Source organism: Lactuca saligna, chromosome 2 (assembly GCF_052625555.1).
Source record: "Lactuca saligna cultivar CGN05327 chromosome 2, ASM5262555v1, whole genome shotgun sequence".
NCBI lineage: Eukaryota > Viridiplantae > Streptophyta > Magnoliopsida > Asterales > Asteraceae > Lactuca > Lactuca saligna.
Genome location: NC_136418.1, coordinates 115,906,953 through 115,979,041, shown reverse-complemented (window position 1 = coordinate 115,979,041; position 72,089 = coordinate 115,906,953). Strand labels below are relative to the sequence as shown.

The 72,089-nt window shown below is 37.2% G+C and overlaps 1 protein-coding gene and 1 non-coding gene across 2 annotated transcripts; one reads left to right on the top strand and one right to left on the bottom strand.

Moving 5' to 3' along the window:
- Positions 1-27,394: 27,394 nt before the first annotated feature.
- On the bottom strand, positions 27,395-30,550 carry LOC145030007 (uncharacterized). Its single transcript, XM_078978449.1, has 7 exons — positions 30,268-30,550; positions 29,298-29,848; positions 29,038-29,192; positions 28,863-28,996; positions 28,639-28,760; positions 28,186-28,269; positions 27,395-27,511 (listed from the first exon to the last, which is right to left on the bottom strand). Exons 1-7 carry the CDS (start codon positions 30,548-30,550, stop codon positions 27,395-27,397), a joined length of 1,446 nt encoding a protein of 481 aa, XP_078834575.1.
- Positions 30,551-33,172: 2,622 nt separating this feature from the next.
- Positions 33,173-33,279, top strand: LOC145033222 (small nucleolar RNA R71). Its single transcript, XR_013677456.1, has one exon. It is a non-coding gene; the product is annotated as a small nucleolar RNA R71 (small nucleolar RNA).
- The last annotated feature ends 38,810 nt before the right edge of the window (positions 33,280-72,089 follow it).

Here is a 72,089-nt window from a genome sequence, read left to right as displayed (position 1 = left end):
CTTATCACATTCATCTAGTGTCTTAAAATCCAAACCCTTATTCATAAGTCCAAACATAGCTTCAACAGTATTGTTTGTTATGTTCATTACTCCACTTTTAACCCTTATAGAGCACGAACTAGTTGTGAAGCTATCTACAACAAAATATGCTAGATTTCCTGGTAGTGTATCAATCTTCATACCCAAAAAAGATCCAAAACCCATATTGCGTACCATTTCTCATTAGTTTTTTTTGACAAACTTCTAATTTCTAGAGACAACGAGTTTGGATACATACGAGTACTCAACCTTTGAATTCTGTTCCTACCTTCCATTTTTTACATTTATCCTCACATCCAATTACTTTTTTCCCTTTCACATTAACGTTTTTATCCCTAACAATCTTTTCAACCATTTTCCTTTTCATTTTGTTATCATTCTTTTCATAATCCATCTTCTTTTTTATCTTAACAATATAATCATCACTATGTCATTCTTTTTTGGTTTTCCATTGCTACTATTTTTTGGTAATTAAAGTTTTCGTCCCCCAACAACTATCCCTTTATTCCCTACATTCATCATAGCATTCTTTCCTTCAAGTACACGAACACTTGATGAACCTGTACATTGATATCATCATAATCAATCTAACATTTTACAAAAAAAATTATATAAGTAAACTTCTTTACAGATTAACTATTTTTTAATATCAATGTATTTGATTACTAGAATAGTAGTTTTGAATATTCTGCATGTATAAAATATTATTACCTTTTAGCAAACAATATTTAAGACATACTAAACTAGATTTACCACATACCATGCCTTCCCTTACATATTATATGTTCAAAATTTATGCACGATTGCATATAATCAGAAATGAATACACATTCACTTAAGCATAAAAAAAAATCAAAAACTTCAATGTTAACATACTCAATACAAAATTTTGAGTCCTATACTACACATTTATATGTGCACACTTCTTCACTCATTACTTCTTTTCTTATATCAAAGTATTGGCATAATATGAAAACAGTTTTGAATATTCACCATAGATAGTATTCTGCATGTATACCATATTATTACCTTTTACCAAGCAACATTTAAGAAATACCAAACAAAACTTACCACATACCATATACTCCTTTAGCTATTATATGTTGAAGTTTTATGCATGACTGCATATAATCAGAAATGAATACACATTCACTTAATACTTTACGTATTCTATGTTAGACAGTTTAATCATACTAGTGATTCTATATAATCATAGATAAATAAATCTTCCCTAGTGCATAACAAATATCAACAATTTCACTATTAATATGCCCAATGGTTTACATCCTTCTTAATATCTTGCATAATTGTTTACCTCCTTCTTAATCAACATAGACGTTAATCAACAACTCTACTACATACTAATTAACTCATATTTGAATATGACTACATCCCACACATAATATTGACTCATATAATACACATTCATATGCACGAATCATTCACAGTTAAGACCCTTTCACTTAACAAGATAAATTGAAAACAAAGCCTAATTTCACAAAACGTTTGCATTCACTACCAACTACTTGTTAATCACCAACGTCAATTTTACCAACAAACAACAAACAAACCCTAATTTCTCAAAACCCTCAACGAAGAAACCCTAAATACAAATGTACATAATAAAATCTTTATGTTACCTGATTCAATGTACAAAACGTCAACTTCATCAAGATCGATAGCATTGTCAGTTGTATTAGTAAACTTTGATTAAAAACCCGATTCCATCATTTTTAGACTCCATCGTAAGGTATGTGATCTTGTCCACCTCATTTCGCTTCAAATTTATAACATAAAATGATTAAACTAATCTCTTGGATTTTTTGTTGTAGATTCTATGAGGATCGTTTGAGCCAAATGGAAACGATTTGGGTAGATTTTTCTGCAAGGTTTTATCAGGAGCTGTTTGTTATTTGATAGAATTACCTTTTTATGATTATTAGCTATTATGTAATTCTCATTAAAGACGTATAAATCATTGTTGAATATTTTCCCATACCAAAATCACAATAGAGTACATCTTACTCATGACTAATTAATCTTCACCCTTAAATACAACAAGTCTAATGGCTGAAATTTGTCCTCATGTTTTCACTTTAAACCGTGTCCTCCTCATCGTCGTCATTGCCACCGTGTTGCTGGAATTGCATTTTCCATATATGCTCGGTCAAATCATAATGTAAATTGTGATGTGTTTCACTGTTTTGTATTTATAAAAGTCGTGTGAAGTATGCAGGGCTGCCGACTTGTATTACTGCAGGTGGGTTAAGAATATCTTTTGGATTATACATACAAATACCCCTACCCTCTTCTTCAATTATCATGTTATGTAAAACAACACAAGCATTCAACACCATGGTCAATTTTTCCCTATCCCATGATCATGTCGGATTCTTGATAATTTGCCACTTTTGTTTGAGGACCCTAAACGCCCGTTCTACATCCTTCCTTGCTATTCTTGTGCTCACATGAAAATTTTTCGTTTTTCATCGGCAAAAAATGAGTACGACTTCAAAAATGCAACGTACTCTTGGTATATCCCATCACCAAGGTAATATCCATAATTATATTGATGTTCATTCACAAAGAACAACATGTTTGCTGCTTTACCTTGAAAAATATGATTAAATATCATAGAGGCTCCAAGCACATTCAGGTCGTTGTTTGACCCCGCCATACCAAAGAATGCATGCCAAAACCATAGGTCATATGAAACAATAGCCTCTAGCATAATAGTCGGCACGTCATGATTACCTCGTGTGAATTGACCTCGCCATGCATTGAGACAATTTACCCACTCCCAATGAGTACAATGAATGCTTCCAAACATTCAATGTAAGCCATGTTTAGCTTCATTTGTGTGGCATACTACTGTTCGATATCATTTCTAGTTGGATGTCACAAGTATATGTCACCATAAAGCTCTATGACATACTCACAAAAAAGATAATCACATTCTCGCCCATTCCTCTCAGACATTTTAAGATACTCATCTGATGCATCTGCGACTATGTCGTATGCGAATTGTCTAAGGGCTGCTATGTATTTTTATATTGTACTAAAACCACATTTACCTCTTGCGTCCCATCTTAATTGGAAAAAATCATAATTGTTTTCCAAAACTCTAGTTATACATAAAAATAAATTTCTACTAATACGGAATCGGTCTTCAAATTTTGATAGGTCATACAAACTGTTGAATCAAGAAAGTGACCATCTTGAACCTAATCAAAAATCCCCCTCACTACTACAATGCTGTTTCTACCGCTGCACCAAGAAGTATTAAAGACATGCGCAACCTTCATATCGGAATAAAGACTTAGTGTTTTTTAACTTATGTATTTACTTTGTATTGTCTAGTGTGCCTTGCATGGACACTTCTTTCAATTTATAGTCTTTGTTTATTCTCCTGTAATGTTCTCGAAACTCTATAAATAGAGTCTTCCGCTTCAGTTGCAACACACATCTCTCTTACATCTTATATCTTACATCTTCTCTCATTACTCTCTTATTCTCAAGATCTTACAGAACTTAAATTCTAATCTTAAGATCGTAATCTCTCCTTCGGAGCAAGTCACTCTTGACTTAATCACTTTAAGCTGACCACACTTACTAACTTGGTTTAAATTCAATCCTTATTAAGAATCAATTTAGTGTTTACTTGATATAATACTTGTTTTCATTTATATTTCCTTACATTTTCATCTTTACATTTCTGCATCTAATTATCTAACTTTCTAACTCTAACTTCTTATTAGTATTGAGCTCTATGATCCTTTGAGTTAAACTTATTCCGCATTATAACTTGTTTTAACGTTTGTTCAAATGTGTTTCTCAAAAGTTTTTCTCTCAAAAATTAGTATCAAAGACAAAGTGGTTGGTTTTTGAACAAAACTCTGATTTTGAAAAGCCTTCTATACCACTAAAGCTTAATTTTCTTTAAAAAAACAAGTAAATATGGCACAAGCATTATCTCTTAACATTTCCAACAGTGTTGGAGGTCCGAATAGAGCTCCAATACTAGTGGCAAATGAGTATCTTCACTGGTCCCATAGGATGGAGATATATCTAAGAAGACATGGACGAGATTTGTGGAGATCTGTAGAAGAAGGACCTCATGTCCCTATTCTTACTCCAGTCAAGCCGACGGTGCTCAAGCCAGGCTTGGAGGAGGTCAACCGGCCATGAATCATCCCACTAAGAATGATCTTGATAGAATGGAAAATGATGCAATTGCCTTTTATGAAATATCCTGCGGAATTACTTCTGACAACATCGACATTATCATCCATTGGAAATCAGCCAAAGAGATCTGGGAAGTTCTCAAAAATCTTTATGAAGGTTCAGAGCAGGCACAAGATAAGAAGCTCACCACCGCACTCAACGAGTTCAATAACTTCAAATGAGGGTGAAAGCCTTAAGGACTCGTTCAAAAGATTCAACCTCATTGTTACCAAATTGTCAAATGCTGGCACTATCCGCAGCAACCATGAAACCAATCTTCAGTTTCTTAATGGTTTGGGGAAACATTGGACTACCGCAAAGATGATAGTTCAAGGTGACTTGAAAATTCACTCACTCTCTCTTTTCAAACTGTACGGAGAACTCCAAGCACAATAATTACCCATGCTCAAAGATTGTGCTGACTTCGGAGGGCCACTTTCTCTCATGGCCCAGACTCCACAGAACATAACTCCTTAACTTTACTCTCTCTCCTATGAAAACCCACAACAGTCTTACGAAGCTGACACAGAGTATGATGATGAAGAGGAATTCCAGAATGTTATTGCTCTTGTTAGTTAGTTGTTCAATTGATTACCTCCAACCTCCTTCACAAAAATCAGTTGTTCACTCACCCACCCTTTAACCGAAGCTACGACCCTCAATACAATCACCCTCGATACCCTAAACACCCTCACCAATTTCCTCAACCTATGAACTCTCATCAAGCCAAGGAGATACCGCAACCTACTAAACCAACCGACTCAGGTCCCTTGACCAAGGTTAAAGAAGATGTTGTCATTTGTCATAAGTGCAACAAAGAGAATAATTTTGCTAAGGACAATAAAGCAAATGTAGTTTTATCTCTGAATGTAACATGAGATGGATGAAAAGGAAAAGAGAATGGCATATGTGGCCCAGGTGAAAAGAGATCATCAAGTATGGTAGTCATGGGATGAGGATGAAGACTTCAACATCAAAGGAAATGGTAAAATTTGCATGCTAGAAACTGCTGATGAAGATGGTTTGACAAAGCTAGAAAAGAACTACTGCTTCCTTGCCAAAGATGGAACTCTGAGCATAGTCGAACAGGTAAAACTTATGATTCAAACTCTTCATTATAACATGCATGATTGTCAACCCTTCTTAGACAACCTTAATGACATTTATGCTTCTATCTTTTCAGACTATAACAAGGACCTAGATGAGAGGAACATAGCATCCCGAGAAATGTTCCATGTAAGAGGACATCTATAAGATAAAAGACTCAAAGTGGCCATGTTAGAAAGAGATTTAGTGTTAGAAAATGATGCAAGAATGTTATGTGAAACACAATTAGGAACAACTTTAGATCATAAGGATTTAGCACAAAAAAATTGTACGTTTGAATTTATTAATAGGAAAATTGTTTACTGAAAGCGAAGCCATTGAAAATCTTGTTAATAATGGAACCTTAGACAATACATACAATTGGGTTTGGTCCAGTGGGTACTCCACCGCAAAGGACTCATCACCCCGATTTAACAAGTATCGTCCCTATGTCCCCCCTGACCGAGAGTTTCACTCCCTAGTGAATGACAAAACATTTCCCGAAGATATTAAAGCCTACTTCGATAGACTTCATAACCTGGGAAATAATTATTTCATCGAGGAAATTCTTCCTGAGACCTCGGATCATCCATGTGATCAAAATCCCATCAATGGCACAATTCATTCCACTTCTCAGGCCTCTGCATTTTGTGATGAAGAAATCCTTATGGAAGGTCCATTATTTCTTGAGAACTATTCGTACTTGTCTACAGACCGCAGTCCATCTCACTACAATCTCACACAATAGTCAACTCAATTACCTTTCAAAGAGAAATTCCTTACTTACTATGTGGTAGTTCAATTTTCTTTACTGCAGACCACAATCAAGAGAACTGTGACCATTCAACAAATTCATCATGAATTGCCCATAGAAAATTTTGAATTCGGTCAATGCTCTCAGGGTCCTGAATCCTCTTATTCAGATGACTCCAGTCTATATTTTCAAAAACAATCTAAGTTTTCCAAGAAACCGCAGTTCAATGCTTCGGAATGCGGTTCTCCAAAAACTCAGGCAAAACAAGCTTTCAAAGAGGAACTCAAATCTCATGGGAAAAAATGGGTCCTAAAAAACATGTTTCAAATCTGTCTTACAAAACACTCAATTTTAGAAAACAGACAAAAAGGAATGTACAGTTCCAAATACTTTTTGAAAACCTCCTAACAAGTCCGAAAAGAGTGTTAAATATTTTTACAAATATCATTTTCAGAACTATTCATCAGATGACCCTAAATGGAAAGGAATTTTGCCAACTCCTACACTTTTAAAGTCACATCAGTTTGACAAAAGATCAAAACCTAAGAGGAAGTCCAATGCCCAAACTTTTTCAAATCCCAAGGGAAACTCAGTCAAATCTCATTCTCAGACTGGTCACAAGCCTCACACCACACCCTCTAGACCGCTGGTCAGGTATGGTGTCTGGCTAAATGAGAAAAATGTTACCTTTGGATTTTATCATCAGAAAAGGCCAAATCATGTCCAACCTCGTAATCCTCCAAAACCTCGTAACTTTCAGAAACCTCATAATTCTCAAAAGTCCTCAAAACACACACGTCTAGGTCTTAAAGTTGAGACGAAAACTGTCCTTGCAATCCCTGTTCATCCATCTAGGAAGAAATCACTTGTAACCCTGGGCTCCAAACTAGTTAGGGTGCCCAAAACAACCATGCAATTTTGAGGCCATGTTCAAGGAGAAAAAAGAAGAGGAATGGCTGATCAATAGCGCCTGTTCCTTGCACATGACCGGAAGGTTAGAATACCTTTGAGATTTCAGGCCTATCTATAATGGAGGACATGTCACCTTTGGTAACAACACAAATGGTATCATCTAAGGTTACAGTGTACTAACAATAGGGAACTTCTCAATACAAAAAGTTGCTTACGTAGAAGGCCTCAAGCACAATCTCATCAGTGTAGGCGAACTATGCAAAGCAGGTCACCAGGTTGAATTTGATAATGAATATTGTTACATCATGACAAACGATAGAAGAACTTGTTTGATCAAATCCAAATCCGAAGGGACCATGTTTCCTTTAGATGTCTCATTGATCATTGTGAAACGCAGATATGTTTTTTGTCCAAAGCCGTATTCGAAGTTACCTGGTTGTGCATCGCAAGCTAGCTCATCTAAACTTCCTGTACATCAACAACCTAGTCACAGAAGAACTTGTTCTTGGCCTCCCAATTCTGAAGTACAACAATGAAACACTCTGCCTCGCTTGTGAGTGTGGAAAACAATCAAAAGGAAGTCACCCACTAGTCATAGATTCATCAATTTCTAAACTCCTAGAGCTACTGCATATTAATCTCTACGGTCCATCTACTGTAGCCAGTCTCCATCAAAAGTAGTAGATACTGGTTATAGTTGATGATTTTACTTGTTTCACATGGGTCTTCTTCCTGAGACTCAAATCCGAAACACCGGAGATCCTGATAAACTTCATCAAAGAAATTGAACTCCAAATAAAGCTGCCGATTTGCACAATCCAAAGTGACAATGGAACCGAGTTCACGAACCATATCTTGGATAGTTTCTTGGTTTCCAAAGGTATCAGTCACAACTTCTCTGCTCCCTACACACCACAACAAAATTGAGTAGTAGAGCGAAGGATTCGTACTCTGGTAGAAGTCGCAAGATCCATGTTAAAACTTTGCAAACCTTCCTCTATACTTCTAGACCGAAGCAGTGGCAATGACATGCTTTTTTCAAAACTAAAGCATTGTCTACAAGCGTCTCAAAAAAACACCTTATGAGGGCCTCAATAATCGAAAACCAAATGTATGCTTCTTTCTCATATTCGGGTGTTTATGCTTTGTGATCAACAATAAGGATCATCTTAACAAATTTTCATCGAAGTTAGATGGAGGCATATTTCATGGCTACTCAACAAACAAAGTGGCATACAAAGTTCTTATTAAACGCACGCGACTTATAGTAGAAAGTTTCGATATCAAATTCAATGACTACTACGTCCGCAACACTGCCCCTTCAAGTGAAACGAAAGAAATCCTAGAAAGTGATATCCCAGCCTCTTCGGGTTCTCTCAACATAGTCAAATTTAACTATGTCAACCTCCTTGACCCCGTAGAGACTGCTCAACTGTCTGAAATTCTTGTGTCTCCAGAAGCTCGACAACAACACGAAAAATTTTCTTAACTATCTGAAATTCTTGTGTCGCCAGTTGAAGGGGAAAGCACTACTTCGGTTCTTACGACAATCGTCGAGGTTCCAGTGCTTGAAGACGCAGCTCCAATTTCCACCCGTAGAGTCTCTAATCCATCAAATGATTCTTTAGACTCCGATGAAGAAGAAAATATTGACACAAGTACTGATCCAAGGTTTATCACACATTTTATATTCCATTGGGAACCATCTTCAGCTCAAGCGGGAATGCCATCCGCAATCAACGGGAACCTCATTATGATCCAAATCCTACAGTTCAAGTATAAGAAACTTTTGCAGGTTGCTCACAAGTTGAGGGGGAACTGCCTTCTCCTACCATAAAATCCTCTGATGTTGTTGATATTCATTCCACTACTGCTGCCGATCATCAATTATCATGTCTATATGTCTGGACAAAAGAACACCCTCTGGGTCAAATTATCGGAAACCTATCTGCAGGCGTACAGACTCGATCTTCACATGAGTTTATGGACCACTACCACTATGCAGTGTTTATGTCTGCAGTCGAACCCCGATCCATCAAGGAAGTCCTTCTGGAGCCTGACTGGATCTCAGCCATCCAAGAAGAGTTAGCAGAATTTGAAAGAAAAAAATGTGGAAAATCGTTCCGAAGCCAAGAGGTCACAATATTGTTGGAACAAGATGGGTGTACAAAAACAAACTCGATGAATCAGGTGTTGTCATTCGAAACAATGCAAGATTAGTTGCCAAGGGGTATAGTCAACTAGAAGGTGTTGATTATGATGAAACATATGCCCCGTAGCCAGGATGGAAGCAATACGCATCTTCTTAGCGTATGCAACACATAAAAATATCAAAGTACATCAAATAGATGTAAAAAGCGCTTTCCTGAATGGTGAATTGAAAGAAGAAGTTTACATGCAACAACCCCTAGGCTTTGAAAGTCTAGAGCTCCCAGATTATTGTTTCAAGCTTGAGAAACCAGTCTATGGTCTTACGCAAGCACCTAGGGCATGGTATGAGACTCTCTTTGAGTTTCTTGTCATGTCAGGATATAAAAGAGGAGTTATTGACCCCACATTGCTTCGAAAGGCAAATGGTAATCACCTTATGCTTGTTGAAATCTATGTGGATGATATCATATTCAAGTTAATAGATCAAGGTATGGTGGATGAATTTACATTGCTCATGACCAAGAAGTTCCAAATGAGCATGAATAGAGAGATTTATTTCTTTCTAGGACTCCAAGTGAAACAGGTCACTCAATGGATATTCATTCATCGAGAAAGAGATACCTCTGAACCGCTGAAAAGATATGCAATGGATAATTGTTCCTCAGCCAACGTTCCTATGGCCTTCAGATATAAGATTGTTGTTGATCCTTCTGGATAATTAGTGGACCACAAAACTTATAGAGGAATGATTGGTTCTTTGATGTACCTCATTGCAAAAAAACTAGATATTGTCTTTGCAACAGGCTTATATTCCAGGTACCAAGATGACCCCAAAGTATCAGACTTAACCGCAATCAAACAGATCTTCAGATACTTGAAAGGAAGCAAAGCTCTTGGCCTATGGTATCCCGCAGGGAACGATTTCAGCCTTCAAGCATTTACAGATGTGGATCATGTTGGATGCAGATTGGATAGAAAAAACTCTTCAGATGGTTGTCAATTTCTTGGAGGAAGACTGGCTAGCTGGTCTTCACGAAAACAAAATTGTGTTTCTCTGTCTACTGCAAAAGCCAAGTATGTGGTTGCAATGAGCTGCTGTTCTCAAGTCCTATGGATGAAAACCGAACTGAGGGACTACGGATACAAAATGTTGCAGTCACCGATTTATTGTGATTCAGAGAGAGGTATAGCGATTTCTCACAATATTATTCACCATTCGAAGACGAAACACATTGAACTTCGGTACCATTTCATGAAGGACCACATACTCAAAGGTAATATTGAACTAATTCTTGTCCCAACTTACGAAGAGATTGCGGATGTGTTTACAAAAGCACTTGATGCAACAAAACTAAAAAGTTTTCTACAAATGTTAGGGATGATGAATCCGGATCCACATTTCTTTTTGAATTGATAGCTACCACAGACTACCTCTGGTCACCATTGCGGTCATAGTCTAATATATCTATCATGCATGGTTTCAGTATATTCTATATACCGCAACCATATATCTTAGTTAAATTTATTGGATCCTTCTTTCTTGTTATTTCTAATCCTTTGTCAAGTGTTCCTTAGGTCCTACTACCACGGGCACATTACCACAAATCCATAATGAAGAATCAATTCGCAATGGTGTATCCATCCACAGCCACTTTTAAGGATTCCTCAAAAACTTCATAAATTTCCTGGAATCTTGTGTGTTATTTAATGATTCTCATTAAATAAAAATTCTTTCATATTAAATTTGAACATTCTTTTTGTAGCATACAACGTTTCAGTTCTCTTCTGAAGTTCTTTTTGTGCCAGACCTATTTTATGTTAAAGGACAATTAAACCTATTTCCCATAAAAGAAACATTTTAAGAAATCTTATTCCTTAAACTGTCAAATCTCCGTTACCCAAGATGTCCAATCCGTTCCATATTCCATCTTCAAGGGTTTTGGGCATTCTAACACTCCTAACCCTAGTAACCTTGGATTTATGTTTGACTAAGATACATGCAAATTATATTTTCGAAGGTTCTTCAACTATCTAACATAGAATTGATACATTAATCATTAAGCTAGTAAGAAAAACATACCTTTCTTTGTTGCTTGGATTCCTTGAGAACCTTGTGAGCCTAGCACCTCAAGTGTGATGCCTCAAATGTCTTACACAACACCAAATACACTTGGAATAACCTTGAGAGATACAAAACACTTCTAAAATCATCTATACCCTCTTTTTTTCACTTAGTGGCTGATTTTGGTGTACTTGGAGCTTCTTATATAGTCGTGGCACAAGTAAGGTTACACCGTGTAAACCCTAATTGTCATGGCTTTTCATATTCCATGATCTATGGGTTTGTAACCTCCAAGGATTATCCATGGAGCACCTTATGGGTTTTAACTCAATCCATACAAACCATTGATCATTAGTCCACTATACAAGAATAGATGATTTACACAATCAACCCCATATATTTAATTAGTCTCTTTTTGATCTCTTAATTAATTCTTGATCAATACTAATTAAATAGTATTATTAATATATTAGAACTTATAATATATTAATAAACCTTAAGTGTTATTTCTCTCATTTAGTCTATCCAAGTGCATGATGCCATGCAACCCAAATGGACCATGCTAATCGAGTCAAGTACATTCCAGAAATAGTGATAAAATTAAACACCTAATCCAACAGTCTACCACTTGGATAAGTTTGATAACTATAACTACAAGAATGACTTTAGGTACCAATTAACAATTGTAGCTCTTTCAAGGTCTCCTGGAACTGAGATGATGATGGTACGCCATTTAATTTAAGTGATCATATAATCCTCTATTCTAGATATCTGCTGGACAAATACATGGAACAATGTCTTGCTTATTGTCCAGCTGTTTGTTTCCTGATTTCCGATTTGTTTGACATAGAACTTAATTGAACACATCAAATTAGTTCTGACCGGGCCCGGTACATAGGTCAAAACAACATCATCGAGGGGCCCAGATATCGCTTTTAATCTAAGAAGGAACAAATAAACTTCGACTCGTATGCTTGTTCAACTACTTGTTGAATCATACACAAAGGCACATTTTATAACATCGAGTTACCAATGCGTTTACGTACAATAAATGTATAACCAACTCATAGGCAACAAGTCATATCTCTAGGTTTGAAGACTTATATGATATTACCGTCTCACGATCACTCGAGATAAATTTCATGATGTGATATAAGTGAGCGTGAGTTGAATCCAATACTCAGAACTTATGAGCACTCATGAGTGTTGTAGCACGACTTGTTATGTCCAACATCTTAGACATTTACAAGCCAACTCATGACAATCTTGATTCATATCTACTTCCAACATATGACCGACTGTGGAGAATTTGAATAATATGATATACCATAACATAATTATTCTGGAAGTCAAAACATGCAAAATGAAATAATAGTAAACGATTGACAAAAGATAGCAGCACTTATACTTATAAATAAACAACAACTTTTATTTATCATCAAATTTCAATTACACTTCACAAATTTCAAAGCTATCTAACTACTAAAACTAATATCATCCTTCAGCCCTATGTGCCTCGCATGTTGGAGATGCTTAACCCTACCCAGTCCCTTCCTGAGGGGATTTGATGGGTTCTCATCCGATGATACCCTCTTTGCAATGATGAGTCCTTCTTCTATTCTATGTCTGATGAAATGATATTTTTTGTCGATGTGTATGGATCTCCCGTGATTTCTTGGTTCCTTGGCTAAGGCAACGACACTTTCACTATCACAGAAAATTTCCATAGGCTCCTTTATAGCTAGTACAACTCCAAGGTATCCAATGAAGTTCTTTACCCATATATCCTCCTTTGCAGCCTCGCTTGCCGCTATATACTCTGATTCGCAAGTTGAATCAGCCACTGTCTCTTGCTTGGAACTTTTCCAAGTAATTGCTCATCCATTTAAGGTAAAGACCGAACCTGACTAAGAGAAGAAAGAATCCCTATCAGTCTGGAAGCTAGCATAACTATACCCTACTACTCTCAAGTCATCACTCCCTTCGAGGGTAAGGACCCTATCCTTAGTCCTCCGAAGATACTTGAGAATGTTCTTTACCGCAGTCCAGTGAGCCTTTCCAGGGTTTCCCTGATATCTGCTAACCATGCTCAATGCAAAGGCTGTATTAGGACGAGTACAAGTTATAACATACATGATCGAGCCTACAACGGAAGCATACGGTACTCGACTCATCTCAGCTATCTCAGTCTCTATACTTGGGCTTTGAGTCTTACTCAATCTGGTGTTACTCTGGATCGGTAACTCTCCTTTCTTGGAATATTGCATGCTGAACCTATTCAGCACCTTATCCATGTAAGTACTTTGACTAAGTCCAATTAGTCTTCTACTCTTGTCTCTCAAAATTCTTATCCCTAGGATATAGGCAGCTTCTCCAAGGTCCTTCATATGGAAACACTTCCCAAGCCAGGACTTAACCTCCTTCAAAGTTGGAATGTCATTTCCCATGAGTAGTATGTCATCCACATACAGTACCAAAAAGCTAACTATACTCCCACTAGCCTTGACATATACACAAGATTCGTCTTCACTTCTCAAAAAACCAAACTCTTTGACTTTCTCATCGAAACAAAGATTCCATCTGCGAGGTGCTTGTTTCAATCCATAAATGAATTTCTCAAGCTTACACACTCTATTAGGGTACTCTGTACTGACGAAACCCTATGGCTGACTCATGTAAACATCCTCAACCAAGTTTCCGTTAAGGAAAGCGGTTTTGACATCCATTTTCCATATTTCATAATCGAAGAATGTAGCAATGGCAAACATAACCCTAATAGACTTAATCTTTGCTACTGGTGAAAAGATCTCATCATAATCAGCTCCTAGAGTTTGAGAAAATCCATATGCAACCAGTCGCGCCTTATAAGTGTGTACATTACCATCCATGTTGGTCTTCTTCTTGAAGATCCATTTGCACCCAACTGAATTACGACCTGGTACATTGTCAACCAAGTTCTAAACATGATTGTCATACATGGATTGTATCTCGCTATCCATAGACTGTTTCCATTTAGCAGCCTCAGGGCCTTCCATGGCTTCCGTGTAACTGTTAGGTTCATCTAGACCAATCAGTGTGTTATCACTGATAAGTGTATCACCTTCTATAGCACTATGGAAACCATACTAATGCTCAGGTGCATTCCTAACACTCGTGGAACGCCTCAGAGGTACAGACTCTCCTGTCGGATTAATAGGAGTTTCCACGTCAGGTTGATTGCTAGGGTTTGAGGTTCCTTCACCACTTGACTTTTGAATCTCTTCAAGGTCAATTTGCCTCCTATTGATTCCTTGGCTTATGAACTCTCTCTCACGAAAGACTCCCCTCCTTGATACAAAGACCACATTATCACTGGAAATTTAGAAGAAGTAACGAAAAGATTTTTGTGGATAGACGACGCAAATACACCTCTCACTTTAGGGTTCGAGCTTATCGAGTGTCTCGCACCTCACAAAATCCTCGCAATCCCAAATCCTGATGTGGTACAGAATAGGAACTTTTCCGATCTACATCTCATGAGGTGTTTTGGCAACCTTTTTGGTACGGACTAATTAAGAATATGGGTGGCAGTCTCTAAGGCAGACCCCCAGAATGGGACTGGTAGCGAAGCTCAACTCATCATGGAACGAACCATTTCCAATAAGGTTCGATTACGACTCTCAGCCACACCATTAAGTTATGGTGTCTTGGTAGGTGTCAATTATGAGACAATCCTACATTCCTTAAGATAGTCAAGGAACTCTATACTAAGATACTCGCCACCTTGATCGGATCGAAGCATCTTAATTTTCCTACCCAATTGATTTTCCGCTTCCTACTTAAACTCTTTGAACTTTTCAAAGGTTTCTGACTTATGCTTGATTAAGTAGACATATCCATATCTAGTAAAATCATCAGTAAAAGTCACATAGAAGCGGTTAGCATCCCTTGTGGCTGTTCTAAAGGGTCCACACACATCAGTGTGTAATAGATCCAACAAGCCTTCACCCCTAGCACAAGAACCAGTGAAGGGTGATTTTGTCATTTTTCCATGTAGACAAGATTCACAACTATCATCCGACTTTAGGTCAAATGACTCCCAGACTCCATCCTTTTGGAGTTGGCCTATGCGTTTCTTACTTACAGTCCAAGACGACAATGCCACAATAATGCTTTATCCAAGTTAGTGGAAGAATCAATACACAGTACATTATTTCCTAGGTTATCTACAACCGACACAACTTCATACACACCATCACAAAGTAATTCTTTAATGTAAAGAACATTATTAAAGAAAGCATTACTACTACCACATTCATTATTAAAAGAAAAGGTAAACCCTTGTTTTTACAAAGCATGAAAAGAAATAATATTCCTCGCCATTTTAACAAAAACTTAATGTGTGTAAAAATACACAGGTTTTATTCCTACTCTAAAAATATAATTTTAGCACAAAAAGGTAGTGAACCTGTCTTTTAGTGGTATAGTTAAATAACTAGGGTGTCGAACTCAGGGAACATAAATTAAACTAATAACTAATTTTAACTAGACAAGTAATAAAAGTAAAGGGTTTTTCTCTAGTTTTACAAGACTAGAAACTTAAACACACCTCCTAACACGTAATTAACTAAACTACTAAGACAAGTAAAAATTCACCAAATTATAAAAGGTTTCTGTTTAGGTCCAACTAATTCGCTCCTATGGTCAATTTTATGATAGAATAATATATTGATTGTTATTAGTTACAACCTATAGTGATTAGATTCGCATTCTCTATTACCAACCCTTAGGAAATTACTCAATTTAAGAAGTGATCAAGTTCTTAAACTAATTAACTTCTTAGTTCAATTATTTGGATTAAATAATATTTGTAATTGGTTAATCAAATTGGTGGTTCAACTAACATCTCGTTTGTTGGTTTACCAAACAAGCTCACACATTAATTTACCCATTCTATAATTAATCTTAGTTTCATATTCACTAATCCTAGGAATATAAGGAAGTGTTCACATAAATCATATGAGGTTGACAATTAAGAGATGTTCATGCAGCCTAATTGTCTTCCAATTAACAGAAAAGAATTGTAATCAATGCATAAGGTTCTTTAACAAACTTAGTTTAATAAAATCACCAATAATAAATCAAACAATGTATAAATCACACCATAGGAGTAAATTAATCTTCCCTAAACAGAAACTACAAAATTTAGCTCATGATTACAGTCATAGAGAAGCTAAAAACGAAGTTAATTAAACTAAACATGATTCACTTCTAGATTAACTGGAAGATTCAACGTAATTCGCCTTGAGTCTTCTTAATGATCAAAGATTAGGGTTCTTCAGGTCTCCAAAGGTATCTCCAGTCGCATGTTTCTCTCCAAGGAAGCAAAAAAACTCCACAATTCGGGATCTCAACCGATATATATAATTATCTCAAAACAGGGTCTACTCGGCGAGTAGGTGCCCAACTTACCGAGTACCTTTGAGAAATATGTGTATGGCAAGGAGTTTAGATATTACTACGCGAACATTCAATAGGACTTGCCGAGTAGGCCTCTGGACTCGTTGGGTAGGTTCATGTTTGTTCTTCTTTCTTCATTTTCTAGCTTCTGATTGCTTCTCCTTCTTTCTTTTTGCTCCCAAACTAGTCTTCTAGACTGAAAATACAATTTAGACATTATTAAGTACCTTTTGTCCATATTATGCAAATAATTAGCTAATAATTGATAAAATTCTATACTAAACACATGGCTAAATATGCACATATCAAAATACCCCACACTTGACTTTTGCTTGCCCCCAAGCCAAACTGAATTTTAGCATACTAGAATCACATAAGACAAACCCAATTGAACCCAACCATTATCCCAAGACCGCAACGCATGCATTTATGTCTAAAATTTTCCTAAGGAACCCCCATACTCTAAATACTCACATTCCTCATAAACATTCGCACATTTTTTCCGAACAATGCTCATTTTATGCATCCCTCTGAATCCATCTGCAGAAAACCTCTTAACCTCAAGGTATTTTTGGTTGAGCAACCCAAGCATACATAATCTAGAAAATTAAAATTAATGATACCACTATGGAGCTCTTTTGGATCCTTACTTCTTTCACATTTTGATCTTTGATTTTCGGGTATCTTCAATTTTTGAATTTCTTCAGAATTTTTGAACTTTGAACTTCATACTTTAAATTTGATGCTCCAAAAAATTCTTCAAACTTTTTCTTGTAATTCTCTCTCTTTTTTTTTTAACATGTAACTGTTGGATTGGTGTCGAAGTCCATAACTATTTTGGTATGTACTTGACCCGATGATGCATGGTCCTTTTAGGTTGCCTTCACCAAAGCAACTTGATAGGATGACTTATGGAGAGAAAGGATTAAATATGATTTATTAATATATTATGGGAATAATATATTAAAGGAGAAATCATATTGTTTAATTAATATTAGTCAAGAATTAATTGATAATTAATTTTGTGGCTAAAAGAGATTAATTAAACTTAAGGCACTGGAATTGTAATTATAAGATAATTGCAATTGGGCTATGGATTGCCTTATTATAGAAGGTTGGACGAATTCTATGGGGAAACTCATAAGAAATCGTCCAAGGCCTTAAGGAAAGGAATCCATGGGCTGTTTAGGGCTTAAGCAGACAGATTAGGGTTTCCTAGTTTAAATCCCTAATAGCCTACATGTATATATAGGACCCTTAAGCCCCAAAAACATGGACAAGCTTCCTTCTAGGGATTTGGACTGTTTTGGGCAGCCTCCTTCTCTTCTCCTCTTCATCCTCTTGCTCTTGGTGTTTGTGAACCATTAGAGGAGTGACATTTTTGACGCTAAGCTTTCTATAGTCATTACAAGAAGGATTTGAGATTATTATTGCTACATAACAATCAAGGTAATATCTTAAACCCATTATTATGCTAATGTCGATTATCATATGCTAGAATTAGGGTTTATAGTCTTGGATAAATTGCATGTACAATAGAGAAACCTAGATCCAAGCATTAGGGTTTGTATGAGCACATAGGATGTTCGTATGACTAAAACCCATCAGTGGTATCAGAGCCTAGATTGGTTTCTATTGTATTGATGCATTATGTGTTTATTCAATTTGCAAAATCGATTTTTTGGCCAAACTGCCTGTTGAACTCGGCGAGTCCCATTGTGGACTCGGCGAGTAGGCCCCTACTCGGCGAGTCCATATGGGTACTCAACGAGTTCGAGCGTCAGAAAGAGGGGATTTCGGGATTTCTTGCTGTTTTTCTCATGGATAATTGTCTTATCTGTTTTAGGTCAATAAAATCCAATTTTAATCAATTTTATGAGTATATCCTTGATTAAACAAAAGATAATTACCAATTGATTAGATAATAACGTCCTTATATGATAAAGATTGGATTATTTGTATTAATTGTGTAACTTATTTTGCAAGAAATTGAAATTAGATCAAATATAGATAATGATGAAATTAATTGTTTAATTTATATTATTTGTTATTTGATCCTTGTGTTATGAAAAGTTTCAATTATTCCCCTATAGGTTTTATAGTTTAAATATGAACATAAAAGTTTTGTTTTGAAATTTAAATAGTTAAAACCCAAATGTTTTGAATAGTTTCAAAACTTGCCCTCAAGTTCTTGAATTTAAATTATGATTAAAAGTTTAATTTTGATGTATGTTTAAATTCTAAACCCAAGTGTTTTGAAATGTATCAAAACTTGTCCTCATGTTTTTGAATTTAAATGTTGATTAAAAGTTAATTTAGAAATGTTAAATTCTTAAACCCTAGTATTGTTTTGAAAAGTTCAAATCACACCCTTATGGTTTTATTAATTAATTAAGGTGTATAATTAAAAGAGGTTTAATAAATCCATAAAATTTTTGGTTTATAATTGAATTAAAAGTATAATTATTAAATTTTACCACCTAGTATTTTAAAAAGTGTAAAATACACCCTATACTATATGTAACATTAAAAGTCTAACATTATATATATGTATGAGTAAAAGTCAGTCTTACCGTTAGTAGGCCTCATTCACGAAGCTGGTCTATAAGGGGCGTTTAAGGAAATTGCCTATAAAATGGCGATTGAATGGGTATCCACTCTAACCCACTGCACTCTTGACTAGTGAATGGGTAGGATAGGAAAAAACCTTCCATTATAAGTATAATGAAGTACAAAAGAAACTAAATGTTTTACAAATTCCCAATCTTAGTTACTTTAGGCAAAAGTGAATTGATGCAATTCCATGAAATTACACTTTGAGCCCTTGCGAAGACGTTAGTGGAGCGTGTGTGGTTTACCGGCACACTAAATGGTTCTAAGCAAAGGTAGCAAAGGGTGACTCAATGTTAGTCATAGTTCGGTGGAGCGTGTGTGGTTTACCGACACATTGAATAGGTAACCGGAACATGTGAGGGCACCATGTAAGTTTGCATGGTTATTCACACACGCTTTGTGATCCTCGGCATCCGAGTCACAAACAAGAGGGGCATATCAAGATTTAAACATGCCATTGAAAAGTTCAATGAATCTCAAAGGATCTAGGAGTTTTCATAGATTCAAAACTTCAATTTCTTTTTCGTTTTTCATGGTGAAAACTAGTGAATCGTCATTCACTTACCTTCAAATATTTTGCAACTAGATTACGACATCCCTTTTTCTAGGTTGTAGCGTATTGTGTTGGGTCCTAGCCTTAGTATCTCATTTGGGTGATTTACTAAGGACTCAATCTATCAACTAACTTGAATTTGTTTTCTCCCGTTTTTTTGTAGATGTCAAAGTTCGACAACTATGGTCTTCCCATGTCCCGTGGAACAAGCATTCCACATGAAGATGATATTCCACGATTCGATGGAGGAACAAGAAATCATGCTTCAATTCCTCCTCCTCCTCGCGTTGTTCTCCCTAACCCACAAGATCGAAGAATTGAAAGGGTCAATGTCACTAAAGCCCTATTGGAAATGAAACATGAAGATGGTAAACCCGTGTGTGCTCATGTTCTAGGAATGAAATCACACATTGATAGGTTGAGAATGTTGGGCGTGTCATTCCCGGATAAGTTGGCTGTGAACTCGGTTCTGCAGTCACTTCCCGAATCATATAATGAGTTCAAAAGAAAGTATTATATGATGGATCATGACGAAAGCCTCATTGACCTAACTTACATGCTCATTGCTAATGAATCAGAAATGATTGGCAAAGCAATGAAGCATATTTGTTGGGAGAGTCAACCAACCATGTTTCCGAGGATGTTCTAGGAGAACCGACCAACGTTTGCTTCCAAGAGAAAGGGTGTTGGATACAAGTCTTCCCTAAGAGCCTGAAGAGTCCAGAAGATGGGAGAGTCATAGAGTATGGTTGTACTTCAGGTAAAATCCACTATCTAACTCGATTAAGTTCCTATTCGTTGATTCTTAATACATAATGTGATAAGATTGCATTTGAATGTTTCGCAGGATTGATGAAAAGAGAGGAAGCTTAATGAAATAGCAAGATGAATCTAATCACGAAGACATGGATTCGAAGATTAGATTTTGAGCTTAGATAGAGTTGTTAGGAATATTTATTACATAGTTTTTCGGTTGATTTTGCATTGTAAGGATAAATGTTTTTTGCTGCTTTTATAAATAAAATAAATTTTGTTTGACGTGTTTATTTATTTATTTCCTTGCAATGAAATCGTTATGAAAAAATGATGTTCGTATATTTACAACAAATGGATGTGATTCTTAATTATGTTGTTTGCGGAAATCTCGAGAAGTTACCAAATAGGGAAAGTTTCTCATCGCCCAAGTTTCTATTGGATAGAGATTTGCAATCGTACAACAAGAATTGTATGATGAATGAATAAACTTTCACATTTGGAAATTAGACTAATTCGTTGACAAAGTGTCAAGTGAAGGACTAGGAGATCGAGTACACAAGGTTATGTGTTGATCAAGTCCACCGCATGAGTAACAAAGATATTTGTCATGATTTACTAAAAGTTTAGCAAATATAATTACACTTATAAGATTAAGTGTAATTCTGAATTGATTGTAAAAGTTTAAGTCAGTAAGCAGAACGAATAAAAAGAATCAAGTACGCAAAAATATAAAAGTTTCTCTATTCTAAGAAGAAGGGAGAGTACCTTTTATTATGTTTTATGATAGGTCTTAATGATTAAGAACCATATCTCAATTGATCCTCTAAGTAAGTCTTAGTACAATTATATGTCTAAGAAGAGGAATCAGGAATTGAAGAAATGGTTAAATCAAGAAGTCAATCATACTTCGTTTCAAAACAAGTCTTAGAGTTAAGATTGTGACATTGAGTGATAAGTATCAAGAAGGTTTATAACATTCATCAAATGTGGAAAGTTTTGATGTCTTGGATAAGACAAAGACCAACTAGGACCTATTTATGAAGTGTTTTGATAAAAACTACACTAACTCTTGAATATTTTTTTGTCAAGAAATGTTTATTGACAAGAGAATCTTATATGTCAAGGAGTCAGTGGGAGTCTTAATGGTCTTGAAAGGTTTCAAGAACAAATCAAAATAGACCTTATTGATCATCACTAGCACATGACTTGAGGTATATAACCTATCGTGTTGATGTTATTTTGTTTCTGTGCCATTCCAATTGAGTTACTTATGCATGTGAGTTCTATGAGTTCTCATTTGAATGCATAAAAGGCAAGGACCTTGATCAATGAAAAGTACATTGATAGGAAAAGGTGAGCAGCTTAACTACTTGGAAGACATGGTGGGCAGCCATGTTACCATAAGGCAAGAAATCAAGATTAAGTATGTTCGGTCCATATGAGTTTGGATTTGTCTCAAACCTTGGTTTTCACAAATTCATATGGATAGGAACACATACACCATTAAAATATAAGTGTCATAAGATTCCCTCCTTCATGAAAATGACTGTGAGGAAATGCTTTCACTAAGAGAGATTTTAAGAAGATAGCAATTGCAAAATTGTATTATCGAATTCGATTATGGTTACGGTATCCCTTTCCATGATTCGAATTGTGAGATTTGGCAATTAGTCTTAATTGTTTAGACACACATATGAGCTATCTAAAGGAAAGGTGTATAAGCTTAGATAAAGGATTATCAAAGCACTAGGTATTAGAAACATGAACTTAAGAAATTCAACAAGTATTGTTTTTCTGGAAGTTAAGCTAGTTTCTGAATACATGTCAAAGCTAGTGGGAGCATAAGTGTTATGTTAATAATAATCATCATGATAGTGGGAGCATAAATGTTATGATTGTATGATTATTAAGGAAAATATTTCAAGTTAGCAATATTAATTATAGAAAACAAGGGTCTTACTTTGCAAAGTTGTAAGGGTTGAATAGTTGTTTTGCTATATTTAAGGGAGAGAATATTATGCTTCATTTCAAATCTAAAGGCTTAGGTTGTGAAATGTTAATAATTTAGTCAAGGATACATAGCGTGTTCTCAAATTTCGATTATGATTGCGACATTCCTCTTCATAATTCGAATTGTGAGAATGTAGCACGTAAAATATTATGGCAGAAGATTAATAAAGTATCAAATCTTCATGCATCGTGTCCCATACGCTTCGGGTATAGGATCGATTGAAAATGCTATAATATTTGACCATTCTAAAATTTTCCAAGTGTCTAGCGCATTTAGAGGGAAAAAGGACAAGAATTGGTTTTGACTAAGATAATTAAACAACCATCAAAGGACAATCCAAAGTTCGCCGAGGATTTGTCGCTTGTGAGTAGTTGGAAGTATAGTATTGGATGGAGTATATTGACATCGTTATGAATAGATAGGATTCTATTGAGAATATGTTGGCATATGGTAAGTATGGAAAGGTTTCCATATTAGGAATTGAATATTGAGAATCTACGTCTAGATTAGAACTTTTATGCAAAAGTATGTTCAAAGGAATGTACTTTGAGTGAGAGACATCACATCTATGGAATTGTATTGTAACAATCCCCGATAGAGGACCTTGTAATTTCATTGGCAATAGTCATTGTGACTTTAGTGCAGTGACATCACGAAAGGATCATTGCATAAAATGTTAGAATCTAACATATTCTATAAGTGGCAAGAATTTGATATTTTATCAATTGTAGAAAGGATTAGGATTTGTGAAATGAGTATGATTGGAAATGTGTTCATTTGATATATTTCACAAAAGTAAGAATCATAGGTAAACATTGTGCGCATGGTGAGAGCGTGGGGCAAGTGTTGTAATTCAATTAAGAAGTTGATTACCCGAAAAAACAAATAATGAGTAATCGATATGGTGATAAATAAAAGGTGTTTTATTTATACTCAAAGGTTTAAGGCCATATGGGATTAGTATTATTCTTGTGTTTCACTTTGCATGTTTTCACTTCCTGAATAATTTAATTGGTTTAGAACTGTCAAATTATTCAAACCGGCCACAGGCGTTCATATGTTGGAAGTAGGTATGAATGAAGATTGTTGTGAATTGGTGTGTGGATTGTCTAAAGAGTATTAAACATAAGCAAATGTTTGCTGCAACGTTCATGACTGCTTATGAATATGATTTGAGCATTGGATTAAACCCACGCTCACTTGGATCACTTCATGGATTTTATCACGAGTGATTGGTGAGACGATAACATCTTATATTCTTAAAACCGAGATGTGTGAGTTGTATCTTACAAATCGGTTGCACATTGATAAAATGTAAACGCACTAGTAACTTGGTGTTATAAAACATATTGTTGTGTGTGATTTGGTAAGTGAGTGCAAGCGAGCATTGAGTCAAAGTTTATGTGATCCTTTTATCCAAAGAAGGATAAAAGTGATATCTTTGGGCCCCTCGATGATTTAGTGATGACAAACGTAAATGCTCAGCCGGGCTAGGGCTAATTTGATTTGTTCAATTAGTCAGTCATCATAAATCGGAAATCAAGAAATAGTATAGAAAGAATGATTTGAAATCATATCTTCTACGATATCTAGAATGGAGGAATATATGATCCCTTATCTAAAGAATACGCGTACCTGATGAGATCAGAGTTGACAGCGACTTTGGAAAGCTACGATTGCAGATCAGGATCTGAAGTCATACGCAGAATAGTTATTAGACGTATCCAAGTGGGAGACTGTTGGATTAGTGTCTAAGTCCATAACTATTTTGGTATGTACTTGACCCGATGGTGCATGGCCCTTTTGGGTTGCCTTCACCAAAGCAACTTGATAGGATGAATTATGGAAAGAAAGGATTAAATATGATTTATTAATATATTATGGGAATAATATATTAAAGGAGAAATCATATTGTTTAATTAATATTAGTCAAGAATTAATTGATAATTAATTTTGTGGCTAAAAGAGATTAATTAAACTTAAGGCATTGGAATTGTAATTATAAGATAATTGCAATTGGGCTATGGATTGCCTTATTATATAAGGTTGGACGAATTCTATGGGGAAACCCATAAGAAATCATCCAAGGCCTTAAGGAAAGGAATCCATGGGTTGCTTAGGGCTTAAGCAGTCAGATTAGGGTTTCCTAGTTTAAATCCCTAATAGCCTACATGTATATATAGGACCCTTAAGCCCCAAAAACATGGACAAGCTTCCTTCTAGGGATTTGGACTGTTTTGGGCAGCCTCCTTCTCTTCTCCTCTTCATCCTCTTGCTCTTGGTGTTTGTGAACCATTAGAGGAGTGACATTTTTGACGCTAAGCTTTCTATAGTCATTACAAGAAGGATTTGAGATTATTATTGCTACATAACAATCAAGGTAATATCGTAAACCCATTATTATGCTAATGTCGATTATCATATGCAAGAATTAGGGTTTATAGTCTTGGATAAATTGCATGTACAATAGAGAAACCTAGATCTAGGCATTAGTGTTTGTATGAGCACATAGGATGTTCTTATGCTAATACCCATCAGCAACTCACTTTTTCCACTCAAAATCATACATGCTTAAGCAGGGGCGCTCAACTTCAACCTTTATTGGTTAACGATAATAATTTTCCTGGATACATTTCTGGTACACGATGCTAAACATATTGCATCCTTCAAACTAAGTGAGGCCATGTTTTTGTCCCATGATTTCACTAGAATAAGGAGGCCACAAATGCACTAGAACGTATATAGGCTCAACTAAACATTTGGGTTTTCATGCAATCATCAACATAATTCTAACATGGAATCCTACTTACTTTTACCAAAGTTTTCTAAGTTAAGTCCTAACCAATGTTTTATGCAAAAATTTTCAAAAATTAAGCCTAAAATTAGGATTAGGATTATTAATTGATTAAAATGTTACCACCCCCTACCCCACACTTAATTTATGCGATGTCCCCATTGCATGTTATGCATGAAAAGAAAAACACAAAACTAAAGAGAGAATTGGAACAAACTCCCCTTGGATTGCAATCGCGAGGTTGATATTCTTCATGAAAAACTCCAATTTCAAATGTCTTTAGTCATGGAAACGAGTCATCTATGCCTTGGGTATCATATCGCGTGTGGTAATAGCTCTAATTGTGAGGACAAAGCTTCTCAGAAACCTTCCAGGAATGAATCTTACGAAAGTATGGATAAAGGTTGCAGTGAATGTGCCCAAAACAGGTCTTGAGGGTGAAATATTAAAGGACTCGGTGAGTTAGACTGGGTGCACTCGGCGATTAGCATCCGAGTCGAAAAATTGGTTTTTCTGCTTTTTATCTTTGTCTGAAGTGTTGAAACAGGACACTTCAGTGACTCTTCTTTCAGTTTCTTCAATAATAATGAATCTTCTCACTCTCATTCCTAACAGACCCAACCTTCAATGTAACAATTAACATTCTTTTCTAGACCTATCCTCACTTTAGCCTTGACCAATGCGACTCCTAAATGCACCCTAATCTTCAAACCTGAAAAACAAAGTAACCACAAGTGAAAGAAAATGAATAAAGTCCTAATTAAGGTTCGGTTACATCAAAGTTCAACCACAAAACAAACGAAATAAAAAACATCCAAATAAAAATAATAATAAAAAAAAAAAACAAATTCAAGCTTCTTCCTTTATGTCTTCCCCTCCTACTCCACTTCCTCCTGCTTGGTTGTTTATCCTCTGCAGCCTCTCTTCCTAATTCATAATGTAAGGATACCTGGGCCCGGGACGTGGAGCAATGTGCATATGTTCAAAGAGATAATTGAATGACTCATTGTTATAGTTAATGCCCTGGCCAATGTCATCCAAATATCCCCGATACTCCACGTGATTCCACCCCTCGTTCTCATCTTCCACCGGGATAACCGGTGGGTCATCTCGAACCCGTTCCCTCCTATGTCGAACTCTTCTTCTCGGATCCTCGGGAACAACCCCCTCGTCTTCATTTGGGATTGCAAAAGAATCCCCAAATTTTTTCACAATCTTTTCCTTCTGGAATAAGGTAATGCTAAACGGAGGAGGAGAAATCACAGTTAACGCCCTTGCCTCTTGCATGTCCAAAATGCCATATGACCTTGCGAGTCTTTTCACAAACATACCCCTATTAATTTTGGAGGTAATCTTCTCTTTAACCGCTCCATCCACAAGGTATCTTGCCAAAAAATAAGGCAAGTTGCAAAAGACGTCTGGGGTGATGATACTCCACAAATAGAAAATGCCGAGGGTAGGAACTTTTTCATAATCCTTCCTCATATTTATGGTCCTATCGATGAGGCGGTGGATGAGACGATGGATCGGAGAACGAATATGGCCCTCTTGAGTAGTAGAGTGAATATAGACCTGGTTTGCAATAGTATTCCACCAAGTGGAGGCAACAACTTCCTTGGGAAGATCCTTCTGGCATCGCTCTATAAATGCTTCAAAATCCTCCGACATGATGACATTTTGTCATAGAGACCAACCCTCCAGGCGAGTTCCGCTATGCTGCAGTGGCGCAGCTCCCCTCCAAGGAAAAAGGTGATAATGTTGGTGTTATAATATTCACTACCAGCCCGAAATGAGATAGTAGCAAAATTCCCAACACAATTTTGCGAGTACGGGTTCTTGTATTTTAAACATCTGCATCCACCCGTCACATGTTATTGTTGTGCCATCCACTTCGAATGGTTTCACCAAATACGGGGTTAAATCCTCTTCCAACCCGGTTTGACGTAGCCAGTCCTAATTAAGCGCATTGGGGAGATAGATCTTTTTTTGTTTCAAGGCCTCTAATCTGTTTTTCGCCCGAGCTTGCGACGACCTTGAGGTGATTTGTGAAAAAGTAAGCCATGGAATGTCTCCTTGACCTCCTCCTCTTGAACTCTGACCTCTTCTGGACATGATTTCTACAGAGAAACATCAATAAAATAACAACAAACAAAAACCATCAATAAAAGTTAACAATACAGGTTTATCATAGCATCTACTTGCCGAGTCCATGAACTACTCGGCGAGTAGGATGAACTGCGAGTACAGTTTTCAATTGGTCCCTATTAGGTCAACCAAAAAACATATATTTGCATAGGGGTTTGTTGTTCTAATTCCCTTAAGAATAAATCCACAAGAAATTTTGTCCAAATCCTTCTAATTTATCTTGAAATCGAAACCCTAGAATTGGAGTAAACCCTCAAATCCGAATTTTAGCAAAATAAGGACCAATAACTAATAAAGTTGTGACCTTTAGCAAGAATTCAAAGGAAAAATCATACCTTTTGCATTGTGGATGAAGATTCAACAAGAAATCAAAGGAATGGCTTGAGAGAAAACTAAATGCTCGGCAAGTATGAATGGGAAGTGGCTGGTGAAAATGAGTAGGGTAAAAGAAAACCTTATTTACATATTGTAAAAAAAAAACCTTTTAAATGCTTGTACTCATCGAGTAGAAATGCCTACTCGCTGAGTATGGTCGCGTATTCGAGATTTGTCATGGAATTCAAAAAGTAATCGCCGAGTAATCTTATGAACTCGACGAGTAGATCATTCAGGTTGAAAAAAAAAACTCACTTTTTTTTAAAAAAACCACCACCCACACTTTGAGCATTGCTTGCCCTCGAGCAATCATTTTAAGCATAATTTCAAAAGAAGAATGAAAAGAAAACAGATCCTAAAAGTGAAAAACAAAAACAAAGGGAAAAGAAATGCAAACTCTAATTTGGGTTGCCTCCCGAAAGTGCTTATTTTTAAGGAGTCGTTAGCTAGACTCCTTCCTGCTCTACGTTTCTTTCATGCCTTCCAGTAGCAGCCCTTCTTCTTGGTCTTCATTCCTCGGGATTCCTTCTTCATATTTTTTCACCCGATGTCTATTCACTTTGATAGGAGTGCCATCTCTTGATAATAACTCGATAGCTCCATGTGGAAAAACCTTTTTTACTAGAAATGGACCATCCCATCTTGACTTTAGTTTGTCCAGAAAGAGTTTGAGCCTTGAATTAAAAAGTAACACTTTTTTTCCCTTCATGAAAGTCTTTATTACCCTTGATTCTTTTGTCATGCCAACTCTTGGTTTTTCTTTACAAATCAAGGAGCTCATATAAGCCTCAATCCTAAGTTCTTCAAGAGCATTCATTTGCATCAACCGGTTGTTTCTAAGTTCAACTATATCAAAGTTCCACATTTTTCAAGCCCAAAAAGCTTTATGCTCTATTTCCATCGGTAAATGAAATTGCTTCCCATACACTAGCCTATATGGTTTAGTACCAATAAGTGTTTTGAAAGCTATGCGGAAGGCCCAAAGTGCATCATCTAACCTATCCGACCATTCCTTTTGATTGCTACCCACCGATCTTTCCAAAATTCTTTTCAATGCTCTATTTGTCACTTCAGTTTGCCCACTAGTTTGTGGATGGTAAGATGTAGAGAATTTATGGGTTACCCCATATTTCCATAACACTTTTCTAATTGATCATTGGCAAAGTGAGCGCCTCGGTCACTAATAAGGGCTTTAGGAACTCTAAATCTTGAAAATAACTTTTTTAGAAAGCGCACCACCACCCGAGCGTCATTAGTTGGTAAAGCTTGTGCCTCCGCCTATTTGGATACATAGTCAACCACCACTAAAATATATTTGTTCCCTTTTGACATTGGAAACGGTCTCATGAAATCGATCCCCCACACATCAAAAACTTCACACACTTGAATACTATGTTGTGGCATCTCGTTTCGGGAAGATATGTTTCCTGCTCTATGGCATGCATCACACTCTTTAACATGTTGGGTAGCATCTTTAAAAATTGTGGGCCAATAAAACCCAATATCAAATATCTTATTTGTTGTGTAATGTGCTCCTTGATGTCCACCGGTGGGCCCGCTATGACAATGCTCCAAAATTCCACGACTTTCTTTCCTGAATGCGCATCTCCTTAGGATCCCATCCGCGCAGCTTCGGAAAAGATATGGCTCATCCCAAAAGTAGTATTTTATTTCTGAAAAGAATTTCTTCTTTTGTTGGTGGGTAAAATCTTTTGGGATAAATTTGGTAGCTAAATAATTAGCTATATCCGCAAAGCATGGCTCGTCCCCCGTAGTTACTAGAATGTACTCGTCCGGAAAGTCGTCTCTAATTTTACCCTCTTCCAATGCTTCCAAGTGCGGGTTTTCTAGTCTTGATAAATGGTCGGCAGCTACATTCTCCATTCCCTTTTTATCACGTATTTCAATGTCAGATTCTTGTAAAACGCATCTTGCTTGGCAAACAAGTACTTTATAGCAGAATGGTCAGTAAAAACCGTGGTTTTAGATAAAATAAGATAAGGGCGGAATTTGTCAAAATCATACACCACGGTTAGTAATTCTTTTTCAGTTGTGGTGTAATTTTCTTGGGCCGGTTTCAGAGTCTTACTTGCATAATAAATGGGTCGAAAGTGCTTATCAACCCTTTAACCAAGGACACCTCCTAATGCAAAGTCACTTGCATCACACATTATTTCAAAAGGTAAGTTCCAATTCAGGGCAATGATGATCAAGGCATTAGTTAGTTTTTCTTTCAAAAATTCAAAAGCCTCTAGACACTCTTTAGTGAAATTAAAGGGTGCATCTTTTAAAAGTAATTGTGTTAGAGGTCTAGTTATTTTAGAAAAATATTTTATGAAATGGCGGTAAAAACCCGTGTGACCTAAAAAACTCCTAATGCCCTTTATATTAGTTGGTGGAGGTAATTTAGCAATTGTATCAATTTTTGCCTGATCCACCTCAATCCCCGCTTTGGATACCTTGTGGCCCAAAACTATACCCTCTTTAACCATAAAGTGACATTTTTCCCAATTGAGGACTAAATCGGTTTTTTCACATCTTGCAAGCATTAAATCAAGGTTAGCAAGACAATCATGGAAGGAAGATCCAAAAACAGAAAAATCGTCCATAAATACTTCCATGAATTTTTCCACCATGTCGTGGAATATGGCTGGCATGCACCTTTGAAATGTCGCAGGTGCATTGCATAACCCCAAGGGCATGCAGCGATAGGCAAAAGTCCCACTCGGGCAAGTGAAAGTGGTCTTTTCTTTGTCCATTGGGTCTATGGGTATTTGGAAGTAACCCGAAAATCCGTCTAAGAAACAATAGTAACTGTGGCTGGACAATCATTCAAGCATTTGATCAATAAAAGGTAAAGGACAATGGTCTTTACGAGTGGCATCGTTTACCTTTCGATAATCGATGCACACTCACCAACCGGTTACCGTTCAGTTTGGAATAAGCTCGTTCTTCTCGTTTGTTATGAACGTCATCCCTCCTTTCTTGGGCACCACTTGAACAGGACTAACTCATGGACTATCGGAAATAGAATAAATGATCCCTGCATCTAAAAGCTTGACTACTTCCTTCTTGACCACTTCTTTCATGTTTGGGTTCAATCTTCTTTGGTGTTGCACTACCGGCTTTGCAGCTTCTTCCAGGTTGATCTTGTGAGAGCAATAAGAGGGGCTTATTCCCTTGATATCGGTGATACTCCATTTAATGGCACTCTTCCTCTTCTTCAAGACTTGAACTAATTCTTCTTTTTCAGATTTGGAGAGGTCATAAGCTATTATAACATGTTTTTGTTGACCATCTTTGAGGAATGCATACTCCAGGTGATCTGGTAGTGCCTTGAGCTTAGATTTTTCATTTTGCATGTTGAACATGTCGAGTATAGGTAAGGAACTCATCGAGTCCTGTGTGAAATTCGCGATTTCTCGGGATTCTTTAAATGGACTCGGCGAGTAGATCGAGCCTACTCGGCGAGTAGGTTGCTCCATGGTCTTCATTAACTCATCATAAGCAGCTTCTTCCAGCAGTCTCTCTATTTCCAGTAGGTCTTTTTTAGCATCAAGTTCTTCATAAAAAATGATGGTGGGTTTGTTTGAGTCTTCATTATCCCATTCTTCCATCAATTCATCCAACACATCAATTGAAAATGTAGTTTCATCACTATTGCTTGCATGCTTCATGGCTTGATCAACCCCGAAAGTGACTGAATCATCCCCTACTCGTAGTGTATGTTTTGAATCTCGCATGTCAACTATAGTGCTTGTTGTGTTAAGGAAAGGTCTTCTAAGGATGATCGGGACTTGAGGATCCGCTTCCATGTCCAAGATTATAAAATCCACGGGGAACACGAACTTATCCACCTTTACCAAGAGATCTTCACAGATTCCTCGTGGGAATGTAACAGTTTTGATTGCTAAGTGGATTGCCATTCGGATTGGCCTCAGTTCTGGGAGATCTAGTTTCTTGAAAAATATATATGGCATGAGGTTTACACTTGGTCCTGAATCGGCCAAAGCATGAATGGTGGCCAAATTCCCAAATTGACAAAGGCAATGTTAAGCTTCCCAGGTCACCCTTCTTCTTCGGTAGCTTGTTCAATGTCGCAGCTGAACAATTCTCATTGAGAACCACTTCACTAACTTCTTCCATCTTCCTTTTATTAGTTAGAAGCTCTTTGAGAAACTTGGCGTATTTTGGCATTTGGGCAACCGCTTCTATGAATGGTATGTTAATTTGAAGATCCTTCATGTGTTCTAGAAATTTCTGGTAGTCTTCTTCATTCTTTTCTTTCTTAGCTCTAGTTGGATATGGAAATGGAGGCTGATATGGCCTTGCAGGAGATGGACTTTTCCAATCAGGTGGCGGACTCGCCGAGTCCATATTGGGAACTCAGCGAGTAGTGTCTAGGCTCAGGTGGTTTTGCTTTTGGCTCGGGTTTTCTGAATCCTCCTTTTGTAATTTCTTGGGATCTTCATTCTGAATGGGAGCAAGGGGTGTAATGATCTTCTCACTTCTAGTTGTCACAATGTTTATGTGCGCGCCTCGTGGGTTGTTTTTGGTTTTACTAGGAAGTTCTCCCGGTGATCTTTAATTTATTTGTTGGGCAAGTTTCCCCAGCTGTGTCTCAATGTTGTGGATAGATGCTTGCTGATTTCTAAGTATTGTTCTTCTCTCTTGTATTGCAGCATCATGGTCATTATGTCTCTTTTCTAAAGCAGCTACAAATTTAGTAAGCATCTCCTCCAAACTTGGTTTTCTTTCTTGCACTGGCTCCTCCCTTTGGTAAAAACCTCTTCCTTTTTGTTTATATTTCTCCTCCTTAGCTTTCTTTTACTCTTCATAAGGAAGTCACTCCTTTGGTTTTCGCCAGTCATCATCATATTTTTCACCACTGGAGTAGCATACTTGCGCCTTGTTGTTCCCATTCTCGTCTACCTCACAATCTCTAGTAAGATGAGGTCCATTGCAATTCTCACAACCCACCCGAATAGCATGTATTGTTTGATCCATTTTATCCATCCTCCTATCCATGGTTTTCAACATAGCCATGACTGTTGACAAATCTTCTGAAGCTGCATAAGCTACCCCCTCGTCACATCATTCCTTGGGTTGCGGTATTCCCTAGAATGCTTAGAGAATTCCTCAACTAGTTGCTTTATCACCGGGGTGCTTTCTTCGTGAGGGGGCCTTGCGAGTCAAGTAATTTCCTTGTTGTAACATTCACTCCATCATAGAAAATGGAGATTTCTTGTTGACTATTGAGATCATGATGTGGGCAATTTCTTAATAGACTTTTGTACCTCTCCCAAGCCTCATAAAGTGATTCTCCATCTTGTTGCTCAGAGTTGGATATGGCTTTCTTTAACTTAGCTATTTTGGAAGGTGGGAAAAATTGATCAATAAACTCTTCTTTCATCTTGGCCCATGTAGTGATGGATCCGGGGGGAAAGTGACTTGAGGCAATCTTTTGCAGCACCCTTCAATGTAACCGGAAGCATTCGAAGTAGTTGTGTCTCACGAGGCACATTTGGAACATTGAAATAATCAGCTACATTATTAACTTCATCTAAGTGTTTGTAAGCATCTTCATGTTCTTTTCCGTAAAAGGGGATTTCTTTGAGTTGAGCAAGTATATGACCCTTAAGCTCAAAAGTGGAAGTTGCGGGAATTGCGGGTTTCACAAGTCCCGGGCCAGTATCATGGCGTATCCTCTTCTTCCATTCCCCCATGTGGACTTCATCAATGTTAGCCACAGAAATAGATAATTCGTCGTCGGAATCTGAGTCGTGCCCGAATGTAGGTTCTTCTTCTTCTTCGGTCTCGTACTCGGTGTCCTCTTTTATTGGGTCTTCTCTTGCTAGAGAGGCGTTGGATGCTCTTGATTTGCTGCTCTTCTTCTTCCGAAAAACCGTCTTCAAGCTAGACAAAGACGACTTCTTAGGTGTATTCGAGCTTTCAACGTCTTTACCTTTGTTTTTCCTTAATGCGGATTCTGGGTATTCAAAAGGGGGAACCAGTGGAGTGTTGGATCCTCTGGTCATGAAAATGCTGCAACAAAACAAGAAAAATGTGTAAAAAGAACAAAAAGTGAAACTGAACAAAAATAAAAATTAAACTGTCAAACAGCACGGTACTCGCCGAGTAGAGTCGAGTGCACTCGGTGAGTAGGCTGTATAAAACTCAAAAATAGACAAAATTCAATAAAAACGACTAAAAACTAATAAATACTAAAACTTAACCTACTTACTGAATTACTAAAAAAAATTAACTTTGTGCAAGATAAACTCACACAAAGGATCGATAAAACTAGGAATTAGATTTAAATTTTGAACCGTTCCCTAGCAACGACACCAAAAACTTGATGCGTGTAAAAATGCACTAGTTTTTTTCCTACTCTAAAAATATAATTTTAGCACACAAACGCAGTGAACCTGTCTTTTAGTGGTATAGTTAAATAAGTAGGGTATCGAACTCAGGGAACGGAAATTAAACTAATAACTAATTTTAACTAGACAAGTAATAAAAGTAAAGGGTTTTTCTCTAGTTTTACAAGACTAGAAACGTAAACACACCTCCTAACACGTAATTAACTAAACAACTAAGACAAATAAAAATTCACCAAATTTAATAAAAGGTTTTTTTTTTAGGTCCAACTAATTCACTCCTATGGTCAATTTTATGATAGAATAATATATTGATTGTTATTGCTTACCAACTATAGTGAATAGATTCGCATTCGCTATTACCAAACCTTAGGAAATTACTCAATTTAAGCAGTGATCAAGTGTTTAAAGTAACTAACTCCCTAGGTCAATTATTTTGATTAAATAAGATTTGTAATTGGTTAATCAAATTGGTGGTTCAACTAACCTCTTGTTTGTTGGTTTACCACACAAGCTAACACATTAATTTACCCATTCTCTAATTAATCCTAGTTTCATATTCACTAATCCTAGGCATATAAGGAAGTGTTCACATAAATCATATGAGGTTGACAATTAAGAGATGTTCATGCAGCCTAATTGTCTTCCAATTAACAAAAAATAGTTATAATCAATGCATAAGGTTCTTTAAGAAACTTAGTTTAATAAAATCACCAATAATCAATCAAACAAAGTATAAATCACACCATAGGAGTAAATTAATCTTTCCTAAACAGAAACTATGAAATTCAGCTCATGATTACAGTTATAGAGAAGCTAAAAATGAATTCAATTAAACTAAACATGATTCACTTCTAGATTAAGTGGAAGATTTAACCTAATTCACCTTGAGTCTTCTTAATGATCAAAGATTAGGGTTCTTCAGGTCTCCAAAGATATCTCCAGTCGCAGGTTGCTCCCCATGGAAGCCAAAAAAAAATCCAAAATTCGGGATCTCAATCGATATTTATAATTATCTCAAAACAGGGTCTACTCGGCGAGTAGGTGCCAACTCGCCGAGTACCTTTGAGAAATACGTGTACAGCAAGGATTTTGGATATTACTTCGCGAACATTCAACTGGACTCGTCGAGTAGGCCTCTGACTCACCGAGTAGGGTCAGGTTTGTTCTTCTTTCTTCATTTTCCAACTTTTGATTGCTTCTCCTTCTTTCTTTTTGCTCCCAAGCTTGTCTTCTAGACTGAAAATACAATTTAGATATTATTAAGTACCTTTTGTCCATAATATGCAAATAATTAGCTAATAATTGATAAAATTCTATACTAAACACATGGCTAAATATGCACATATTAATGAGTAACAACATTTATTCAAATCTAATGTTAACCCACTAATTAGCAACAAAGTATAAACTCCAATCTTGGTGAAAGGTGATGCTTTCATATTCCCCATGATTAAGCTTATCTTCCCATGCTCCACATCCTCGCTTCTTCTTAGTCTATACAAGTCAGAACAAATATGAATACCACAACCGGTATCAAGGACCCAAGAATTAGAATGGGGTGAGTTATTAGACAATATATTGTAAATATCTACATGGTTGGGTTTCACTTTCCTATCCTTCACATCTTGTAGATACTTTGGGCAGTCTCGCTTCCAGTGCGATTTTGCGTGGCAATAGAAGCATTCAACCTCTTTAGGGTTAGCAGAAGGAGTGACGGAACCTTTCTTAGTTCCACTTGAAGAGGAGCCATCAAGGGACTTTCCCTTGGTACCCTTTGAAGGGTTGTTCCCCTTCTTCTCTTTTCCATGCCCGATTGCCAAGATCGGGGTCGCGGTAGCATTAGGAATGGTAACAACTGACTTACCCTTAAGACAACTTTCAGCGGTCTTCAAGATCCCTTGAAGTTTGCTAAGTGTAACTTCCTCCTTTTTTATGTGGTATGCCATTTGGAATTGATCAAAATAAGAAGGTAAGGAGTGCAAAATGATGTCAATTGCCAACTCCTCGGGGAAGTTCACATTTAGATTCAGTAACTGGTCAATATACCTTTTCATTTTCTGCAAGTGGCTGGTGATGGTTTACCATCCTTCATGTGCGTTTTTATCATAGAGCAGATGATGGCATACATCTCTTGGTGAGAACTTTGATGGTAGCGTTCCATCAAGTCCCGGTGCATCTCAAAAGGGTAATAGTCCTCATAGGACTTTTGGAGCTCGGTTGTCATCGTGGCCAACATGATACAAGCCACTTTAGTGGCATCTTTCTCATGAGTCTAGAATTCAGCAATCTCCTCAAGAGTAGCAGATGACTCATCAAGTTCGTTTAGCTCATTGTCAAGGACATATTCCTTGTTGTCGAAATGAGTGACCATCTTGATGTTCTTGATCCAATCCATAAAGTTGTAACCATCGAAGATGACTCCCCCATAAAGGTTCATGAGAGAAAAGGAGCCGGTAGGGTTTGAGCCATAAGCAGCATTGTTTGAAGACATCTGAAAAGGAAGAAAGACAAGTTTAGATTAGATATAAATATAGTCCTTAATAAAACACCTAAATGTAATATTAAGGCTAGGACCCAACACAATATTTTATAATTTAGAAGAGGGATGCCGTAATCCAAGCTATAAAATACTTGAAGGTAGGTGAATGACGATTCACCAATTTCCACCATGAAAAACGAAATAAATTATTAAGTTTTAATTGGTTTTGAAACTCCTAGATTCTTTAAGATTCATTGAACTTTTCAATGGCATGTTTCAATCTCAAGTGTGCCCTTCAAGTTTTGTTACTGGGATGCCGAGGATCATAAAACAAGGTGTGAGGTAACCATGCAAATTACTTGGTACCCTTAACGTTTACCCCTTAATCGATGTGTTGGTTAACCACACACACTCCATCGATGCTATGATAAACATTAAGTTACCCTTTTCCTACCTTGTTAAGTCCAAGTTAATGTGTCGGTTAACCACACACGCTCCACTAATAACTTAAACAAAGTGCAAAGTGTAATTTCATGGGTTAGCACCTTATTCACAATTTCCAAAAGTTACTAAGATTGAGAATTTATAAAAACATTTATTTACTTTATTATCATTATAATTTTAATGAGGATTAAAGTCATTGTCCTACCCATTTGGTTAATGACCCTCCACCAGTCACGGAAGCGGTGGGTGAGAGTGGACACCCATTAAGCTGCCATTTTATAGGCAATAACCTTATACCGCTCTTATAGACTGGCTTCGTGAATGAGGCCTACTAATGGTAAAATGACTTTTTCTTATACATATATAATTGTTATTAAACTTATAATATTATAAAGTATAAGGGTTGAATTTTAACTTTTAAAATTCTAGAGGTTGGAACTAAAGATTTTAAAGTGACTTTACATGTTCCAAAACTTGAGGGCAAGTATTGTAAATTTCAAAACTTTTCATCTTTCATAACTTATGAGTTAAATGGTTTATTAAAATGAGACTTCAAAAGAATGACTTTTGGTAATCCATAACTTGAGGACAATTTATGGATTCCGTTAAAACACATAATGATTAAGAATTAAACTAACAAGCAAGTTACAAAAAATTCCTATGATCTTCTAAACTCATAAGTTCATGAACATGCATATCAACAATTTCAAGAATCATAAATAAACCATATGAAACTTGAAATTTTGATAGGATCCATTAAAAATGGATTAGAATAACCATTACACCATCTAAAACAAGTTTTATAACACAAAAAAAAAGTTTAGGGTAATGTTTCTAGTCCATTTCCAACAGAAAAGCTCCAAAATCTGCTCACTGGATGACAAACTCATCGAGTTCAGGAAATAACACATGAACTTGACGAGTTTTTGGCCAGAACTCATCGAGTTTTCTTGTCTGGGCCGTTTTTGGCTTTTGAAAAACAACTTTGCATCAAGTATTAAGTAAACAAGCCTAGGATTTGATACCACTGAAGAGTTTTGAGCATTCTAACACTCCTAAGGTGTACATGCAACCCTAGTAATCTTGGATCTATGTTTGACTAAGATACATGCAAATTTTATTTTCTAAGGTTCTTCAACTATCTAACATAGCATTGATACTTGAATCATTAAGCTAGTAAGAAAAATTTACGTTTCTTTGTTGCTTGGATTCCTTGAGAACCTTGTGAGCCTAGCACCTCAAGTGTGATTCCTCAAATGTCTCACACAACACCAAATACACTTGAAATAATCTTGAGAGATATAGAACACTTCTAAAATCGGCTATGCCCACTTGTTCTCACTTAGTGGCCGATTTTGGTGTACTTGGAGCTTCTTATATAGTTGTGGCACAAGTAGGGTTACACCATGTAAACCCTAATTGTCATGGCTTTTCATATTCCATGATCTATGGGTTTGTAACCTCCATGGATTATCCATGGAGCACCTTATGGGTATTAACCCAATCCATATAAACCATGGATCATTAGTCCACTATACAAGAATAGGTGATTTACACAATCAACCTCATGTATTTAATTAGTCTCTTTTTGAGCACTTGATTAATTCTAAATTAATTCTTGATCAATACTAATTAAATAATATTATTAACATATTAGAACTTATAATATATAAATAAACCTTAAGTGTTATTTCTCTCATTTAGTCTATCTAAGTGCATGATGCCATGCAACCCAAATGGACCATGATAATCGGGTCAAGTACATTCCAAAAATAGTTATGAACTTAGACACATAATCCAACACATCTTTATTCAACGGATTAACGCCCCTCACCACACTCTCTCCAAACGTGTGATAATCGGCCTGACATTTCATTAAATGTCCCATTTAAAAAAAAATCTTTTAATTTATTTTATTTGTGGCTGATAATGGTTAAAACCCAAGGGTTTTTACCATTAACAGCTGTATATAAGGTAAATTCAATAAATGTTTGAGATCTAGAACTATATAAACCCTTTTTCCCTCCCAAGAAAGCTTTATGCTTTCTGAACTCTTAGACGATCTTCATCTTCTTGCAATCAAATTTTTTCTGCAATTTCTTCAAAAATTTTCAAAATGGTGAAGTCTAGTGTATCGAAGAAGAAATCCAAAGCATCAGGATCAGTGCAACTCGCTGGTTCTGAATCCACTATGAGAAATCAATCGTAATCCATTGTTTCGAGAAAATTTAGGGCAATATTTGAAGATCATCCATCTTACAACGAATCAATTCGCCTGATGACCAAGATCATATCCTCTCATCCCTTGTTTCGAGCTTTTGATTCGTTCACTGATGTTGTTTCACTCTCAGTCCTCTTCAAGTGTGCGTTCTCGGCGTTCCGCCTAATCAACAATCTACAAGAAGTTCATCTAAACTTGGTTGATGATTCTTTGTTCATCTTGACTAAAGAAAAGTTCCTAAATGCAATAAATCTTTGTGTTCTTCCCTCTAAAAGGTTTTACACTCCAAGCATGAACGACATCATCTCAACTCTCTACCAGATGGGCTATCAGAAGAGACTCAAAGGCAATGGGGAATTCAAGAAAAACCAATTGCCTGCGGTCTGGAAATTTGTGTGTCAGTTCATCATCTGGAGTCTCTCTGGAAGAACCGGAGGCACAGACAACATGGGTCTCAAGTTACTTGAACTGGTATGGAGCATATTTATAGGGAATGATCTTAACTACGAGCAGATATTATGAGATAACTTTATTCAGTACATTCCAAAGGAGAATCCAAGGGCAGCCCCAACTGAGCTCACATTCGCACGTTTCTGGTCTTTGTGCACCTCAGACCTCCGCCAAGATGCAAGACTTAGCATGGGAAATGACATCAATATTTTCATCACTCGTGATCTTAAAAGGTACACACTTTCGAAGGACCAATTTATTTTTGGCATGTTTACCCATACATGTCCTGGTATCTGTTTCACTTGAAACCAAAGAAGTCACAGATCATATTGAGGCTACGAAAGATATTAACCCATACCTTTCTACCCCTCCTCTACCCAGTCAGTCTATATTAGCCTCCACAGAACCACATGGTCAAGTGAGTACCGCAGTACCCACTACTACTACTCAGTCAAGTGAGTACCGCAGTACCCACTACTACTACTCAGTCAAGTCAACCTCTAGCCCGAAGGCTAAAGAAGCTAGTGTCATCAAACAAAGCCCCTGCAACAAATCAAAAAAAGGTGAATCCTCCGAGAAACACAAAGTTGTTGTGTCTTCGGATGAAGCTCCTGGTCATCCTTAAAGCCCACTATCAACATTGAAAGAGAGTCAGATAATGACTCCGGACCAACACTTGTTCACAAGAGACAAAGGACCAACCCAAGCCCTAGCCAAATGCATGACTAGAAAAATACCAAAGTCTCTCAAAAGACTCTAGTAGTCCTTGGGGTCCCCACTGACCTATTTGGTATTACCCTCTCCATCTACTCAGACACATAAAGTGTGTCTATTTCATCTGATAATGGAGACTCGACCCCAATTGAATCCCAAGAGGATCTAATTAGCTCAAAATGCCCTAAGGTCTCCAGGGCTTCCCATCTTAACTTCTTTGAACCAAAGGAGTTGCACTCCATACTTCTTTCCATCACCCAAACACTTGATACAACTTCCCAACCACAGGGCACTTCTTCAACCCTAGCTAAAACTGAGCCGAGGCCACACTTGACTACGGGTCAAGGAGATCAAGGAAGCTCGGGATATCCTACTCTACTTACACTACAATCAGGTGGTTTAGGCATGGTGAGAACAAATGTGCAAGGATCCATGAACCCGAGGGACACTCCGGTGCGACATCAAGGATTTGACGGATATGATTCTGATGACTCTTGGATTAAGTATCAACCTAATACTGAATCAAAAGTAAAAAAGTATGATGCTTTTCGAAGGGCATTCCATGCTCGCAAGGATCAACAAACCAAACAACAACAACAACAACAACAACAACAGAAGGAGCAAGAAATTCAAACAGTTGCTAAATATTGGGCGGATATGATCAAGAACTCCAATACTATTACCATGATCCTCAAAGTTCAAGACTGGATGACCACCATGGCTGAAACAATCCAGAAAGCTCAGGATCTTCAAGGTGGTGCAGGACCTTCCAAGCCCCCTCCAACTACTGAAATCCATGAATCCAATGAAGACGATACATCAATTGAAGTTAGTTCCAGACCAACCTTTAGTCTGGATGATCTCGATATGACTAAAGTTAATCAACCAACTCAATCAGATGACTTTATGATGGTGTTTGAGGAAGATGAGCCCAACGGTTCTCAGCACTCCACTTCCAAGCCAAAGGAGAATAAGAAAAAGGAAGAAAATGGTTGTCACTCTCTAGGAATTTTTGAGTCTTCAGGAGAAAGTTGATAAGATTCTAGCCACAGTTACAACCCCACAACAAACGAAAGATGCTGGTCTGCAGTCTATTGTTGAGAGACTTAAATGATTAGAAACAAGGGAACATCTGGCTGCTGAAAGGATATCGCTCAAAGTTGAAATGGGTATTTGAGCCCTGGATAACAATAGAACCGCATACCACAAAGAGTTTTTGGCAACTGCTGAATGTCTCATTCAGGAAGTCACCGCAATCAGCTACAATCTTTGATTGTTGATCAGGCTGTTCAATCCAACAAGCTTGTTGAGGAAACTCACAATGCTTATGAATCAACCATTGCAGTGCTCCAGTCCACGGTCAACCACCTCCGACGTTCCTTGACCGCAAGCGTTCATGGTCAAGAAATTATGAAGCTTACAAAATACATCCATCAACTGCTATTCAACACAAAGATCCTCAACAATCAGCAACTATATGATCTTCTCAAGTTTCAATTCAATAATGTCTTCACTAAGGTTGATGGCCTCCGTCAATGGTTTGAGGAGCAACAAGTTACTTCCTCAAAATGGGGAAGTGAACTTTCAGGACCGCAACTCCATCAATCCCAATCAGCAATCCCTACTCCAAAGTTTGGTCCATGTCATTTTGCATCTGTTTTGCCAAGGCTTGAGACTCATCGATCTCCAATCTTGACTTCTCATCAAGCAAAATCTCCTACTCTGTTGTCATCTCCTACAAGATCACCTCTGCAACAACAGTTTTAGGTTGAGAAACCTGATTCTCCTTATCAAGAAAACCTTCCTCAATTTTGACACCTTGAGCCAACCATGTCATTAGAACATTCCAACGACTCTCCGGCAACAAAACAAAGAAAAATTGACTGGAAAGCAGCCAAGTTTGTAGAGATGATATGGAGAGATCATGGGTTGATACCACCATGGATGAAATCCTAATCAACTCATGGGTTAATCCAACCCACATGCTTCTCGATGAAGACTACAGGATGGTGTTAACACATGTTGAACCTATTGAAGATGGTTACTGTGACATTCCCATATCTTCAAATGCCATGTTCGTCATAGTTTTTGAACCTTTCGACCAACCTAATGATCAAAGGCTCCCACTAGAATTTGAATGTCTTAACAAGTTTCATGGAAAGCATGGATCTAAATTCGAGGATATATGGTCAGGTGATAAGCCTTCCAGAGTCAAGAACAACAAGATTCGAAAGTTCATGAAATCCGACTTCATCCAATACACTCTAACAAGAAGAGGCTGTGATTATGTCAGAACTCAGGCTGACTTCCCGTGTATGAATCCGGAAGAGGTGTTCTTAATCACAAGGGTGTTTCAACTCAAGTCGGAGAAACACTGCAAAATAAAGAAAGCTTATGAAAAAGCTTGTGAGTACCTGAGATGCACAGTGTGTGATTTTGCGAAGATAGATACTGATATTCATCTGAACCTCTTTCAAAAATTCAACTTTCCTCCACTTGATCCTGCACCTTTTTATACTGAAGGATATCAAGAGAGATCTTTGGGTGCAACCAACTTTCCAGAATTGGGAATTGTGTTCAAAAGAGTTAACAGTGGTGTTAAGTATTTCGTTCCCATCACTGCTATGCACCGCCTAACTCGAAGGCAACTGGAAGTTACTTTGACTTCGGTGCAGAGATTGAAGCACACAACCGACGAAGTCAAATTCGAGATCACACGAAGGATCAAATGGTTGGATGAAGTTAGAAAATTTTGGTGGTTGTTGATCAAGTTTTTGAAACTCAACAAGTAATAAGGTTGAAGAGGTCACTTAGGGGGAAATTGTTGAAGCAAGAAAGTGTTCCTCTTGAACCTCAATCCGAAGTCCCCCTTACTACCGTAATGCTGCTTCTTCCGCCGCAACGAGAAGTGTTGAAGACATACTCAACCTTCATATCGGAACAAAGACTTAGTGTATTTTAACTTATGTATTCAATATGTATTGTCCAGTGTGCCTTGTATGGACACTTCTTTAAATTTATAGTCTTTGTTTATTCTCCTATAATGTTCTCGGAACTCTATAAATAGAGTCTTCCGCTTCAGTTACAACACACATCTCTCTTACATCTTATATCTTACATCTTCTCTCATTACTCTCTTATTCTCAAGATCTTACAGAACTAAAATTCTAATCTTAAGATCGTAATCTCTCCTTTGAAGCAAGTCACTCTTGACTTAATCACTTTAAGCTGATCGCACTTACTAACTTGGTTTGAATGCAATCCTTATTAAGAATCAGCTTAGTGTTTACTTGATATAATACTTGTTGTCATTTATATTTCCTTATATTTTCTTCTTTACATTTCCACATCTAACTATCTAACTTTCTAACTCTAACTTATTATAATTTTTGAACTTTATGATCCTTTGGGTTAAACTTATTCCACATTATAACTTGTTCTAACGTTTGTTCAAGTGTGTTTCTCAAAATTTTCTCTCAACACAAACTATCAAGGGCAAAGTATTCACGTACCAAAAGCTCGTGTACCGCCATACGATACTGATTTATCGAAATTCTATGCTTCCTGTAGGTATTTGAACTTTCACCTCTTTGTTGCACCCTATTGCGTGTCGCGGACAACAACGTGTGCAACACCAAGTCATCTTCATTATAGCTACCATCATCATCAGATGAAGAAGAAGAAATCGAATCCGCAAAATTATTCATATCTATGTTTGAAAGTGTGTTTGAAAGAAGAAATAAAAATATGTTTGTGATGTGAATGTAAATGTGTTTGTTTATATTGTGTATGTATTTATATGTGTGTTAAGTTTTTGTTTGAATTTATTTATTTATTTATTTATTTTACGTTGGTAACAGTTAAAGAAAAAAAAAAAGGAACGGTCAAAAATGCTTAATAAATCGCGTCGTTAGTATTCGTCCATAGCCGCACCCACGCCACAAGGCACCTAAGCACACCTGGGATGGTGTTCACGTGTAGATAGCCTTGCCACGTAGGCACTACGCGTAACCAAGTCCAACCCAGACCACAAAGCCTTAAGGGGCTACACATCGCCATTAATGCTGTTGTTATGGCCTGTACCCAGCACTTTGAATGATAAATAAATCTTGTCTCTATGGCCTGTAATGATTAAATTATTTTCGAATATTAGAAGAAGATTTAATGCATGATAATGTAAACCTTTGAGTATTTAATATCCATTTAGAGTTCAAAACATAGGATAAAATATTTGATTATTTTAATTACGATATATATACACACATATATAGGTATTAAATTTTGAACCAAAAAGATTCTCTGTCTTGAGCAACATGCATGCGAACCTTCTATATTTCCAGTCGAAAACGTCTATAATTAATTACTATAATCATTATTGTATTAGAATAGCAGTTCAAAAATAATAATAAAATAAAGTGGATGCAGAAAAAAAAAATCAAATAATATTATATTAGAATAAAATAATCTCTCGGTTATCAATTAGGTTGGTGGACCGAAGGTTATCTTATACAACCAATCGGGTGATACTTATATTATAATCTATATTTATGAATAATGATCCCAATAATCATGAGTGAATTGTGGTGTTTTGAGTTCTTCTCTATTGTCGTTATCGCAAAATATAATTTTGATTTTGCACCCAACTTAATAAACAAAATGGTGAAAAGAAAAAAATTAAAGCTTAGGTGAACCAATAATTTCCCCAATAATCTAACCATATCTTTAAGCTTTTATTAAAAAAAATAACCAGTTACTTCTTATTTTGCAAACTAACCACCAAGTCTTGATCGTAGTATTTTGGACCCGATTTTTATCGGTTCGCTCACATGGTAAACTCGACTCGTTACTGTGTTCCCACATATAGTGTTTCGGACAATTATTCAAAATCATATTTTCGACTTAAGGGGCTCTATATTTCGAAATTTCTTGGCATTTTATAAATTCAATTTTCTAAATAAATGTTTGTTGACGGTGAAAGAGCTCTAAGTTTTGTGAATAAGTATCATTATTTTAAGCATAGTATTTTCCTTTTAGATGATAATTATTGTATAATATTGTTTGTTGTTAGTGTTTATTTTTTTTAAATGAATTATTTTGTTTAAAGTGGATGTTGGTATTAATTATGCTTTTTGTGTGATTAATATGTGTATTAGTAACAATTAACACAATCTATAAAATCGTCTCTAGAATGCATATAGTGTGTCCGGAATTTAAAAAATTACTCTTCGGAACATGAATAACAAATGCGAAATGAGTCCAGAATGCATGTAACGACCCAATTTTCTACATCTACTTAACTAAGGATATATCAGAGTTTTCTATTATAAATGCGGAATGCTATAAATATTTAAATCACATGTTTATTCATAGGTTACAATAAAATCTATTTATTTAAGTAAGTAACAATGCAATACAAATAAATAAAAATTATTCTTCTATTCTAACTCTTTATACTCTTATGTTCTCACGTATCATGACTGCTATCCGAACCTATAAACATGGAAAGCATCTACTACATCAGACCTTGTGGTCTAGTGAGTTGTATTCTATTATGTTTTGATGTTCATCTACTCTTCTTCTATGTATTTCTATCTTTACATATTATATCTTTCTTATTTTCTTCTTATAGTTTACACTGCTATTTTTCTCATTCATCTATCTCTTCAACTCTTTTTCTCATGTCTTTTCTTCTCATCTATCTCATACTCTACTTTATACTATTCTCTATTTTTTTCTTCTCATATCTTACTCTTTCTTAGCATCATCTCAGGCTCATTTGATACTCTAAACACACTTTATATTCTCTTTCTTTATCTATTTCATACTCGTCTTCACACACCTCTTTTCTTGTCCCTTACTATTATCTCATCTCATACTCTGTTAGTTCTTCTCATATTTTGTGCATGCTCTTCTTATATTCTTACTCTGCTCTTCATACATCTCATAATCTTAGCATGCTTGCCTCATACTCTTTTTACTCTTCATCTGTTTATTCTCATCTGTAATGCCTCAACATTTTATTTTTATCTAAATCCAACGGTCACATCTCATACTATGATAGCTTATGCTTCGCAGTAGTTGAATCCGCACAAGACGAGATATCCCACGCACGATCTTGAGTTGGGGGGTTGCGGTTTTTGCCCTTAAGATTTGGAGGCATTATCTTTATGGGGTCCTCTGTACCATCTACACGGATCACAAGCGTTTAAGGTATATTATGGATTAGCCGAACCTGAATATGAGGCAGCACAAGTGGCTGGACGTAGTCAAGGATTATGACTGTGATATCCTTTACCATCTAGGTAAAGCGAATATGGTGGCAGATACGTTTAACCGAAAGTCGGTTGGGTACTCAGATGAGGTATCATGTATGAGGATATCAGTGGATACTCCACTTTTGGGATTGATTAGGGAGGCTCAGGCCGAGGGTGTTCGGGAAGAGAACTGGAAGATAGAGAGAATCAGGGGTGAGATCGCCAGATTCGTTCCAGATAGTTGTGGATTGTTGACCCTTTGTGGTCGGTTATCGGTTCTTATACCTGGTAGGGTTAGAAAGACTATGCTGGAAGAGGCTCATAAGTTTAGTCTTTCTATCCATTTGGGGGCCACCAAGATGTATCGGCATCTGAGATTGAGTTATTGGTGGCTATCTATGAAGTGGAAGATAGTCTGTATGTGGAGAGGTGATTAACCTGCAGGATGGTCAAGGCCGAGCATCAGAGGTCGCATGGCTAGCTACAACCTCTGGAGGTTCCCATATAGAAATGGGAGTCGATTTTGATGGACTTCATCACCAAGTTTTCGTAGACGGCAAAGGGTTTTGATTCTATTTGGGTCATCGTTGATTGATTGACCAAGAGTGCCTAGTTCCTGGCGATTCAAGAGAGTTCTCCAGCCGACAAGTTGGCCGATGTGTATATTCGCGAGATCGTTGCTCGCCATGGGGTTTCGGTGTCCATTTTTTCAGGTTGTGATGTTCGGTTCACCTCCCGTTCTTGGTAGAAATTCCATGAGGAACTAGGCAGGAGGTTGCATTTCAGCATATATTATCACCCGCAGACCGATGGTCAGAGTGAGCAGACGATACAAACCCTTGAGAATATGTTGTGGGCCTGTGTCATTGATTTTGGTAGGAGCTGGGACTCCTACCTACCTCTTGCAAAGTTCTCCTACAACAACAATTTTCACTCCAGCATTGGTTCTCCATCTTTTGAGCTCTTGTATGGGCGGAGATGTCATACCCTAGTTTGTTGGGGTGAGGTTGGTCACATGGTTAAGGAGCAGACCGAGGTAGTCCTTCAAACTACAGAGTTGATTCAGCAGATCAGACAAAGATTGTAGAATGCTCAGATACGGCAGAAGAGCTATGCCAACCGGCGCCAATCCAAGTTGGAATTTCAGGTCAACATATGGTACTGCTGAAAGTTTAACCTTGGAAAGACGTGATTCGCTTCAGAAAGAGGGGGGAAATTTGGTCCCCGGTATATTGGGACATTCCAGATTATTTCCAGGGTTGGCAAGGCGGCATACAGATTGGATTTTCCTGAGGAGCTCAGCCAGATTCACAGCACTTTCCATGTTTCACAGTTGCAAAAGTGCATATTGGATGAGGACGCAGTGGTTTCATTAGATGATATTTAGGTTGATGAGCGCCTAAATTATGTTGCGAGGCCAGTAGCTATTTTGGAAAGGAAGGTAAAGGTTTTTCGTAGCAAGGAAGTAAATTTGGTAAAGGATGATGTCAGCACTGGAGGGGCTCTGACAGCACATGGGAGCTGGAGGCTTAGATGCGGGAGCATTACCGATATTTGTTTACCGCATCAGACTTCAAGGAAGAAGTCTAGTTCAAGCGGGGAGACTTGTAACACCTCGATTTCCAGGTATGATATTTATTCTATTTTTGCATGTTTTTCCTTTGAAACATGACGTGGTGAAGCCTCACCACAGCATGTTGAGAAACTTTTGGGCCGCATGTTTTTTCGTACCAATACGGTGTGTTGGTAGGCAAATACGACATGTTGGCGGCTGGTTGAGAAAACACTATTTTTCAAGGTTTTGAACTCTAAATAATCTCCTTAAGTCCCAAGGGGTGGTCTTTTATCAGCCTCCAACTCCCCATATCGACCCTTGAGAACCATAATCATCTTTCCCTCTCATGTGTGAGCTAGCATGGTGTTTTTGGAGCCAAAGAAGAAAGAAGTTGGAAGAAGGAAGTAACGATCCAGCAGGAAAGCCCTCATCTTTCAATTTAGAACTCTTATTAACCTTTGTAAGTGTCCAAGATCCGAATTGTATTCCTCTATATTGATAGATTTTGAGTTTTGTCCCTTTTTCTTGTTGTTCTTGAGTGAGGGAATGGTTGGATTTCATAAAGTTAGCAACTTTATGAATCTCCAGGTCTAAGTGACCTTTTAGAGCCTTGGATCTGGCCTATAGTCAAGTTTTGACGCCATGCATGGAGAGTAGGTCATAAATCTCCATCTTGGACCTATCTTGGCTTCAAGACATGCATGTCTATAAAGCACTGACCTTTGAGATGGTTTTGGTGCTACAATCTCTTCTGGAAAGGATAGGTTTCAGAGTTCAAGGATTTAGTTCTTCTTGGTTAAGCCTTTGAACCTTCAAGCCTTGTGGTTGGGTTTTGGTACCCTTTGAGTAATTCCAAAGGATAAAATTGGAAAATTTATCCTTCTTGATAGCATTTGGGTCTACATATGAGCTTTGGAGTCCCTGGAATTGAAGAAAACAGCTAAATGTATTAAGCTGATGGAACTCGGGCGAACACGGCGTGTTTGCAAGCCAACATGGCGTGTTGGCTAGAGATTTCCCAATCATCTGGATGCTATCAAAACATGGTGTGTTTGCTATTAAACACAACGTGTTGGGTCAACATGGCATGTTGACCTTGAACCTTGACTTTGACTTTGACTGTAACATCCTAAATTTCAGAAGTCTGAGTTACGGGCTTAAAGTGTAAATTGAATAAGGGACTCGACGAGTAAGTATAGTTACTTGCCGAGTCGGAGCGGGTTTGGATCGCTAATTAAGTGACCAACTCGCCGAGTCGAAAGCTGGACTCGACGAGTTTGTACTGGAATGAGAAAAACCCTAATCATAGGGTTTGCACCCTATTTAAAGGACTTTATGTCCCTCTCACAGCCTCCTAATCCCCCAGAGAGTTCCAAAAAAACCCTAAATTCGTTTGAGGCTTCCTTATTGAGGAGATTGGTGCTTGGAAGAGGAGATTGCTGGAAGGAGCTTGAGAAATTGGAAGCTAGCTTCAAGGGGCTTGTATAGATCTGGGATCTACATTAGGTTTGGCATATCTTTGAGGTAAGGAGCCCTTATCTTCAACTATTTCCTTTTTGGTTCATCCTTCGTGGTTGTTTTGGGAATTCTTTAACTTGTTTGAGATGTATTTCGAGTTTGGAGTTCATATCTAGGCTTGTGATGGTCCATAATGTCATAAAGTATATGTTTAAAAGTTGTTGGTGAAGCCCCTTAGTCCTTAGCCCTAGCCATAGTGTGTTTTGGGTCTATATCTCTTTCGTTTCACATAAAGTTTGCAACTTTATGTGAGGGTTAGATTGTATAGGGGTGGATCTATGGTTTGGAGCCCCTGTATGGCTCGAAAAGCCTCTAAATGGATTGAGAACTGGAGAGACTCGGCGAGTCACATAGGTGTACTCGACGAGTTGTATGAACATGTGCATGGACTCGACGAGTTGGAAGAACAACTCGACGAGTCTGTTCTTGGACTCGGTAAGTCAGGTCGCAGAACCCCAACCTCTTTTAGTTAAACTTCGGATCTGTGAGTCGGTTGGCAACTCAGTGAGTTGGTCAAGACGGAATTCAGAGATCATTCAACTCGACGAGTCCTGGGGCGACTTGGCGAGTTAAGTCATGTTATGGGAGTTTTCTGAGTATAAGAACTCGATGAGTCGACGGGTTGACTCGGCGAGTAGGGTCAATCAGGAAGGTTGACTTTAACCAGGACTTTGACCAAAGTTGACTTAATTGACCCCGGGAAGATAGTTTAGTCTAAGTGTTGTTATTGGTATTGGTTACTCAGGGAGCTAGAGGAGCAGCATTTCGGAGAAGTTGTCGGTTAGCAGCCGGAGGGTTATCGGCCGAGTTCAGCAGTTCAGGTGAGTTTTCCTTCCAGTAGGAACGGATCTACGGCCACAATGTCGACCCGTCTAGTTAGCAGTAGTTCCGGAATTTGTTCCGATGCAGTAGTTCAGTGTGCTTTATGTCTTTGTGATTCAAGCATGTCTTTGTGTTATGTGTTCCAAACTTTGGTTCGATGCAGTGTGTAGTATATGTGTTTATGCTAGTTGATATGTTTATGTTATGCTATATTATGCTCAGTCAGTTTCCGGACTTCGATCCGATGCAGGGGACAAGGTCCCAGTCAGTTCCGGATTTCGATCCAATGCAACTAGTTCCGGACTTCGATCTGATGCAGGGGACAAGGTCCCAGTCAGTTCTGGATTTTGATCTGATGCAGTTAGTTCCGGACTTCAGTCTGGTGCAGGGGGCAAGGCCCCAGTTAGTTTGGGCTTCGGCCCAATGTAGTTTCCGGACTTCGGTCCGATGCAGGGGCAAGGCCCTGGTTAGTCCAGACTTTGGTTCGATGCAGTGGGAAAGGCCCATTATGTGCTTTATACGTAATTGTATGATATGTGGTAGTTTGGGGGAGCTCACTAAGCTTTGTGCTTACAGTTTCAGTTTTGGTTTCAGGTATTTCTGTAAGCAAGGGGAAGGGCTCGAATTGATGGCATGGCACACACCACAGTTGCAGTTTATTCCTGGGAGTTTTATTTAGATATTTCGATATGATATTAGCTTCAGTTTTGAATTGATACATTTACTATGGAATTTTAAGACATATGATTCATGGTTATATTATCAGATAGTTGACGTTACGATTTTTAGTAATATTAAAACAAAATTTTTTGGGATATTTCATTAACCAAGTTTGACCTTGAGGGTATTTTAGATATTTTAGAATTCTTATGGAAATTGGCCATTTGATGGGATTAGGTATCATATAGAGAGCTAAGATTCATAGTTGGGTCTAATCAGTTCTACTCAGTTTGCAAGGTGAGTTGTCCTCACTTAACTTACGGCTCAAAGGATCCAGTGTCGACCCATTGGATTGATATCCTGTTATGCATGCTATTGTATTCTTAAGATCTGTTAGATTGGTATCCTGCTAGATAGGATGTTGTTATGTTTTTATGATCTATTATATCAGTATCCTGGTAGATAAGATGTTGCTATGCTTAGTGATCAGTAGATCTGTGTGACTGACTGTAGACTGTTATATGTGTATCTATTTTATGTGCACATGTTTGATTAGTGGTTGAGGCTTCACTTCTTTGTGTGTAAGACAACAGGCCAGGGCATTCCAACCCGATGGTTGAGGGCCTAGTGTATTCCAGCCTGAGGATGATTAGACCCATAGTTTGTTGGCATTCCAACCCAATGGTTGATTGGACCCATAGTATGATGTCATTCCAACTCGATGGTTGAGGGGACTGGGGCATTCCAACTCGATGGTTGATTGGACCCATAGTATGTTGTTATTTTATTTGTGTTATTGTTTGTGTATTGGTATTTTGGGGGAACTCAATAAGCTTTGGGCTTATAGTTTTGGATTATGTTTCAGGTACTTCAGAGGATCACTAGAAGTATAAGGCGTGATCGTGCACCTCCTCATGTTTTGTTTCATGATTTTGGGATTACTCTGATATTGAACCTTTTTTGAAAACTCTTTGTAAACAATGATGATTTTTGCGTTGTTTTAAAAGTTTAAATTTTTCATGAACTTTATGAATGTTACATTTATGGTCATGAAGAACTTCCTTTTGTTTAATGAGAGAGATGATCTCATCGGCAACATGAATTTTCTTTCTCAAGAAATCACCCATGTAAATCTTGAAAATTCATCCATGATGACAAGAGTGAATTTCTTCCATGATCTTGACTTTATTAGCACATGTCCAAATAGGTCCATATGAAGGAGATGAAATGGTTTGGTGATGGAGGAACAGGACTTTGTCTTGAAGGATGATTTGGTTTTCTTTCCTTTTTCACACGCTGAACAAAATTTATCCTTAATGAATTGCATCTTAGGAATTCATCGCATAAGTTGTTTCCCAGAGATATTAGGTGTTCTTGAAGTTCAAGTGACATAGTATTTTGTGCCACAACCAGTTTAGATGAGAGTGGGCATGAGAGAAGAAGCAATGTCGAAGATAGTTGTCAGCATAAAACATGTCCATAACATAAGTTTCATTTTGTTAGTTTACAGTTAGCACAGTGACATTCTTTTGATCAATCACTTTTCTTTCCTTCTTGTTAAAATGGACTTCATAGTCATTGTCACGTAGTTGGCTGATTGAGATGAGATTTTCTTGAAGACCTTTGACATATGACATATTCTTGAATACAACATAGTTGCATTTGATAGTACCAAATCTTGTTGTAGCTCCCTTTCCATTGTAGGTGTTTGTAACAATTGGACCATCTTTTCTCAAAAAATCATCCAAAAGAGACTTGAACCCTGTGATATGTCTTAAGAAACCACTATCTAAGTACCAAATACGTTATTTACCGTGAAATACTAAAATATACAGTTAGTATACACTAACCCATCTTGCAATGGGTCACATAAGAGAAAATATGGTAACAAGCATCAAGGAGACAATTTAAAGAGTTTTCTCTTTTAATCCATTTTTTATTTCGAGCAATGATGTTGTCAGCATGATTAGAGCTTTCTTCAAAGGTACACTCATTGACTCTGTTAGTAGCATCACCACAGCGATAACAACCCTGGTTCTAGAATTATTTTTTTTTAATTAGAATTTTGATTTCTTTTGACAACAAAACCTGAGGAATCTTGATCATTTGATTTACAAACTCTTGTTTTAATGTTGGACCAAGGAGTTTCATCAATGATTTTCTCAGATGACAAGTTGTCATGCGACACAGAGGAGATGGAAGGATCATCAGAAGGAGAGAGTTTAGATTAACCTCCAGATTTAATGTTGCTAATAGATCACAAAGGGAAGATGCTTAGAATTTTATTTACGGAGTGAACTTTGCCATTGGAGATAGGAAATTTCAGCTAGGTTTTAGTGGAAGGCAAAACATACTCACAATGAGGAGGTTGAAGTGATGGGTCAAGAGCATATAAGTGATATATACACTTAGTATTACCATTAGGGTCAGTAGTATAATGTGTGAATCAGAGTTTGATTTATGTAATAGGTACTGACAAATCTAGTTTTAAAATCTTTCTCTAGATTATCAAGATTTAAAAAAATTAATCTCAACGTTTTTTATTAAGGAAAAGGCATCTTCAATATCACCACCAAGAATTTTCTCACACTAATCAGAAATTTGATCATTAATAATTCTCATGACTAATAATGAGAAGAGACGTAGTTATTTAAAATAATTTGAATGCCTCTTGCATGATCGACAACTTTTTCTTTTTTAGCGCGAGGAAAATTATTGGTCAGTGAGATACAAGAATTTTCCTTATTCAAGAGAGAAAGAGAATTCTCAGACATGTTAGTTTTTTCATCAAAAGAGTAGTTAACGATAGAGAGATCTAAACATAAATGATCAAACATGTTAGTTTTTTCATCAGAAGAATAGTTAACGAAATTTTTTTACTTGATACATTGAGGGTGAGTCCCACTCTTGAGACTTAAAGTCTTTTTCAGCATGAAAAATGTCAATATCGAAAGTATTGATGTTGTCCCCTTGGTGCTTCAGGATGAGTCTCGTTCATTTGAGCCATGAGACACTTACATTTTAGAACCTCATCATCAGAGAGCCCTTCTCTATCAAAGGAAGCTAATAATGTATTCATCATCTCTTGTGCAGTTAAGCAGCTTTAAATTAATCGATAAACATGATATGTAAGAGATTTTCCAATAGCAATCCTTGCCATAACTTCAAGATTTTGAAATCTTTTCTCTTCCTTGTTGTACCCATGGACAGACTTCTCCTTTAGTCCACCGAACGAGGTGTTGTTATTGAAAGATCCATGAATAGAGATGATAGGACCTTTGTTAGTGACATCAAGCATGTCATAGTCCATGATCTCGAGAACATCCATAGACTTTGATTTCCATGTAACGAAGTTGTGTTCATCGAAAGGAGGGATCATGCTAACAAAGATCGATGCATAGAGATGATAGGACCTTTGTTAGTGACATCAAGCATGTCATAGTCCACGATCTCGAGAACATCCATAAACATTGATTTCCATTCAACGGAGTGGTGCACATCGAAATGAGAGATCATTCTAAGAACATAAGACTTTGGATTATAGGAGGAATACATGATAAATTTAATGTATTGTAAGCTTGCTCTGATACTAATTGAAGGTTTGTATTGATCGGGTACACTCAAATATGAACAATGAAGAACAAACAAAGAATAAAGAACAAGATGATCACAAAGATACTTTCACTGAGAAAGAGGATTCTTACAAAGAGAACATGTCACAAAGACGGTAACAAGATCTATTAGGTTTTGACCCTAATAGTATACTATATACTTCTACAGAAGAGGAGATCCAACTATTTTGGGGGTGTATACTAATCTATGTAAAGGTATGATTCTAATCACTTAGATTATGCTTCAGACATCTATTTTATGTAAAGGTATAATCCGAATCTATGTAAAGAATAACTTCCTAATATACAAACTTTCACTAAGATCATTGAGTTCACGCTTTCACTAATCATGTTGAAGTTGGTGTTGGAGCTGAAGTTGGTGCTAGTAGAGAGCTTGTGGTGTTTGACTCAGCAGATCATAAGGTCTGACCTTACAGTACCAGATCTGCTTGTGTGTGTGTGTTCATTAGATATGATTTCATGTGTGTTGATCAGATAGGGGCAAACTCAAGAACAAACCTAAATTTGGAGGGTTTGTTGTGTGTTTATTTTCATCTGGTTTTGTGTGTGTGTGTGTGTTTGTGTGTTCATCAGGTCTAATTTTTTGTGTGTGTGTTCATCAGATAGGGGCGAACTAAAGAACAAACCCAAAACTTATGTATGGTTTTTGTTTTGGGGATGAATTTTTGGCGGAGATGAAGTGATAGAAAAAGTTTAGGTGGAGATGGAGGTGACAGACGGTGGTGGTGGTGGTGGTGGTGGAAGATGTTCTTCAGTGTTCTTGAATTTATGAAGATATTCTTAGGAGAAGCACAAATAGAGAGAGAGAGAGAGAGAGAGAGAGAGAGAGAGAGAATCCTCTCTTGTTTTTTAATTAATAAAATATAAAAATAATTATTAAAAAATGTAAAATGAAAAAAAAAGGATATTTTCGTCTTTTTAGATTGCCGATGGACCAAAACCACATACAAATATGCTCAAAAGAATCGTTGATCCAAAAAAGTTGAGGTTTAGACAATACCCTAGAAAAAATGCATACCATAAGGACCATTTTTGCAGGTTTGTCAACTGAATTATATACAGTTTAGATTCACAATGTGAATAAATTAAACTTTATAAAACTAATTTATTAATAATCAAAACACTATAATATTATAAAATTACAAGGAAATATAATTTGATTCACATATAAATTTTATTAAAATTAATTTGTGTATGACGGAAAAGTTGAAATAATAAGTCAGATTCACATTATGAATTCAAAAAACTGAAATATTTACAGTTCAGGTTCACAGTATGAATTTGACACGATTAAGGTGAAAAAAATGACATAGATGTTGATGTCTAATATAAAGCAAAAAATAAAAGAATTTTTGTGTATATTTTTTTTTTTTGATAAAAAATAAACCAAAATATCGAAAGGAAGCAACAAAATGAAGTGTTTTTTAAAGTTATATATATATATATATATATATATATATATATATATATATATATATATATATATATATATTTATGGAAAGAGGACAAAAACTTATTAATTTTTGTATATTGTTTTTTTTTTTTGATAAAAAAACATGGTCTATAAAAATTAAACAAAAAAATGAAGTGAATTTTTTGGTATACAACGTGTTTCACTCTCGTCCAATGTAAAACTTATAACTCTTCCTTTTTCTATTAATTGTTATATGTTGTGACACTCACGATTGATTTATCGGTTTCTTGATATTTGTTAATAATAGTTCTCTATTAAACCTTATATATATATATATATATATATATATATATATATATATATATATATATATATATATATATATATATATTCTGATGAGTCAAACAATTTATATGTTGACCATTAGTGCCAGCGCCAATTTCACCATCCGCACTAGCGCCAAAACAAGGCCTTATTAGCGTCAGAGTGATGATAATGATGTTTTGTATATTAGGCAGTTATATGTATATGCATAGAATATACATCTAATCCATATTCTTTGTGATTAGGATGATAACTTGACTTAGATAGGTAAAGATCCTTTAATTTGTGGGATATCAATTATGTAATCATATATATTCATAGGGTGAAACCATAATGTAATGTCTTCGTGACTGTATTTGTAACCTTTGTTCTATTGGTGAGAACATCATTTCCTAGTGAAAGCATCTTTCTGATTACTAGTGTTCCTTGTTTTTCTGTTTTATATTTTCTTCGTTAGTTTGTTATTTGTTGTTCATACTTGAAGTGTATTAGATTCAAACAAACCTTCAGTTGGTATCAGATCAGGTTTTCGATACACTCAAGTTATAATGTCAACCCCCTATAATCCCAAGTCATCAGTTCCCAAAAAGATCACTCCTTTTGATAAACACAACTTTACTGCATGGAAATTAAAGTGCATGAATGTTCTCGAGATCATAGACTATGATATGCTTGATATTATCAACAAGGGTCCATCATCGTTATGCATCAGTCATCTAATGACAATGGATCCAGTAGTAAACTAAAACAGAAATCAATGCTGGGGTACAATAAGGAAGAAAAGAGGGTTCTAAATCTTGAAGTAAAGGCTAGGATTGCTATTGGAAATTCTCTTCCATTTCATGTCTATTTCTTGATTCAAAATTTCTCAACTACACAAGAGATGATGATCACCCTATCATCCGCCTTTGACAGAAAAGATCTCTCAGATGATGAAGTTTCCAAAATTTAGTGTCTCGTGGATTAAATCGTTAAGTCTCATGTTGATGAACTAAAGGATAGCCTTAGTATGCTTGATGCTGACCTTTCACAAGTTGCTATAGACTCTAAATCTCAGGACTGGGACTTAGCCTCAACATATCAGGTAATTAACTTCGTTAACTATTCTTTCCTTGAAAATGCTGATGTGTTTGATCATTTACGTTTTGATTTATCTATTTCAAATAAAGAAAAATATTCTCTCAAAGTTGAATTAAAAATCTTAAAGAAAAACTCTACTCTTCTGAATAGTCACTTTCGCGTTTAAAAAGGGAAAAACATGTATCTCACTAACAAACAATTTTCTTCACACTGAAAGGGAAAAAGTTGTTGATCATGCAAGAAGCATTCAACTTATTGCAAATAATTGGGTTTCCTCACACCGCAATGTTATGAGAATTATTAATCATCAAATTGTTGATCAGTGTGAGAAAATCCTTGGAGGGGATGTTAAAGGCGGTGTCTCTTTAATCAAAAGGTCGACACTAAAAAAAATTATAACGTTGATTGACTTAAGAAAGATTTTAAAAATAAGTTTGTAACTACCTATGTCATAAATCAAACACTAATTTACATACATTGTACTATTGACTCTAATGGTAATAAAAAAATTAGTATCTTTTTTATCTGCTCTTGATCCTTCTAATCAACTTCCTCATCGTGAGTATGTCTTACCCTCCATTAAGATCCTACAAAAATTTCCTATCTACATTGGCATAGTTCATCTATAAGTGAAATTCTCATGATGTTTCCTTAGTGCTCTATTAGCAACACTAATTTTGAGATCAATCAAAGACTTCTATTTCATATGATTCTTTAATCTCTTCTGTATCTCATGACAAAGAATCATCTGAGCATACCATCCATGACATCCCTTGTTCCAAAACTAAAGCAGGAGTTTTTAAATCAAATGATCAAGATTCTTCACAATTAATTAAGAAAAGAAAACAAAGTTCAAATGTTAAAAGAAAGAATCTTAGAACCAGAGTTTGTTATTTGTGTGGTGTGCCTCTCACCGAGTCAGCGAGTGTACATTTGAAATGAGATTCACCCATGCTGACAACATCATAACTCGAAATAATAAATGGATCAAAAATGGAATTTTCATGAAGTGTCTCCGTGATGCTTGTTATCATACTTTTCCTTAAGTGACCCATTGTAAGATGGGCTAGTGTATACTAACTGTACATTTTAGTTGTTTTTTCAGAGTAAAGGACATATTTGGTATTTAGATTGTGGTTGTTCAAGACACATGGCAGGTTTCAAGTTGCTTCTAGATGAATTTGTAAGGAAATATGGTCCAACTATTACATATGGAGACAATAGCATGGGAACTATGAAAGGATATGGAACCATGAAGTGCAAGTGTGTGATATTCAAGAATGTATCATACGTAAATGGTCTTCAGCATAATCTTATTTCAATAAGCCAATTCTGTGACGTTGACTATGAAGCTCACTTTAACAAGAGAGAAATAAAGGTTGTTGATCAAAATAATGTCACTGTAGTGACTATAAATTTACAGAATGACATTTATGTTTTAGATAGGTTCTCTTCTGACAACTTTCTTTGTCGTTGCTTCTTCTCTCATGCTCAGTCTCATCTAAATCAGTTGTGGCACAATACACTATCTTACTTGAACTTCAAGAACATGTCAAAGATTTATGGGAATCAACTTGTAAGAGGAATTCCTAAGATGCAATTTCTCAAATATAAATTATGTTCAATGTATGAAAAATGAAAGAAAACCAAGTCCTCCTTCAAGCCAAAGTCTTGTTCCTCCATCAACAAACCTTTTCATCTTCTCCACATGGACCTTTCTTGGCCCGTCCCAATTAAGCCAATGGATAAGAAGAATTATACTCTCGTTATCGTAGAAGAATTTTCAAGATTTACTTGGGTAATCTTTTTAAGGATGAAAAGTTATGTTGCTGATGAAATCATATCACTCATAAAGAAATGCGAAGTTCTTTCTAATCATAAAGTCTGAAAATGATGTAGTGATCATGGCACTGAATTCAAAAACTCCTCCCTATAATAGTTTTGTTCAAACTCCGGAATCTCTTAAAACGTCTCCGTTGTTAGAACTCCTCAACAAAATCGCATTGCTGAAAGATGAAATAGAACTCTCATTGAAGCTAGAAGAATTATGATTGTTGAAGTTGGTCTTCTTCTATTATTTTTGGGCTGAAGCTCTCAACACAACGTATGAAGACTGCCTATGAGCTACTTAAGGGAAGGAAATCAAACATCTCTTACTCTCATGTGTTTGGGTTTGTCTGCTACATTTTGAATCGAAGAGGTCGTCACTCTAAGTTTGAAGCGAAATATGATGAAAGAGTGTTTCTAGGTTATTCTAGTGTGTCCAAAGCTTTTAGGGTATTCAATATTTTAAGAGAAACTGTAGAGGAAACTACTCATGTCATATTCGTTGATGACTCATTCTTTCATGATTGGATTGATCATCCCTCGTCCATTCTAAATGAATTTTATTTCAGTCCTTCAAACCCCATTCCTGAATTCTTGCCAAATGTCACTAAGCCTGTTGTTCTGAATGTTGATTAAATTATCAACTACCAATCTAACTGTGAAGATCAACATGTCATCTCCGATGAACCTGAGCCATCTAATCATGAAGATTCAGTTTCAAACAATACGAATGAATGTACTAATCCTAGAATTCTTCAAGATCCTCATGAATCTCAAATCTTGGAGATGTAAATTTTAGGATTCTCACTTGTAGCAAAGTCATTAGTAACTACTGAATGTTTGTGAATTTTGTCTCTTGATTGAATCAAAGAATGTCAATGATGCCCTAAAGCTGATTAGATCAAAGCTATGTACGATGAGCTGAATGAATTTGAATGTCATCGTGTGTCAACTCTTGTTCCCAAACCTCAAGGAAAAACCATCATTGGTACCCGCTGGGTTTTCAGAAACAAGTTGGATGAATATAGAAATCTCATTAGAAAAAAAAAGCAAGACTTGTGGCCAAATATTTTTTCAACTAGAAGGGTTAGACTATGATGAAACTTTTACCCATGTTACTAGACTTCAAATAATTCATATGTTCCTTGATTTTGCTTCATTAAGAACTTCAAAGTCTATTAAATGGATGTTAAGATCGCCTTCCTACATGGGATCTTCAAGGAGACTTTCTAAAACAATCTTTTGGGTTTGAAAGTGAAGAATCTCCCAATCATGTATATCGTCATGATTAAGCTATCTATGCTTTGAAGCAGACACCCAGGACATGGTATACACATTGATAAGTGTCACACACCCAAATCAAGGATGGCGGAAACGTCTGGGGGTGGAGGACTTCATGTATAGTATCACAACAACGAGTATAATAGCGAAGGAAGCAAACACAACCATCATAAATATAATTTAAAAGGATACATCGCTGTACGAGATACATGTTTCCAAATAAATTATATCATGATGACAAAATGAGTTTTAAACTTAACGCCTTAGCGTACTGTCCTCAAAAGCAGTTGATTTCTTGTTCAATGATTTCCTGAGAATACAAGTAGTTTGAAAAAGTGTCAATAATTTTTGGTTAGTTCATAAGATTTTTATTTGAGAAAGAAGTCATTTTCCTTATAATTTTTGGTCAGTTCATAAGTATGTTTCCAGAAAATCCAATATTTTCAAAAAAAAAATAATATGAAAGCTCCTGTGAAATAATGTACCCTAGAAAGACCTATAGTTTTCCTTCTCTAATCTCCAAATGTATATAAGTTATATAGATTTTAAAGTTAAATAAACCGTTGAATGTAATGGGTCTGTCCTAGACCCACAACCAAACAAGGAACATGAAATAAGGTGGGCCCACCAATTCTAAGTTGATCACAATTAAATTTCATATAACTCTAGCATATACACTTAGTAATTATAGCTGAAAACTAACAATTCTAGGTGGAATGTAGTCTTAAAACCAAAGACCGAAAATATACTAGTGTTTTCCATACTAATAATAGTATAAGTAAGTTTAAATGAATGAAATCCCCATAAATCCTATGTTAAGTTAATACTCCATGTGAGTTATTATAACCATGCAATGACCTAGATGGCCTGTGCCGACGTTCTTCAGGCATCGGAAATGTTATGACATTTGTCACCCGTAGACATCGAGGTCCTACTGCAGCTAACAACAAGGTGTGGGGTGTCAATCCCAATATAGATCTATATACATCTATCACGCTCTCCCTACAAGAGACTCTGATTACAATACAGGACTTAAATGTGTTACTTGAAAAGTACCGTGAAGCGATGTCTCACAAATTAGTCATTAATGGATTTACGTGTAGTGAAATGAAAACCCCTTTCTTGTATTGAATTGAAACATAAACTATACCTATTATAGTTTATCAAAATGTTTGTTGTAATGAAAACCCTTTTTGTGTAAATGAAACCTTTAGTACTGAGTTTGTAGCATAAATGAATCATAAACTATACCTATTATTGTTTATCAAAACGTTTAAATGCAAAGGATATAACTTTGTTTATTATAGTTAACTACTATATTTGTAAAGGTAAAAACCCTTTTGTTTTCTGATATACCTTTTACTAAGGTGAAATAACATGTAATATAACAACATATATTTACATAAAAGTACACACCTTGCTCAGCAAGTTACAAGGTGTAAATGAATTTGTTAACTATTTTTCTAGTTCTAGCTTTTCTGTTCCTATTCTTAGAAAAATTATAGAAAAATTATGAAAAATTGAAATCAGAATCCATATATTCTAAGAGTTTATAAAATGTGTCTAGTTTATTCATAAATTTTATTATGATTTTTAGTGACTTCTAACTTGTGTGAAAATGTCCATATTCACAGACTGGTCCGGATTTGTTCTTGAAATGATAGGCAGTTTTGTAAAAATCACCACAAATCATAGAAAAACCGTATGGAGATGTGAAAGTAATCAATTTAAAGGTATGAACCTGAAATATTTTCACCTAAAACAGTTTTGAAAAATAAAATGTGTAAGTTGTCCAAAACAGTCCGTGAATGGAGTTAAATTTTTCTGATGAAAGCAGATAGATGAGTTTAGTTGTGTTCTTGGTGTTTTAGCTTGTATTCCCCCACTTAAAACTTAAGAAAAGCATGACAAGATAGGGGTATAAACTCACCTTGACTGATTTTTGTGGATGGATGATGAAGAAAGGAAGTTTACACGTCAAGAACACTTAGGAAATGCTTGAAGATTTGAAGATCTAACAACAAATATGATGATATTTGTGTAAGGAACTCATAATTTGAGTGAAGAAGTGTACGGAAAACAAGTAAGGGAGGAAGGATCTTACCAAAGGTGGATGAGAAGCCTTAGAACTCCTGGAGAATTCGAGATTATGGAGAGAAGAATGAGAGAGAAAAGTGTATTTTTGCTACCAGGTGAAGTTGTTGGTGATTTTTAGAAAGGTGTAAGAGTGGTTGACTCTTGGTGTGTATGTGTGTTAAGGAAACTTGTGGGGAAAGTAAATGTGACATCCCTAAAATCACGGCCAGAAAAGACCGGTTTGTTTATGCTTTGTTTAAAAATCAGAGTAACATTTTAAATAAAAGTGTTGCGTAATTTGTCCCAAAACAATAATATGATAAAGATTTATCAAAAGCATTTCCATAGAAATGTATTTCATTAAAAGACTCGGGATGTCATGTTCGTACAGATCAAAAGCATAAACAGTACAATACAAGCCTTACTACATTATTTCATATCTACAGGCCTATATCCGTAATCCCTCGTCCAAACATCATATATATGCTCAAGCGCCACTACCTGTAATACATAAAACTGAGTGGGTCAGGCTTGGGAGCCTGGTGAGCACATAGGGTTTTCAACCCACAATAAATAGTTTATTAATTTCATCAATCAACAATAACCCGATTACCCGTTCCCGTTATCCTCACTTTACGTCCCTAAACACCTATCATAAGGGACCTAGCCTAAGGATCATCATCGGGACGGACACTGCTACTAAGGGGATTCCTCAGCAATAAATGTCCTAATAGGCAACCATGTGGGGGATGGAGTACATCTGGTGAGCACACAGTTCAAATAAACACACAGTTCAAATAAACACCTACAGGTTGCGAGCCTGCTAGTGTTCCACTGGACTGTCTAGAATAGTCCGTGGTCGTCATCTATACTCCGCTAGATGACTGGATCATCAATAACATCTATAACGAGGCCTCTCATTATTTTATTTTGTCACACAGCAACTATTACATCTACCCATGTTTTACCCAACACATTTTGTAGATATAAAATACATATACAGTTTAAATCTTTGAAAACATGTATAAAACGTTCATCCAGCATAGATAGCAAGTATTCAGATAATATGCACAAATAGCACGTAATTTATATTAAATACTTCATATCTATGTGTAAGTTGAAAGTAAATATGCACTCACCTGAAAAGGTGGTGATTCCGAACTCAGACAGCGCTTCGCTTCTTAAAAAGAATTTTCTTCGACGAAACCTAGTATTATTACCACTAGAGTTTAGTTTATTATTCGTCGAGACTAATTAATAGTCTAGCTATTATTATTATTATTATTATATAAGCGTCAAAAAAATACTTATATAACCCATAATAATAGCCCAAGTATTTATTATAAGTTCCTAATAACGTTACTATAATTAAATAAAAGCTATATTAAAAATAGCGTAGGCGTAGCTCACTTACAGCGGGTTTTATAGAAAACCGGGCTTTGCTTGGAGCAGCGTTCCCGAGCCGAAAAGCTCTTCTTTTCGGAGCCTTCGAGCACTCCGGGGCTTCCGCCTCATGCTAGGGAGGTTCCCTAGGCTTTTCGGGGGATTTCGGGGCTAGAGAGAGGTTCTAGAGAGAGAGAGAGGGTAAAGAGAAGAAAGAATGGGAAAGGTGTGAAGAAAATGAGGGTGGGAGAGGTGGTATTTATAGGGTGAAATGTGGCTGAACTTGGTGCCACATGTCACCATCTGGTGGCAAGCCTTGGGGAGAAAGCAATGGCCAAGATTGTGCCACATCACCCATTTTCGCACAGCACACTTCCGACTTCTAAAATCCGTAACTTTCACATACGACCTCCGTTTTTGACGTTCTTTATATCCACGCGTAGGTAATAATAAGATCTACAACTTTCATTTTGACACCGTCAGCTAATTCTCGACCGATCTTAAATTTAACAGTACAAGGAGATTATACTGTTAAACGTCTGCGTAAAATTAATAACTTCTACATACGAACTCTGTTTTTGTCTGTCTTTTTACCGTTGATTTCCTATTAATGAGATCTTCAACTCTCATTTACGTTGCGTAAGCCAAAAACCGCTCGAACTAAAATTCGAGTTTCAGGCCGTGAACTGCTAAGCCGAATCTTAGAAAAAACATAACTTCTTCATTACGAAGTCAGATTTGGGCGTTCTTTTTATCGATGTTCTTAGTTTAACATATTCTACGACTTTTGTTTAGATTGATAAGGCTAAAAAGTCTTCTATCGTAAATTCACTATTTACGTCTCCCGGTGCCGTGCCGGTTTTGCCGTAAAACTTCGGCGGGCCATAACTTCTTCGTTATAGCTCGGATTTCGGCATTCTTTATATGTACGGAAACCTTGAGACGTATTCTACAACTTTATGTAGAGATATCGGGATTATCTCACACTTTAATTTTGACGCTCATTTTTATTCTTTATTAATTATACATTTATAATTAAATAATAAACACATAAACACACATAATTCACATAATACTCAAATATTTTATATTTATTACTTCAAAAAGAGTTACAATAGTTGACCTAGACTATTACATTGACAAAAATGCTTAGCCCTGAAAACCCGGGCGTTACAATTCTCTCCCCCTTAGGATGATTCCGTCCCGGAATCATGCATCAGCAAACAGATGTGGATAGCGACTCATCATATCATCCTCTGTTTCCCAAGTGAGATTCGGCCCATTCGAATGTTTCCATCGGACTAGCACCAAGTTGACCATCTTGCGTCGTAACTTCTTAGTCTTACGGTCAATAATTGCCTCAGGCTCTTCGATCAGCCTTTTATTCTCATCCATCCTTAATTCCGAGATTGGAATTATATCGGGAACATCTCCCATGAATTTCCTCAAATAACACACATGGAAGGTGTTATGAATACCATTGAGTTCTTCGGGCAATTCCAGCTTGTAAGCTTGGTTCCCAATCTTCTGAAGAACTTTGAACGGTCCAATAAACCTTGGACTCAACTTTCCTCGTTTCCCAAATCGTATAAGTCCCTTCCACGGTGAGACTTTAAGTAAAACGGAATCCCCAACTTCGAAGGTTATCGGTCGTCTTTTCTTGTCAGCATAGCTCTTCTGACGATCCTGAGCTGCTAACATTCTTTCCCGAATCACCTTCAATTTCTCAGCAGTCTCATGGACTATCTCGGGGCCCATAAACTGCTTCTCTCCGGCTTCAAGCCAACAAGACGGCGTACGACACTTCTGTCCATACAAGGCTTGATAAGGTGCCATCTTGATGCTCGAGTGAAAACTATTGTTGTAGGAAAATTCTACTAGAGGTAAGTGTTCGTCCCAATTCCCTTGGAATTCGAGGGTACATGCTCTCAGCATATCTTCCAACGTCTGAATCGTTCTTTCACTCTGACCATCAGTTTGCGGATGGTAAGCAGTACTCAAACACAACTTTGTACCCAACTCCTCTTGTAGACTCCTCCAAAACCTCGACGTGAAACGACTATCACGATCTGATACAATCGTAAGAGGGACACCGTGAAGTCTTACAATTTCCTTCACGTAAGCATTTGCGAGCTTATCCATAGACCACTTCTCGTTGGCTGCTATGAAGTGTGCACTCTTGGTGAAACGATCCACGACTACCCAAATCATGTCGTGTCCGTTCTTCGTTCTGGGCAGTTTAGTCACAAAATCCATGGTGATGTCTTCCCATTTACCCATGGGTTCAGGTAAAGGTTCTAAACTCCCATACGGTTTCTGATGTTGTGCCTTAACCCTCGCGCATGTTACACACTCAGCCACATACTTCACAACATCGAGCTTCATCGTCGGCCACCAGTAGTAGGGCTTTAGGTCCCTATACATTTTAGTGCTACCGGGATGAATCGAGTACATGGTCTTGTGTGCTTCTTCCATTAGAAGATCTCTTATTCCTCCCGTCTTAGGTACCCAAATTCGATCTTGGAATACCTTCAGTCCTCGACTGTTCGTACCGAACACTAACGTTTTTCCCAAACGTTCTTCCTTTCGGTCATTCTTTTCTAAGGCTTCTTCTTGAGCTTTCCTGATACTTTCCACAATCGTCGAGACGACTTCAATTCTTAACGCTCTTGGCCTCTTTCTTTCAAGATTGACTTTCCGACTGAGAGCATCAGCAACAATATTTGCTTACCTGGGTGGTAAAGTATCTCACATTCGTAGTCCTTGAGAAGTTCTAGCCAGCGTCGTTGCCTCATGTTCAACTCCTTCTAATTAAAGAGATACTGGAGACTCTTATGATCAGTGAAGAGCTTGCACTTCGTGCCGTAGAGGTAATGCCTCCATATCTTTAAGGCGAATACTACCGCTGCCAACTCCAGATCATGAGTGGGGTAGTTCTTTTCGTGCTCTTTCAATTGTCGAGATGCATATGCTATCACCTTTTCTCTTTGGGTCAGAACACAACCTAACCCGACTCCAGATGCATCACTATAAACTGCGAAATCTTCGACTCCATCGGGTAGAGAAAGTATCGGTGCTTCACATAACTTCTTCTTTAGCTTCTCGAACGCCTCATCGTGTTTCTCACTCCATGTATACGTAGCTCCTTTATGGGTCAAAGCTGTTAATGGAGCAGCTATCGAAGAAAAGCCTTGGATAAATCGTCGGTAATATCCGGCTAATCCTAGAAAGCTTCGAATCTCCGTGGGATTCTTCGGACGTTCCCACTTCATTATAGCCTCGATCTTGGCGGGGTCAACCATTATTCCTTCCTAGTTAACAACATGACCCAAGAATTGGACTTCCCGTATCCAAAAGTCGCATTTGGAGAACTTTGCAAAAAGCTTCTCCTTCTTTAACACCTCCAACACTTCTCGTAGATGCTTGCCATGCTCCTCCTGGCTTTTCGAGTAAATGAGAATGTCGTCGATGAACACTATCACAGATTTATCGAGGAATGGTTTACAAACCCTATTCATCAAATCCATGAATGCTGCGGGAGCATTGGTTAGTCCGAATGACATAACCAAGAACTCGTAGTGTCCATATCTTGTTCTGAATGCAGTCTTCTCAATATCCTGCTCTCTCAACCTTAGCTGATGATATCCTGACCTAAGATCGATCTTTGAGAAGTAGCTCGAACCTTGCAGTTGATCGAATAGATCATCAATCCTTGGCAATGGATACTTGTTCTTCACCGTTGCCTTATTCAGCTCTCGGTAGTCTATGCACATCCTCATGCTTTCGTCCTTCTTCTTCACGAATAACATCGGAGCTCCCCAGGGTGATGAACTAGGTCGAATGAAACCGCTGTCCAACAGCTCCTGAAGTTGCGTCATGAGCTCCTTCATCTCCGTCGGTGCTAATCGGTAAGGTGCCTTTGCTATCGGTGTTGTTCCTGGTAATAAGTCTATACGAAACTCTACTTGCCTATCAGGTGGTAATCCGGGAAGATCTTCGGGAAAGACTTCCGGATAATCGCACACAACCGGTATATTCTGCACCTCTTTCTTTTCCTTCTTAGCATCGATTACGAATGCCAAGTATGATGCACATCCTTTGGACAAACATTTCCTGGCTTTCATCAGGGAGATGATTCCAGAATTTACTCTGCGTTTGTCCCCGTACACCATAAATGATTCCTTTCCGGGTGGGTTTATCCTAACTATCTTCTTTCGGCATAATATCTCGGCATCGTTGGCGCTAAGCCAATCCATACCCAAAACGATGTCGAAACCGTTTAACTCTATGGGTAATAGTTCCTCATGGAATTCGTTTCCGTTTAGGTCAATGACGATGTTCCTAATACGATTACTAACAGGTACGAATTTGCCACTAGCAACTTCTACAATCAGGGCATTATCTAGTTTTTCTACAGGTAATGCTAATTTCGCACTAAATTTATGCGACACAAAGGAGTAATTGGCTCCGGAATCAAATAGTATATTTGCAGGCAAACCATTTACAAGAAAGGTACCTGAAGCGACGTCTGCTGCCTCCTTCGCAGCCTCGAGCGTCATCTGAAAGGCTCTCGCCTTTGGCTTTGGTGGTATGTTGGGCCTTCCCGCATCTTTCTTCCTTGGGCAATCCTTAGCAATATGCCCTTCTTCACGACACTCGTAGCACACCTTCTTGTTGGTGGTGCACTCATTGGCATAGTGCCCTGTTTTCCCACACTTGTAGCAGGTTACTTCATCGCCACATTTTCCCGAGTGCTTCTTCTTGCACTTCTCGCACCATTTAAATTCATTTCCTCCCCCGAATTTTTTTGAACCGAACTTGCTCTTCTTTTTGTTGGGTTTAGCAGATCCTTCAAATTTCCTCTTCTCGCCAACCTCGATTTTGTTGGCAGCTCTTCCCTTAATCATGTCCTCCACAGACTTGGCAGCCCAGATAGCTGCCTCCAAAGTAGGTGCCTGACGTACTGGCACCGCGTATTCCCATGGAAGTCCCTTTGCGTACTTATCAATTTTCATCAGCTCATCCGGAACAAGACGCAAGGCAAACTCCATCTTTTCTGTGAAGTTGTTCGTGTATTCATCGATTGACATGCTTCCCTTCTTCAGGGTTAGAAACTGGTTCTCTAACTCTAGCAGGTTTTGAGCCGAGCAGTATTTTCTTTTGAATTGCACCAGAAATTCTGCCCATGTCAGTTGCAGGGGCTTGTTGGGGCTTAAAGTCTTCCCCAAGGTATTCCACCAACGTACAGCGCCTCCTCGAAACTGACGTACTGCAAATGTGGTTTGTAGCTTTCCTCTGCAACCGCACGTCATGAAAGCTAACTCCATCTCCGAGATGCAATCCATGACCCCGATTGGATCCTCTTTTCCCGTGAAAGTTGATGGCTTGCAAGTCAGAAAATCCTTGTACTTGCATCCATTCCTCTCGACTTCGTCACCTTGGTTGTTTTGTTGAACTATTGGTGGGTTGGCTTGACCAACGGTTCCACTGTAGTCTCCTTCCTCAGTCTGCCCTTCGTTCAACTCGGGCTATTCGATTTGAATAGTCGCTTCCTCTCGATTTTGCTGGAGCAAACGCCTGGTTTCCTCCAATTGACGATCCAACATTGCCCGGATCATCGCTTGCACTCCGGCCATCGTTATTGGTCCGGCAGCGGCTTCCACAACTGGTATTTGCTCGATCACAGGGGGTTGGTGTCCGTTTCCATTTGCGTTTACGTTTCCCCTACGGGTCCTTACCATCTTGATCTATACACCGAATAAGGTGAATTCAGATCTTTATTTAGGAGAGACGTTTTAAATCGTCCTTATCACTCCGAAACGTTTACATGCTAGTTCTAATAGCGTAGTCGTACGTTTAGAATCCTAAACACATAAGGTTTCCAGATCCGGTTGGCAACAGACCATAGATCCGAACAAAATAACAACATATCATGCATAAAGCATTTAGCACATAAAAGCATTCTAGGCACAATTCCTAAAATAAACTAGTGCTCACACCTCACAATCATCGCTTAGCATTCTATGTTTAAGTCTAGAAATCCTACAAATTCCTAGTTCGCTTAAACTAATGCTCTGATACCAACTGTGACATCCCCAAAATCACGGCCAGAAAATACCGGTTTGTTTATGCTTTGTTTAAAAATCAGAGTAACATTTTAAATAAAAGTGTTGCGGAATTTGTCCCAAAACAATAATATGATAAAGATTTATCAAAAGCATTTCCATAGAAATGTATTTCATTAAAAGACTCGGGATGTCATGTTCGTACTGATCAAAAGCATAAACAGTACAATACAAGCCTTACTACATTATTTCATATCTACAGGCCTATATCCGTAATCCCTCGTCCAAACATCTTATATATGCTCAAGCGCCACTACCTGTAATACATAAAACTGAGTGGGTCAGGTTTGGGAGCCTGGTGAGCACATAGGGTTTTCAACCCACAATAAATAGTTTATTAATTTCATCAATCAACAATAACCCGATTACCCGTTCCCGTTATCCTCACTTTACGTCCCTAAACACCTATCATAAGGGACCTAGCCTAAGGATCATCATCGGGACGGACACTGCTACTAAGGGGATTCCTCAGCAATAAATGTCCTAATAGGCAACCATGTGGGGGATGGAGTACATCTGGTGAGCACACAGTTCAAATAAACACACAGTTCAAATAAACACCTACAGGTTGCGAGCCTGCTAGTGTTCCACTGGACTGTCTAGAATAGTCCGTGGTCGTCATCTATACTCCGCTAGATGACTGGATCATCAATAACATCTATAACGAGGCCTCTCATTATTTTATTTTGTCACACAGCAACTATTACATCTACCCATGTTTTACCCAACACATTTTGTAGATATAAAATACATATACAGTTTAAATCTTTGAAAACATGTATAAAACGTTCATCCAGCATAGATAGCAAGTATTCAGATAATATGCACAAATAGCACGTAATTTATATTAAATACTTCATATCTATGTGTAAGTTGAAAGTAAATATGCACTCACCTGAAAAGGTGGTGATTCCGAACTCAGACAGCGCTTCGCTTCTTAAAAAGTATTTTCTTCGACGAAACCTAGTATTATTACCACTAGAGTTTAGTTTATTATTCGTCGAGACTAATTAATAGTCTAGCTATTATTATTATTATTATTATTATATAAGCGTCAAAAAAATACTTATATAACCCATAATAATAGCCCAAGTATTTATTACAAGTTCCTAATAACGTTACTATAATTAAATAAAAGCTATATTAAAAATAGCGTAGGCGTAGCTCACTTACAGCGGGTTTTATAGAAAACCGGGATTTGCTTGGAGCAGCGTTCCCGAGCCGAAAAGCTCTTCTTCTCGGAGCCTTCGAGCACTCCGGGGCTTCCGCCTCATGCTAGGGAGGTTCCCTAGGCTTTTCGGGGGATTTCGGGGCTAGAGAGAGGTTCTAGAGAGAGAGAGAGGGTAAAGAGAAGAAAGAATGGGAAAGGTGTGAAGAAAATGAGGGTGGGAGAGGTGGTATTTATAGGGTGAAATGTGGCTGAACTTGGTGCCACATGTCACCATCTGGTGGCAAGCCTTGGGGAGAAAGCAATGGCCAAGATTGTGCCACATCACCCATTTTCGCACAGCACACTTCCGACTTCTAAAATCC

Bases quoted from the DNA above. Each gene is read 5' to 3' on its own strand.
- LOC145030007 (XM_078978449.1), bottom strand. From the start codon at position 30,550: ATGGTGGAAAAATTCATGGAAGTATTTATGGACGATTTTTCTGTTTTT. The intron at 29,849-30,267 runs GTTTTTACCGCC...TTGTTTGCCAAG, and splicing joins GAGTTTTTTAGGTCACACGG to CAAGATGCGTTTTACAAGAA. The intron at 28,270-28,638 runs GTAATAAAGACT...TTTCACTTTTAG, and splicing joins GCATGACAAAAGAATCAAGG to GATCTGTTTTCTTTTCATTC.